The sequence below is a fragment of the Athene noctua genome, chromosome 27 (genome assembly GCF_965140245.1).
Source record: "Athene noctua chromosome 27, bAthNoc1.hap1.1, whole genome shotgun sequence".
Taxonomy (NCBI): Eukaryota; Metazoa; Chordata; class Aves; order Strigiformes; family Strigidae; genus Athene; species Athene noctua.
The window spans coordinates 5,547,590-5,615,552 of NC_134063.1; the positions used below are offsets into that span (position 1 = coordinate 5,547,590).

Genomic DNA, 67,963 nt, shown 5'->3' on the forward strand with positions numbered 1-67,963 from the left:
AAACATGCCATTTGATTCTTTGTTACCCAGGGCCTGGGGAAGTGCAAAGCTGATTTTTAAAAAAAAAAAAAAAAAAAAAAAGATAAAAGCAGCTCTATCAGCAGCATATAGCTTTACATCGATATGGCTTGCCATCTGAAATGAAGACATACCTCTTCCATTTGCAAGACTCCTGTGTGTTTAATTCCACAAAAACAGATTTAAATATTTCTCTTAATTTACAACATTTAGTACCAAGCATAGGAAGACAACAATGACAAGAACAACCGCAACGACACCAATGACAACACCATGCTTACAAGGCCATCAGTATTAGGAGCACATTATGTGGCAGATTGAAATTTCAGCATCTCTACGCTTCTCTCACCACGTCTTCTCAGCCCTGTGCAGAGAGACTGGAAATTACCCCATGGGTTTGGCCTGCAGTATATAAAACAGAGCCTTGAAAAAACAAGGCAATCATCAAATTTCCAGTGTAGGCGGCAATCTGTCTGTTAGGTTTGCACACATACACATTATCAGGGCCCGTGAGTGCCTAAAGGCAGTCTTACACAGAGCAGCTCAGCAGCTTGTGCCTATAAAACACAAAGGCACACCAGGTTCTCTTCTGTCTGATGCTTCACAGCGAGCAGTAACTGAGCGGGACCCATCACGCAATAACAAAGGCTGACATAAATACTTATTTGTGATTTTGTTCCCCGTGGTTTTTATTCCACTGTGCAATTTGCATTACAACCGGATCCTAATTGTCCATTTTAGCAGGCAAAGAGCAATCTGATACAGATTATAATACATGAGGTAAAGCAGCAACTTCACAAAATAGGTGCTACCAGCCAAAGACAGCCTTCCTGTCTCCCAGCGTTTTGACACCAGCTGATTAAGCAACTGGGTAGCACTGCCTGGAATTAACATGAGCTCAAAAAAACCCAGGACAGTGGGAGCCTGCTTAACCAAAGCAAAAGCACCAGAAACCCTTTTACTGGAGCTACCTGATAGCCCTGAGTGTCTGAGGCGATGGAGTCCTGAAAGCACCTTTGAGGTGACGCTGTCCTCGGTGAAGTGACACAGCACAGTGGCCTGAGGACGGGAGCCCCTGCAAAGCACCACTGGTCCCACAGTGCTGCTGGGATTCCCTGGGAGGTAACGAGGCACGTTTGGCCTCAGCCACCTGTCTGAGGTAGCACGACAGAGCCGCAGGAAGCAGTGTGTGGCCCTGAGAAGAAAGCCATGTGGCTGGAAACCAGGAACACCTGTAAGGAGAGCACTTCCAGCCGGCCTGACTACGAGACGCTAACGTGGCACAGCTGCCCTGTGCCAGAGAGCTCCTGCAAGGAAATGTGGTGCAGCTGCCATGGATTGGAGAGTGTGTGCAAGTGCTTCTGAGGGAGGGAAATCCATAATGAAACAGCCTCAAAGGAGACGTGACATAACCTGCTCGAGACCCTGAGAGCTCAGCCAGCGCAGCCACTGTGTTGAATTCTCCTGTATATGAAAAAACTTCTGTATTCCCAGGGCTGGTAGTGCAGACTCATTGATTAGAAGGCAGGGCAGGAAATTAAATGAGGCAGGTGAATTAAAGCCAGACTTCACAGGCTGCATCTGTTCCTCTACTCCCTCTGGGTACAACACTGATGTAACTTTAAAAAGTAAATTTAGTGCTGAGGAAAGCTGCCAGGCTGATGGCCCTGTAAACTGAAGCACTTGATGCATCCACAACTCAGGTAGAGGAGAAGCACACAAGAGCTGCTGAAACATGCCTCAGCCTGAGCTGCCTGGCCGAAGCACAGCAGCTGGCAGAGATGACCTGCCTGGGCTTGTCTTCTGCTCGTGAAGCTCAGGAGAAGGAGCTGCCTGGGAAGGCCTGGCTGCAGCTCCAAGGTAGAGTTGAATGGAGAAAACAACAGTGCTTTTGGTAATCCTGTCTGTGGTGCCCCATGAATAGCAGGATCCCAAGGATAAACACTCCCGACCAGAAGAAACCCCATCCGTGGTGCAGCGTACGCAGTTGTGAGTGTCTTCATCTCATGATACGCCCAGGCTGGCACACAGACAGGAGCTGGCACGCAGACAGAACCTTACGCACCTTTCCGCTTTGGTCCTTGGTCTTGTCCACACCTGTGTTCACAGAGAACAAGGGAACATCCACTTCAGGGCAGTTTGTACTATCAGCATCTTTCCTGGTATTTTGAACGTACGACAAGACCCTGAACTCTGCAGTCTGAAGAGCCTGGCTGAGTTTTGATGGACCTAGACAAGCGAGGAGAGACAGAATATCTCAAACAATTGAGACCTATTTTGCCACCCAAGTGTGAGTTCAGAAGAGGATTCAAAGTATGCCTCTGCCCATTTGGAGACCTGACCTTCTTGGCCAGACTCAGGTAAACCCTAAATGTCTAAATGACATTGTACAAAGTGGGTGTTACCTCTTCTGTGAGCAGCTGAATGATGTGCTCCCAGCATTTAGCAAGCATTAAGGATGTCTGAAACTTAAAAAGTGAGAGACAGCGTGGGGAGGACAGGCAGTAGAAGAGACAATGTAGAACAAGCAAGTAAAAGAGGTTGTTCTACTGCCTTCCTAGTCCCCTCATCACTGGAGGGCTGTACAGTCCTATCTGCAAAGCATTCAAAATCTCTTGAAGGTAAACAACATAATGAACAGTCAAAGAAAGAAAGAAAACTGTCAGCTCTTGTTCTGCAGAGTGTAGCCTCTTTTCTTGTACATCTTGCATTGGATTATGGCATAGAGGGGGGAAAAACCCAAAAATACCTCAAATAGATCCAGTTAGTTTTACCTCTTTTTATGCTGTACCTGTGGCTGTTTCCAGGTGGTTTGCTTTTTTTTTTTTTTTTCTCCTTCTTTTTCCCATGTGATAAGATCCATCATTTGAAGGACAGCAACCAAACCAGCTCTTCCTGCTCTGAAGAAAGACAGCAACTGCACTTAGAATAAAAGATTGTCAGGCAGATTTGAAGTGTCAATCAAAGCCTATCTCTGAAAAAAACATTAGTCCAGGCAGCTCCCCACACCACCACAGTTAATTTACTCTTTCCAGATATTCCCCTGAACTGAAAAAAAAGCCTTCCAGAGCTGACCAGAGCTGCCAGCCACAGGCATGAGGTGTTAGAATAGATACTGGACCTAATTCAACTCAGGTCATTTTGCCTTTGCAGAGCAAAAGACTGTGATTATCAGGTCCAGAGAAGTAAATACTGGTCTGCCAGGTTTTGTGGGGCAAACTGTACCTTTTACTAGAAGAGGGGCATAGATTTAAGACTCTATTGCTGAGTGTGTCCCATCTTCAGTGGCACACCTCCACTTTAATATTATTATTATCATTTACATTATTATTTATGGCCGCACCTAGGACTGCACAAGGCACTTTCCAAGCACTCAGAGTACTGGCTCTGCTCCAAGAAACTCATTATTTCAGGACAGACAGACGCGCAGAGGCGCCGCGTGGTCAAGTGGCAGAAATGCTGACCCAACAGCACCAGCACTCTCCACTGCGCCTAGCTTGTCGGTTGACCTTGGAAAAGCCACATTCCTTCTTCCCATGCTTAGTCCCATCCCACTTTTTGTCCATCTCAGTTGCTTGGACAGAAGAATCTTCAGCTGTGACTATGTTCATGTCTTTGTCTGTCTTAGAATCCCCTTCTGTGCAGTCTGAGGAAGTACCTGCGGAAGTATTTTTGTTCCTCAGAAAAGAAAAAAAAAAAAAAAAACTGGAAAAAGAGAAACTCCATTTTCCATAGCATTTCTTCAAATGCTTTTGTTTGAAGAAATAATAAAGAAATAATCAAATATTTTCTCACTGCCAAAGAAGTCCAGAAAGGCATGGTTTTCATGTGAAAAACAGAAAATGCAGGTTTGGGGGGTCAGTCAAGATAGTTGCCAGTCATTGAAATTTTCTGGGGAAAGTACTGTAGTGGTTGCAGAAACATCCATTTTGTCCTGAAAATAAGTTTGAACCTAAAAATCAAGTTGTTCTGTGAACAGGGGAACTGGTGAAACCCGTTCTCCTGATTTGTGTATCACAACTGCTTTTGATTTCTTCCTTTCTCGGTGCTCCCAACATATTGCATTATCCCCAGGGCACCATGATTCCCTCCAGACCTCCCCAGCAAAGGCTTCATCTCCTCCAACAGCATCTTGCTCTGCAGACCAGGGGCAGCAAGTGCAGGAGCTGGTTTGAAGCCAGGCAGGTACTGACTGACCAGCCAGAATCTAAATGCCAGCTGGTCACCTGGCTGCTGCATCTCAGAATAGATAGGGAGCAAGAGGTGTAATTACCTTCCCTTCAGTAGGATATTAACTTAAATGTCTCTCTTCCATCCAGCTGCTTTTTCATGAAAATTGCAGAAATTTCAAGTCTGTGAGACTCTCTTTCCGTCAAACTGGGTTGAATCAGGTCAGCTGGTTCAGAGGTTATCAGAGCAGGGGGACCGGCACACAGATGGAAGAACAACACAAGGAGGCTCATTGTCTTAGAAACGGTGGCTCAAAAGTAAGGCAGTTTTGGTGTAACAGTGGGTCCCTAATGTCAAGTGAGACAGTTGCTGTAACAGCGACCAACCAGTCTCTGTCCTTCGGATACACAGAGGCTGTTAAGCTGCAGGACTGGCCATAGTGTGCTCACTGGCCCTACAGAGCCTTCAACCTAGAAATGAGGGCCCTGCTGTATAGGAACTTCTCAGGAGTCCCTACCTCGAGTCACAGCTGGATGGACAAAGAGTAGAAGAAAGGGAAGAATAAATTATCTCAGATTTACGGGAAAACAAATGCCAAGATCAGCAACTTACTGAGGAATCCTGTGAGAGAGTCGGAAGGAGGTTCAGATGTCCAATGTGCCCATCTAGGGCCCTAAGCAAAGTCCACCTCAGCTCCTTCTTGCTTCATCCCCCAGGCAGAAGTCACCCTTTCATGGGCATTTCCCACTGATTCACTGCCCTCAGGAGCTGAATCAGTCTTACCCACGCTTCTCCTTTGGCAGCTGAGACCACATGGCACGCTGATGAGGAAACGTTACTTGTTGTTTTGTTTGGGTTAATTATTCATGGGCACTGTGCTGAAAACACTCGGAGCTGCTTTCTGAACAGTCCTTGAGCTGGCGTGCAGGGAAGGACTTACCAAACACTGGTGGCCAGGCTGCCTTTCCACGGCCAAGCTCTCTTCCATCTGCTTCCCTTCAGCCCTTGTCACACTCCCCGTCTCTCATGGCTTTGGCTGTGCTCTTTGGCATTATCTGAATAAGAAAGAGGCAAATACTTGGAGCACTGTAGACGTGAAATCAAAAATGGCATTTGACCAAGGAGGCACTGACCCTGGTGTGGGGAGAGTATAAACCTGATCCTCTAACTGTTTTCTTTTTTTCAGTTACACTATATAGCTGAGGATAAGCCACTTGCAGGGTTTCAGACTTGTTTATCCTTCTGCAAAAGATGCCTTTGCCCTCCTTCAGATAATCTGCAACTGTCTGGAAGCCTTTTTCCCATAAGCATGTCTCTCCCTCTCCGGTGCGTGCTCCTGGAAATCCATTTGTCATCTTAGAACACGGGCAGCCTGTAGCTTTAGGAGCACTTTGAGGACGTTTATAGTAAGATAGAGCTTGAATTGCTCTAGACGTGCTCACCCCCATGCATTAGCACTAAACGGTAGTTTTCTGAGGTTATGATTCCATAAATACTTTCTGATAGGAGTACAGACCCTGCGTAGAAGACTTAAGCTTAGCAAAAGGAGGATTGCTTTCTTAGTTACTCTTCTGAAGGCCCTTAGAAATCATCTAGGGCTACCCTCTGGGGTCTCCAGAACAGAGGCTGAAGCTGTTGCAAGTTTCTAGGGGTACCTCTTCAGCGATAGCATTTGCTTAGAGAGCTCATTACCATGCCTTGGACTGCAACCAAGATACTCATGGACCATAAGCAGCAGCTCTACCAGGCAGCCACCCCACCCAGCCGAGCTGGTGAGTGCAGGGCTGACTCCCGTGAATTGCTCTTTGCAGTTATGCAGCCAAAAAACTGAGTCTGTCCTACAGACTTTTCATCAGGACTTAGAGAAGTTTAGAGTTCACAGAGTGGTGTTTTTTGTTGGGTCCTAGCAAAGGACACTACAAGTCTACTAATAGCGATTGCTGGTTGGGTTTTCTGCAAACCCCAGAACAGGATTCATATTTCAGCACTTGCTTCCTCACTTGAAATTTCAGGGGATTGTAATAGCCAAGGATTTGCTGTGAGCCCACCCTGTAGCACATCTGCCTCATAAAACATCAGGACACAGGAAAACGTATTTATCCCAACTGGGCAAAATCCTCACATGGTATAAATCAGCACAAATACAGAGCAGTCCAGGAAGCTGTGCCGTATCCACCAGAAGAGAACGTTGTTTAGAATATACTTTCCATTCATTAATTCTTTGCCTAGAGTCAAGACAAGACCCCCATGGGACATATTAGCTGTTTCATCTACTGCAATCCTATGAAACTGCACAGAGGAGGAATTCAGATCCTACGGACCATGTTCTCCACTGATGCAACCCTCTGCTTCTGTTAAATGAGCTTCTTGGGCTGAACAGTAAGTAACTGAGCTAAATGCAGGTGTAATTTTCTGGCCTCTACGCTGCAAGAGGTCAGCAGAGGTAACTGCACCGGTGCTTTCGGAACTTAAAAATCACTTAACTGATTTCAAGGAGTTTATACCAACAGAGAGCTTGGCCTGTGAGTAATACACATAAATACTACCTTCAGCCACAGAGATGAAGTCAGACCCCCACCTGGCTGTTGCCTAAGTAACGCATCTCTAGGAGGATATTTTTTTAAGCCAGTGTTATTTATCCAGTAGATGGAAGCAGGCCTGTTAAGGCCATACCAGGTCAACATATGTCTAAGCATGTGCTGAAGAACTTAATTAGTTCTCCCTGAGAAGAGAGACTCCCCGTGCTATTTAAAGGATCGTTATCCTACTGTGAGATGCCTTGGAGCCTGCTGCTAGGCCTAAACTTAACAGGGCAAGTCTGTAGTAGTTGGATGGGAGCAAAAAGTCTCCCCTCCATGCTGAGGAGTAATTGCCGAGCAACCCCAGGAGCTGGAAGGTCAGTGCGAGGTGCAGACATCACAAAATCACATTGAAACCCAGTGTAAGGGACTTAATTCATGTCTGGGCTGTAATGTCAGCTTTCTATGCAGGGTCAAACTGTGTAGATCCCATTATTTTTCTGGTTTCTCTTTGTACAGATCCAACATCATCTGCTGTGCTTGGTGACTGCTTCTGAGGCAATCCCAGTGAGAGTGAGAAAGGGTGACAGGATAGTGGAGTAATATAAGCCTGGAGTGAGCCACTGCTGAGTGTCTATGTCGAACATCAACCCTTATGTCATCACGGGAGTCAAATGTAGACAGTAGTTTCTTAGCACCAGCTAAACTGGACCTTATGCAGGTGGCTCAGTCGCACTTCTCATGCCAAGGCTCAGTCACAGTTCTCATTTATGAGGCCAAAAATCAGAGACTGTAAAAATAAATGCTAATAAGGGAATTAGCTGGGTTCCCCAAAGATGGATGGTTTTGTTATTCTGCCAGGAGGTAGCTCCTTGAGTGGATGGACCTTTGGAAAACTAGGCTGAACAGCCTCTGAAGGATAAAACAGGGTCTCCAGCACATTAAAGCTCGTATAAGCACTGGCACTCACTGAGGCTGGCTTGCAGAAGGAGGAGAATCCTGGACTTGCTTATCTTGACCTAAGAGTGGCTTTTATACCACGTGGGACCTTGGTCTGCTCTTCAAGCTGTCAGGAGTTGTTCCTAGATGAGTTGTTATGGTAACTGAGCTAATGCCCCGAGATAGATGTTTTCAGGTGGCTCCAGGCCAGAAAATCACCACCAATAGATTCCAGATAATAGACTTCTGCTAAACTCAAGGCCAGCATCTACTTTATTTAACCTATTCACTGATGACTTCCTGAACTCCATTCTCTGGGCAAGCCATGTATGATGACAATAGCTGCTTGGCCTCAGTGAACCTTGGCTTCCAAAAGACTGGGGGGGATCCCATGTGCTGTGGCTGAGTCTATGCCAGTAAACTAAATGCGCCTGGGACTTCCTTCTGCATTGAGAGGGCAGCTGACACAGAATGGCCGATGTTTTCACTTTAAATTCTTACCCTCCAAACCTGCGTGGTCACACCCAGACAGCCCCTAAGGAACAGTCCCTGACCCATGCTACCTCCCGACATGCATCTGGACTGGGCCAAAACTGCAGTGCAATACTCAGCATGGTAACAGAGAGCAGTCCAGACACTGGCTCATTTTTTATGAACAGACCTTGTCTGACTGACTGCTAGAGGTGACTGCACAAGAGCCTGAAACCAAGTGTGAAGGCTCTGTCAGCATGCTCGTGCTTACACCACATCCAGATCCAGCTGGAGCTGCACGTCCTTAGGAACAGTCAGCGACAGGCGCACAGCACGTCCAGGGATCAGTCCGGATCACCCATTTACATCCTCTGTTCGAAACAGCTCAAGGGTTAAGGGGTGGATTCACCAGTTCGAGACAATATCCCTCCACCTAACATCGAACATCAAAAGGCAGCCAACAAATTATCAAGAAGGAGCTGCTAATGCCATATGCCCACAATCCAGCACTGCTGCTGTCTACACTGTGGGAGGCCTCTTTGGTCAGAGCTCCGCAGCACGCAGCCGGCAAAGAGCATCCAGGCTGCTCGCTGCTGCAGACGGAATTCGGGAAGAGTCGTGCCAGTTTCAGGAACTCCCACATCACCACCAGACCAGCTGAGCAGCTCCCCTGGCTCTGGGGCTCTGCACCACCTCCAGAGCGAGCCAAACAGGTTCTGCCGTGGCGTGGTCCGCAGTGCCAGGACTGATCATGCCTCGGGCATTTGGGACAGCTTGCTGCATGCCCTTGCAGATGCTCTTGCATCTGTGCTGGATGGCTGCTCTTTTCATGTCGAGACTCGCTGGTGGTCTCTTGGCGCTGGGCACTGATGGCTGGAACACCACAGGCTGGCCCAAAGCCACTGAGCGGGGGGGTTTTTCCTCTCTGTTCATTCACATTTCAAGTCTTGCTTTGCTTGTTTTACCCCCTTGCAAACCATGTTATTGTAATACGTAGCTCTCTAGGGCAGAAACTGTTTTTTCAGCGTGTTCCTTGCTCAGCTTCTACTGCAACCGGATTGCAATCTCAATCAGTGCAGCAGTAACATAATTAACAACCTCTGCACAAGGGGGAATTGCAGCCTCAGTGGATGTGATATTCCCAGTTCTGGCCTGCCCCTGTGTTTTCCTAGGGTAAGAGGTCATGTTGACTGAACTCCAAAATGGCTTGCTCGAACTTTTAAACACTAAGATCCAAATAAATTTTCAGCATTAGCTGGTATGCCGATCCCTTTCCTGCCAAGCTGCAGCCTTAAGTGAATTTTTATGACTAAGTTATAAACCCCAAAAAACACGAGCAAGAAGTAGAAATGCTGACTTGGCCTTTGCTAAATGACAATTATCTACAAAGGCATTGGGGGGGCGGGTGTGAAAAATAGGGTCATTTTCATGTTTTCTCTAGTTCAGAGTAAACTGTCCTGTGAGCCCCTTGTAGGAACACATAGCATGCAGAGTGACCATTAATATTTATAGGCACGACACTGAGCTGCAGACCTTGGCAATCAGAGCAATTCCACTTCTGGAATTAACGTAGCTGTGCTTGGCTGGCATCTCAGTGCCAGAGTAAGTAGGACACACCAAGATTTTCAGGGGGAACTTCAGAAGCAAATGCTGACCTTTGATGGAGAGGGTCCGTACTTCACTGAGTGGGTGAAGTACCAAAACCAACCCTTAAATCCTCAGGGCTGCTGGCTAAACCTAGCGTTGTGTTCTCTATTCCTCCCCGCTCCTGTGGCTCCCAGACAGCCCCAACACTGCACAGGCTGCTCTCCTCCTCTTCCCCAAGGTTGCACACTGTTGCCCAGCTGATAGAGACCAGCATATCTCCGTGGACACCGTTGGAGTAGCATGGATTTATAATGCCTAAAGATTTGGCTGAATAATCTTATGGCTCAAAATGGTGCTGAAAGCTCAATTTCAATGCAGCACCTGTCTTCTCCCACTCTGTATCTCCTAACTCCCAGTTGAAGCGATAGACTGAGCCCTCTAAAGACCAGCCCTCTGTATGCTGAGGCTCGGGCAAGGTGCTGAGTCACAGGGCTACACTCAGCCCAGGACTGTGTACCCAGCAGGGTGATGACTGCCAAGCCACACACAAGCACATCTCAGAAATATTGAGGGGGACCATGCCACAACGATAGCTTAGTCACCCCATGAGCCTTTACAGAAATGTGTCCCCGACACCTGGGCATTTACCACTTACACCATACAAAATACTTACACCCAGCCCTGGGAAAAGGAGTAAGAGATTGGTCAAAGGTGCTTATTCAGGAGCCAGGAAGGTTTTGATGAAATTCAAGAAGAAAAATATTAGAAATCCCACTCCCTTTCTCATGTACTCTTAAAAATTGAGCTGGGACTTTGAGCAACAGGCTCTAAATTTTCAAAAATGGCTAGTGAGTTCCGGTGGGTACCCTGAATTCAGCACACGGGGGGCAGGATCTCCTGGTGATTTTTGCATTGCAGCAGTTACACCCTGCTTTTGCAGCATGTGGGAAGGTGCATAGCACGTTATGGAAATCAGGCATCTGTCAAAAGAGCGTCAATATGTGTGCACTCCATCAACTGAGTCCCTCTGAATCCTTTTTTACTCTCAAAAATTCAGGCTGTGCAATTTAAGAAAATAAACACTGGAAACAACAACAAATAGAAATGCTCCTGCCATTAAAAACAAGGTGAAAAAGAGGAGCTGAGCCAAGTTAATCAGAGAGCTGAAATGAGATGTTGGAGAAAGGGGCCGTGGGTGACTTGGGGTTTGCAGTTAGCTGAGCAATGTGAAATCTCTTGTGTCTGGCTGAGCTCTGAAAGGAAATGCTTTATTAAATCTTCTTTGTGTGAGATTTCAAGCTGCCTCTGGACTGGAAAATAGGACCATTCCAGTATGTGGCATATAATCAGGAACTGAAGTCTTTAGTGCAGGTTTTTCTGCAGAGGAAACTCTGATCAGCATAGACACATAACTCAGACAGCTCAGGATTTAGAAAGCTGAATTAGACACAATACACCCGTGCTCTGCTGTGCATCTCTTCTACCCAGTATCCCCAAAAAGCTTCACAGAATTAATCATGCTGGCAGCAACAACCAGGCGTTAGGAAAGACAGCGCAGGTGGTCATAAATTCACCCCACTAAATCTAAACCCCTGTGGGCCGGTGGGTCTCAGGTCCATTATCTCAGCTTTCATTCCCACTGGAACATAACTACTCGCCCTGACTGATCCCCTTTGCTCTGGCTATCCTGGAAGTCCCTGGTCTCACTGTCCTTTCTGCTACAATCCGGCCACATCTTGGGAAGCTGCAGCCTCTTGCCACCTCTGTCCAGCACTCCTTGTGCTTTGCTCTAAGGTGGCAGCTCATAGCTCTGCCCTGTCAAAGCAGGACTCTGCCACCCCCAAATATAATACTTGCAGAAGGGATGTACTAAAAAGAAATGGAGAGACAGGCACAACAAGAAAGAATGAAGACAAGTGAGAGGCTCCCAGAGCACTCCCCCGTGTCACACAATCTCCCATGCCCTTTTGCACATCTTGTCTCTTCCTCTGTGCTTGGCCACGTAGTCAGGGAAGTGAGACCTGATCAGAGACAGGACAGGCAGCATCAACCAGATCTCCCCCTCCTCTTACCCCCTCATTTCACACCATGGCATGTCTGGATATGAAGAGCCTTGAATCTCAGTCCGCCTGCTGGAAATTGCAGGGTTTGAGTTCCTGATCTGCTTTCTGCAAACCCCGATGGGAAAGTGTCCCTAGGGGCTGAGATACACAGAGCATTCCCTTTCCTCCACACTGCCCCTGCTGCAGACGAGATCCTTGCCTACCTTTTATTGCTGACAAGAAGCAGGACAGAGCCATTCTGGATATTGGCTTCTTTGAGAGTCTCGTGCTCCTCAAGCTGCCTGGAGTTGTAATAAAATGTCTTCTTCCAGGAAGTGACGCCCTCCCGTACTAGGTGAGCCCGTAGGTCCATCACTGTGTCTCTGGGCTTGACCGTCAGGGGCATCATCAGGTCCTCGTCAGCCAGGTGCACCTTAATGTGGTACCTCTTCCAGCGAGAAAGGCTCCTTCGCAGCGTGTCCATCCTTTCCAGCTCGCCAAGGCCAGTGTGGCAGCGAGGAGCATCCAGCTGGGAGGTCGGTAAAGCAGGGATGTGGCTCTGAAGAGGCTGTCTGCTGTGAACGACTTAAAATGTCCTGCCAAACCTGTTCCTCCCAGTTGCCTCACTGCATGCTTCACATTCCAAGGAAGAGCTCACCTGGCTCCGAGAGCCTGCTGGCTGGGAAACGTCTCCATGAGTCATTTCCACATACCCCTAAATCCCATAATAATTACAACGTCTTCACAAAGTGCTCTTCATTCCAGTGGCTCTCAGTTGACTTTAAAGCTGGATCTCCATAGCCATTAGAAACGTGGGTGCATGTGAGAAATGAATGGGTTTAGTAACCTCACGTCTCCCGCTCTAACAATCTGCCAGCAGCGGGGTAGATCAGTTCAACAAAGTAGGCGTTGAGGAACCTCACAGCTATTTAATATGGCCATTTTAATGAAGGAAAGTACTCTGCATAGTGAAAAATTCCTCATGAGGGAGAGCCAAGAGCATCCTGAAGGAGGCACAGAGCCTTGGCTGGTGTGAACACCCTCATTAGTGCAGTGCTGTTTCCCCCTGGGAGATCTGTATCCTTATTGTAGGCAAACAGGCTGCGACCCTCCGAGAGGGGTAGGACTCATTCACTGCTCATCATACCATCAGAGATCTAATATTGACTCACACGTGCTCCTCGCTGGTTCATCATCTTGATTTCCTCTTCCTTTCAGATCCCTGCCTAATTGAAGGGCTGGTGGTATCCTGCTCTAGCACGTGAGCGAGGAGGACAGACAGCATCACGGGGCTGCAGGCACAGCACGCAAACAGGCGACAACAGAGGCCTCAGAATACCAAGAGGAATAAGCAATACTTTGGTAAATACAACGATACCTCCAAAAGGAAGGAAGCGATGCCAGCCGCGGGAGCCAGCTGTAATTGAATGATCCTGCAAGGCAGACTCTGGCAGTCACAAGATGATACTTCAGAGCAAACATCATCAAGATAAGGAAGGCGCTTTTTTTTTTTTTTTTCCTCTCAAAAAGATCAAGTCACCCTCTTATCTTGTAGGTAATTTCCTGCAGCCCATATTACAGGAATTAATTCCCTTGTCCATTCTTCTCAACACAGACCAGTATTTTTAGACCAAAGTACTTCGAGATAGTTGACTTCAGAGTCTGCTCTTCACTAAAAAGGGGCTGCTCTTGCCCGTTAGATAACAAAACAAGCTGTCAGATTTTCAGATACGACAGCAGTCAGCTCCCATTGAGAACAAGAGAGGTGTCCACTCTCCCATTGAGAAACAGGAGGTTTCCACCCTGTCTTCACACCTCCCTTTTTTTTCCCTCCCCAGCACATTCTGTCACTGCCAAGAACAGCAGCGAATGGAGATTTCCCTGTGCACTTGAGAACTGAAGCTTCTGCTAGCAAGATTTTCTTTCCAGATTTGGTCACTGTAAAGGTATGATTGTTTTGGTGGGGACCGGGATTCCTGGGTCCTCACTGTGCCGCTGAGTTGCTGCAAAGGCTTAAGATGAGTCACGTCATGCCTTCGTGTTTCTGTTTGCTCGTGTCACGACTGCTGCACGGTGTAACACGTGTTCATTAAGCACTTTGTGAGAAACAGGAACAGCTTTTAGCACACTCATGATCTAGAAGCGTTTAAAAATGCCTGGATCTACAGATATGTCAATAATCTTCTTGAAGCCAGGACAACACCCCCCCTATTAGAGAAAGAGAAACTGAGGCATAGAGTGGTACAAAGCTGTTACAACAAAAAGTGTCAGAGGTCAGGCTCCGGTCCCCATATCTAGGCATCTCAGTGAGAGGTCTTGTTTTCAGAGACCTACAGAAACTTTCAAACCCGGGACCTGGTGTGTCTTTCTCCATTGGGGCAACATTCACTCAGGGAGCCAAAATCCATCCCTGGTGTAAAGCCAGAGTCTTGGGGGTAAAGCAAGGGTCTGATCCAATTCCCACTGCCATCCAAGGGCAGACTCTCACTGACGACAGCCAGAACTGGATCAGGCCCCAGACACCGAGGTCTGATGGCTCTGGCCAACAGAACTTGCCCAGCGAGTGCCAAGGGAAGCATAAGGCATTCTCATTTCAGCAGAGCCTGTCTGGTGTCAGTGAGTCCATCAGCTCCATCCTTCTAGCATACGTGACAGCCTGACAGTTGCCAACTACCTCCCTCAGACACCTTTCAGACGGCTCCTGTTTATTTTTAGGGCAGCTCTTCCCAGTCAAGGCTCAGATGGGTATCATTATATAGAAAGGGGGATGGTGTCAGAAAGAAAACACACAGCTATTATTTGTATGTGTTTGCCTATGGTGTGGTTGCAAACTTTTCTCATTTACCCTCATCCACCCATATTGGGACCCTTCATTTTCTGTAAAGAGATTATGTTCTAGCCTATGAAAGCCAGGATAAGGAGAACCATAGCAGTGAAGTCAGCTTATGAAATATTGAAGCAGTGAAACCCTCACTGGAACATGTGACTGTCTAATGCCAGTTCCAATTAATTTTGAATTTTTCATTAAACCATTATTAAAAGCAAGAGGACAGCAGAAATAAGGGAAATTGACTTGGGCAGTATATTAAGTACCTTAGTTTTGCTGGAGGATGTTTTATTATCTGTCCAAAGCAATTATTTCACCAGCTCCTGACAGTTTGTGGGCTAAACAGAAGAATAAAGTTCTAGATGGTCTTTCCTCAAAGTTATTTTAATCTCTATTCCCTACCCTGCATCTTGCAGCCTCCTTAGGTAATGTCTCCAGCATGTCATATCTGGAGGACAAGACATGGAGTCGGAGTTCTGAGAATCTGCGATAATGTGTCACTCTGACATTATTTACAAATCAAATAAAAACTTATTGACTTAAGCTTTTACCCATATTGAGGGCAAACAGAAGACATGCAAACATTCTGAACAACATTCATTAGGAAAGCCTGAAAAGCAATTTAAAACCCAGGTGGGTGAGGATTTCTTGAGGGGGGGGGAGAAATAAAGCAACAGCATTTATATAATGTTGTCTTCTGTTCTCAAAGCTTCCTCACTCCATTGACTAGAGCAGAAGAGAAACACCTGCCCAAATTAGGTGCTTCACTAAGATGTCTCAAGCTGGTTGAGATGATCCTGGGCCTTATAATGTCGTCTTATAATGCCAGAATAGAGACACTCGTTTCTTAGGCGGGTCGGTTTGTTTGGCAGTCGCTGTGTTTTGCTGCTTGCTGTGCTGCTCTCCTTGCAGAGGACAGCAGAGGAGAAGTGGGATGTTGCTCTATAAGGAAATAAAGGTTTCTTTCTTTCCTTGGTAGGAAGCATAGGGAAATTTCAACATCTGGGGAAAATTTGACCCTGCTTCCCCTCCTGTAAGTCTTTGAGGAAACCATTCCGACAGTGCTGGTCTTTCTGGCAAGGAAGATACTTCCCTGTTTCCTGCAGTCCTCTGATCCCAGTCAGTAATGATGAACACTAAGGATTTGCCACTGATGTTTGTTTGGGGTGAGTTTGTGTTTGGGAGCAGACAGACAGCAAGGGGTGAAGTGTGAGATATGACTGCCCTTGTCAGGTTGACCATGCTTATACCTGCAACTCTACAACACTGGGTACCAAAGAGGGGCTTTTTGTTACTCTCCTAAATACACCGTTCTGCTGGTGGGCACATTCTCTGCACCATGGTTGTTCTCCTGCTCCAATAACTGACAGTGCAGAGGCTGCAGCGTTGTGAGCTCTGAGACCCACACTGAGTGCTGGGGAGCACAGGGCTGGGTAAGGTTTATTCACAAGAAGCCAGTGGCCACTAGGGACAAATCACAAGGCTTGACAGTGATAAGGTTAGAAATCTCCAGTCCAATATGCAGCCTGCCACCTAATTCATTCAGTGCCACAGATATCTCAGGTGATGGGGCAGCTTAAAGCACTAGTTTATAGTCCTGAAGTACCCAGAGGCCCCAGCTAGAGCTGTACCACCACGTGCCGAGGTGAGTAAGGCCTTTCCTCACCCAGTGCTTTCCTCCTCCTGAGATGTGCTTGGTTATAAAATGACTGCGTTTACTTTATATGTGAAGTTACATCTACAGCAAACAAAGAGCTAATAAATGATTAGTAAATGCTTTGTGAAATAGGTAATTAAATGCAACAGCTTTTTAGAGTCCAACGGATAAGCACAAAATATGTAAGCCCAAGCGATAACACTTTCTCCTGATATAACTTATCTACAGCATACTGCTCACATCTGCAAGAGTGCTTAGGAATGCTATTAACTTCTTGCACACCAGGAATAAAGAGAGCCTTTCTGTGATGGAGGAGCACTTCTCCCAGGGATTAGGGGAAAATCCTCATTGTTTAGACCACTTAAAATCCAGAAAAGCTGGAAGGTGCTTATGTTAACATACACGGGAGGTGTGAGTGATGAGGGAAGGTGACAGTCTCTGCACTGACCCTGTCCTGTCGTTTGCCTGTCAAGCTATGGGGTCCTTTCCTCCCAGGCCTCTCTGTTCCACTGAATACCCAGTCACTATCTCCTATCCTTGCCTGGCACAGGGGAAAAAGTCCCTGTCATCCTGTCCTGTTCTAGACCACAGTCAGGAGCTCTCCATCTGCTCCAGCAATATAACAGATTTTTTTAAAATGCTATCACAGAAAGGGGGGTTGATCCTAGTTTTATTGGTCTTGGCACAAATGAGAATTTCTGCCACTAACGCAGCTGAAGTTGCCAAGTCCAACGGATCACGGTGCAGTATCCAAAACAGATTCCAAAAGGCCCTACAGCTTCCCTGGCTACCCACCCAGCATCAATCCTGCATTCCTGGGAGCTGGTGGACTCTCTTTAGCATGGGATTGAAGTTTAAACAAGCTCCAGAAAAAAGCTGTGTATATTGAGCTTTGAAGGAGCAAACTTGCCTGGCTTTGGAACACAGACGAACCTGCAAGTTTTCTGAGCAGAAGTTGGATGTGAGTTGGTGACATTTTCTGGTAGAAAAGGAAAAGTGAAGGGAAAAAAACCAGTAAGGCACATGTTAAATGAACCAGTCAAGTGCAGACAATGGAAAAGCTGAAAAATGGATATGGAGGAAAGCATTTTGCGGTGGTAGTTATTTCTCACTGCAGTTCTTTATAACTTTCCAGATGGGAGATTCATGACCCTAGGAAGAAGTCTGTATCCTCCAGGGTTTGGCCTGCGGCAGCCCATGACTCACTCGCCTGCCAAGGTTTGGCAGTAAGCTGAGAAACAAGCAAGACAGCAAAATGCTTGTGGAAACAGCAAAACAAGAGACAAATTAATTAATTGCTGGAAGAGCGAAAAAATAAACCTCTGTGCACAAAGGGGCATGGAGAGAAGGTGAGTGAGAAAAGGTGGAGAGTGAGTGCTCATGTCACTGAGGACTCCAGAGGAGCTGGCATCCCAGGCAGCCAGCTCCATTTCTTTTCAGGTGAAACAAATTCGGGATGTCTCAGTCTTAAAAGGTGAGGTGGGTGGAAACAGAAGAGTTGAGGCTCTACCAGCCATTCCACTAGCAGCAAGGTGGTTTTCCTGGGGCCCCAAGGAAGAAAGAGGATTTGTGGATCTACATTGCCATCTAATGGCAAGGAAGAGCTAAAAGCTTTCACTGTGGCCCAGAAATGGGCTATAACAGCAAAGTAACCGAAGAGAGGATGATCCCTACAGATGATTGTCCTTTGGTCAAATCCTTCTCTGCGACTGAATGGGTCTCACTGGTGAAGGCAATACAGCCAGCCCAGAGAAAGCAAGGGTCGCCAGAGTCTTGGGATAGAAGCTGCTGATTCCTCCTCTTCTGGCATCCTCTCCACTCCATTCTGCATTAGTCAGGAACGTTAACATGCGTTAGGATGGGATTTGCTTTCTTCTGGTGTACCAGATACTGGCAGTGAGACAGACTTCCCAAGCAGGTGCGTGTTTCAGGTGCCAAGTGAATTCTGACATCCTATTCAAAACAGTGTCAAATTCAGCGCCTCAGATGTTCAAGACCCTGCTGGGAAATGCAGATAACCAGGATTATTTAAGAAAATAGGTAAATTCCCCTTGGATCTAGGCACAGGAAGAGTAGATCTACCATTCTGGTCACACCTAGCCCAGTACCTTGTCTTCATCTGTGGTGAGTAATGGATACTTAATGAGAAGGTATCAGAAAGAGGGTATTACAGATTGTTACTGCCCTGCCATTCCCTTCGTGCTGGAAGACAGCCCTGCAGGTAGAACCCGCAAAGAAAAAGAGTTCAGTTAGATGTGAGAGTTTACATATATTGTCATTGGAAAGGAAATGCCAAGAAGAGACAAGTTCAATGCTCATTCCAGTGCCACCTTTGCTACAGTGTGCTGCTAATGATACACCATGTTATATAGTTTCTAGACCAGAAAATTTACAAGGGAGAGTGGACTATTTGGAGATACCTACATTAAGAAACTGGAGGAAATTTGGTAAAGGATTGAAAATAGCTTCTTTCTGCTTTTAAATGTTTCTAGACTTGACACATGCAGCTTTGCGTATGAAGAGGAGTTGGAGCTCGGTCAATGTGAAAGAGAGAAAGGTGATCTTTTATGACCAGGAGTTTAGCACAGAGGAGGAGCTGGGGGACAAATGGGGGGTTTAAAGTGTTGGGCTTTTCCCAGATAGTGAAATGGGACATGGTGTGGGTCCCAGCTAACTTCTGGGTAATATAAAAGGAATAGGGATTGAAAGCATAGAAAATTTTGAGACCTGTCAGATTTCGGGCCACAGGTCTGGCCCTCCCCAGTCTGTTAAAATGCCTGCTGCAACACGCTTCCTATGCAGCGTGCTGCCAAAGAAATGAGCACACTCTTGAACAATCCAACTTCATTTCCTTTTGGTATCCTCTCATATTTACACACCCAACCTTGCCAAGCCTTGGTAGGCCTAAACAATCCCTCTGGAAGAAAAGGAAAAACAAAGGAACTCCTACAGCTTGTAAAGCACATTCCTGCCCACCCCCCACCCCCCCCCCCCCCCAAAAAAAAAAAGAAAGAAATGGTTTTGAGGGCTCTTCTTTCTCTCTTGATTACTCACTGTTTCCCAAGCTAATGAAAGCCAGAGGCTGTGGGAGTGACAGGATTATCATTACTGAGGGACCAGAGTGAATATTTCAGGTATTTCTCTCCAGTTCATGAAGCAGGGAGGGGAAGAAGGGAATGTACCGGGTTGAAGGGCTACACAGGGTGACATGTACCTTGATGTTCCTTTCTAAATGTGGCTCTGAGTCATGCTACGGAGTTGATTAGAAAAATTATCTTCCTGCAGTAGAAATACAAAGACAAAATAGTCTTATTCAGCGTTCACTTCCCCAGCCCTGATTCTGAGCCTGCCCAAGCCTGTGGCAGGAGGGGGGCTGGTGAGCTGGCTGGAAAGCCACTTCCACTCCTCTCAATAATCAGAAATTATGAAGAGGCTGCAAGAGCAGCCATAGAAACGGCTTGAAACATGCACCTAAGGCTACATGCAGCTGTACTCCCAGGGAGAGCTGTGCACGGTCTTGCGTCTGCCTCCATCACGCAAGTTCCTACATGCGCCAGGTCAAACGGGGCTAACGCAGTCCTTCCCCCCTCCGTTTCCTCCCCCGCTTGACGTGTTTCCAAAGCAGCATTCCAAAACCTGCTTCTTCTGAAGAAGAGCTACAAACAGGGCCTGAGACACATCCACCCCTCGTGGCATGCAGGACCACAGGATGAAACACCCCTGCGGAGTCCGGTCCAGCGGCAGGATGCCAGCGACAGCGTGATCGAGGGAGGGAAGCCCCGAAGGACCCATAAAACACAGCCAACTGGTTTGAACTCACAGGAGCAGCACGTGAGTTGGACCACCGGGTTGCAGCCAGCAGAAGAAAGGTGTTCATTGCTCCGAAGGAAGCTAGCAGAGATCACCACGGCCACGCAGGCTATCTGGAGAGGGACCTGCAGCATGACAGCAGCTGCCCGGACCCCATGTGTCTCCTCGGGTGCTTCAGCACCCGTCTGTGATCACCAGCACTGACCCTAACAACACCCGGGGCTCCACCATCAGCCCAAATCCCCCAGATCCCTGCAGCAACCCACTGCCCCTGGCCAGGGCTGAGCCAGCAAACCGATGGGGCAGGAGGGCAATGGGAAGTGCAAGCCACGATGGTGATCAATACGGGTTATTAGTTTTTAAGGCCATTTCTGCAGATTCCGCGACACTGTTCATTTAGTGCCTCACTCCTTAAACCTGCTCCCAGGCTCAGGACCCGCATGTTTTTATCTTTCACTGTTCAAATCATTAGAATTGGACAAAAAATGGCCGTGAGGCCACTTTGTTGCAGCAGTACCTGTGGGCCAGAGAAGACAAATATGTCCATTTCTGGGGGAAAAAAAAGACACATTTATTTATGTGAGGCGTGCTGAAGAGTACAGGCACACACCAGCTCAGGAAGAGCCAACACCAGTTTTCCAGCAAACGCTCAATTTACAGATGTTAAAAATTCCAAGCATCGTTTTATAGGGGGGGGGGAGGGGCGAAGAAAACAAAACAAAACAAAACAAAACAACAACAAAAAACCCACAAGCGGCTGAACCTGGGGTTATTTAATCGCCGTTAATGAGGGACGGGCCCGGTCGCGCACAGCCCGCTGGGAAGTGTAGTCCTGGTGCGCGCCGCCATCTTGGCGCCGCCACCACTCAGCCCCTCGGGGCGCGTCCCGGCAGCCATCTTGGGATGGGGCGGGGGCGAGGGCCTCTCCGTCAGGCAGCGGCCGCGGGGGCTTGAGGTCTTGGGCTTTGTAGGAGCGTGAGCAGTGTTTTTATTTTGGATCGAAACAGGAGTAATTCTCTCACAAAAGGCAGCCTGAGAAGCCTTGCAAGCGCCCTGACAGGCGTGGTGGTGCTTTGGGGATGGTTTGCAGGGCTCTGGGCTTGCTTATGGGTATTGTGCTGGTGTTGTCTTTGTGGCCATCCTACCGTCATCATGTTTAGCTAAATAAAGGGCGATTTTTTCTTAGAAGTCTCTCCTGAAGGCATTTCAGTGCTATGCCCGCTTACTTCGGAGGATGAGGAAGTTCGGGGGTCTTGTGCTGAGCCTTCTGGTACCCCTCCTGGCTGGGGATGCTGCGAGCACTTCCAAGGGACGGCCTGACAGGGTTTGTGAGGGTGTGCAGAGAGTTGGGGCCGTGTGTGGCCTGGGAGGGCGAGAGCAGAGCAGGGGTAGACTCTGGGAGGAAAATGTCAGGGGGTGGTTAATGAGACCTGAATTTGGCAAGGAAGTGGTTTAATATGAGGGCACGCAGGTCCTCCTGTAGCAAAGTGAACAAGTGCTTTCCGTCTGCTCTGGCAGGTGGAGTAAGTGAGCCCTTGCTGCAGTCAGGACAAAGCAAGTGTGAGGGGTTGTGAAGCTAAGCGAGAGCATATGAAGGGGTGGAAGAGGGCAGTTGGGGGTATGAGGATGTGTTTTATAGGACTGTGAAAGGAAATGGGGCTCATCCCAGGGCCATTGGATGCTTTTGTTAGTGTCCCTAATGGAGCTGCTCCTGATGCTCTTCCCAGAGCCTACTCTTGCCTTGCCTGCCAAAGAGAAGGTGACTCCTTTGTACAGCAGAAGAAATAATTTACGGTGCTCATCAGACTGCAACTTCAGGTGTACTGTTCAGTTCTCTATGTATTTAGTGAGTGAAATTTCAAAGACAGACTGAATGCCTTTGAGCCTGAACTTGGGAGCTAAATTTGACCTCTATGTATTATACTACTACAGATTATAGCTAGTTTGTTGACACCAGTGCTTATTTTCACAGCAAAAAGCCTCCTGTCTCGTAACATACCCCGCATCATTTTATAACATAAATTTAGCTACCTCTTAAGTGTATTTTTTTTTAAATTTTATTTTATGCATGCATTTATTTTGGAGTAGTCCAGAAGATCCTTCCCTTTCCTTCATTAATCTTATGCAATTATTATAAGAAGCCAGGCCATCCCCACAGATCTGCTGGGCTGTTTAATTGCTCTGCAAACACGGAGGGGTGCTAATAAGCTTTCTTTCAAGCATGTGTTCATATGTCAACACTTTTGCTTCAGTCAGAAGCTTAAAAATGGAAACAGTTTTCTCTTTAAGAAAACAGGACCCAAATAAGGAGATGATGGAGTGGTGAAGATTCCTCTAGTGAGTCTGTTCCAGCTCATTCCTTAGAAAGGCTCTGTATGAAAGATCAGAGAAGAGACCAGTAGATCTGGGTTGTGTCCAGGGGTCTCTGGGTTTAAAGCTCTCTACAGCCACTTGAGCTCATTTTCCCTGTGACTTGGCTGGGTACAACTTCTTTCTCTGCCCAAGCTGTTAAAAATTTAAAACTTTACTGTTCGGAATTCTTTCAGTAGCGCGACAGATACAACCTATCCTTTAGCAAAAATGGAAGCTATCAAGAAAAAGATGCAGATGTTGAAGTTAGACAAGGAGAATGCCATTGACAGAGCAGAGCAGGCTGAAACAGATAAGAAGGCAGCTGAGGACAAATGCAAACAGGTAAGTAGAAATAAAACCACTGATTGTGTATGCGATATGGAAATAAGTGTAACAAAGTACTGTGTTGCAACTTTCTGATGCAGAAGGGAAAATAATTTGAATTTGTTTTTTTCTGTTAATATTTTGAAGTCTTTCACCTTTTTGTGGTGTTACGCTCATAACTGCCAGGGCTAGGTATTCTCTTTTCAGCCATCTGAGTCTCTGTAAAATTAGCACTATCCACAGACTATTAAGAGTACTTTGTCTAAGTTTTCTTGAATCTCACATAATCGCCTTAATTTTCTTGTGCTTGTGATTCCATGGAAAAGGCCTTACATACTCCAAATCAGAGCTGTATACCTTGAACACCTGTAGACTGGTGTTAATACCTCCTGAAGAGTCAGTTGTGTCTAAACATTAATTGCGCCTCGCCTTGAAGTGAATTAATAAAGTTCACTGGAGTAGTCCTTGATATACAGAGTGCCCCTTAGAGGTGCCAGCTGTGACTCAACAGTAGGCATGTTGTATTATTTTTTTGTTAAGAATAATCAGAAATATCTTCATTTGAAAGCTCTTCTTTTAACTGAATTTTAGTGATAACGTTTTCATGTTATTTTGCTTTTTCGATGTGCTTTATTCTGTGTCTACCTTATATTTGAGCTGTGGTATTTTCAGAACGATGTTGGAATGCAAGTTGACTACACTCAAGTTTCTTACAGCGCTTCTTGTAAAATTACCATGTCTTTTCCTTTTACATTCTCTAAATGTGGCTGCTTCTACTGCATCTTCCAGACTGCTATAACATGGCATTAGCATTCATTTGGCCAAATATTTCTTATGTTCAAATTCAGTTTGAGATCCTGGATGATGTAACTGAACTTTCAACTGATCATCTGTGTAGCTAAAGCAATAGGAAAAAAGTTTCCAAAAGGTTCAGCTGCTGCTGTCTTCCCCCTCCACCCCCAACACAAGGAAAACTGCTTGTCCCTTCTGTGTCATTACAGCGAGTTTCAACGAGCTGCACACATCGCCCCGTGTACATAGTCCCTGTTTGTTTCCTGGCTTCAGAGGTGTTGATCAGATGCTGTTCTGTTGGGCCCCAGTTTCCCCAGCTAATCTTTCTGCACTCGGTAACAGCCGCAGCAGAGTGTTATTCAGAGCAGTCAATGGTGATGGAACGCTTAGTCTTCCTTTACATTTAGTTATCAAAGGTGATTTCCTACAGAGTGATGAATGACAAGCTTGGGGGAATTTTCAAGTATCTATATAAGGGTAATACACAAGAAAAAGCTAAAAGAGAAAAATAAATCTTTTGATAGTACTCTTTTCTGAATTGTTTCAAATTTTTCAGGGTTTGTTTTTTTTTTTTTTTAATGTGGGCACAGTACTCAAGTAGTGATTTTAATGTTATACGCAAAATAAGCATCACCTCCTTCATCCTGCTTGCTGTCCCTCTGTTAAAGCATCCAGGCAAGCATATGTGGTTCTCTCACACTATCTGGTTACTCTAAGTAAAAGTACAGTAACATAACAACGTTCAAGAATGGCACATTACCAAAAATGTCGTTAAAGCTATCTTTGAAGCTAGAGTGAAGAAAGTCAGTGCACTAAAACACAAACTATTTTGAGTGAACTATACCGATAGACTAAATTTGTGTGAAGGCGGAGCTAAATGGTTAAATCAGTTTCTCTACCAACTAAACTGTTTTGTATTGCAAATGAAAGGATGGAGCAGATGGGTTTGCAGGCACCCTTATCAGCAGCAAGCTTCCTGATAATGTAAATTCTTCACAGAGCATGAGACAGTTTATCATTAAACAGTCTTCCAGCAGGTTATAAATAGCACCGTTCTCGAGTACAATATGGATTTATATGGTATGGAGGAGGGAGGCTGACCCTCGTGGTAGGATGGAGCGTACCTTGTTGGCCAGCAGTAAGTCAGGGAATAATTCAGGTTGGAAGGGACCTCTGGAGGTCATCGAGTCCCACCTCCTGCTTCCAGCGGGCTGGACCCGCTCCCTCCTGCTTCCAGAGCATCACATTTGGCTTGAAGTGTCTTGAACAACGTCAGAAGATGATTAGGGAACAACCACTCGTTTTTTTCTAGCTATACAGGAATTAAGTAGTTTCCTAGTAAACCATCAGGTAATAATGTTAGAACAAACACAAGGACATAATTTAAAAACATTTATAATTATGCTGTAGAATTAACTGCTGCAGGGTGTTGTGAAGTCCAAAACAGAAATGAGGAGAAAAAGGGCTTATACAGAGTTATGGATTAAACCGGATCCTGCGTGCGCAGCGGCAGGGAATGTTGTTCTAGGGACGACAGGTTTTTAATGACCTTTCCCTGGCAGCTGCTACTAGTTAGTCTTAGACTACTTGCCCCAGCAGAACTTTGGTCTTTTATGACTCGTGTGTGTTACCAGTTAACTACTAGTAAAGAGAGGTTTTAACCATATTAAACTGTCACTGATAATGCATCAGAATGCTCACTTTGTCTTTTTTCTCTTGAAAGGTAGAGGATGAGCTGGTAGCTCTGCAGAAGAAGTTGAAAGGAACTGAAGACGAGCTGGATAAGTACTCAGAGGCGCTCAAAGATGCTCAGGAAAAACTAGAGCAGGCTGAGAAGAAGGCCACTGACGTACGTACCCACGGCCCATCCTCGCCTGTAACCGTGCTGTGTGTATTTTGCAGTGTGTGTGTGCCCTCCTGGTTACGAGAACCGCTGCGAATTCTTGTCCTGCGGTCCTCTGGGGGGTAGGAGAGGCAGCGGGACCGTCTCCAGCCCCTTGCCAAACCCAGCTGGGGCGGCAGTCTGCGGGCACCCAACGTGCTGCCCCCGCCAAGGGTTCTGGAACGGGGCGGGGAAGCGTTTCTGGGCGGGAATTCTTTCGGAAAGACGACATTTCATTGAATCGAAATAAACCAAAGGGTGAACTTTCAGGGCTCTGCTGTGGCGTGAAGGATGGAGTTTGGCTTCAGCCACAGAGCGGGGCTCCGCCGCCGGTCCCGGCTCCCAGCCACGCCCCTTCGTTTTGCTGCCAGCAGGGTTCGGTTCAAGCAGGACCCGGCAGCAGGCGCCTGCGTCCCGCAGCGCCCCGGGGGTCCCGCAGCGGCGGTGGCAGCGTGGAGCGGGGTTGGGGGGACGCGGGGCGGCCCCCGGGGCGCGACCGTCCCGGCGGCGGCAGCTCCGAGCTGCGTCACCGCCCCCTCCACCTCCGCCCGCGTGACGTCATCGGCCCATTGAAAGGCGCGGGGCCGCGCGCCGCCACGTGCAGCCCCTCCGCGCCCAGCCCGCCGCCAGCGCCGCGCCCATGGCCGCGCCGAGCTCCCTGGAAGCCGTGAAGAGGAAGATCCAGTGCCTGCAGCAACAGGCGGATGAGGCGGAGGATCGCGCCCAGGTCCTCCAGCGGGAGCTGGACCTGGAACGGGACCTGCGGGAGAAAGTGAGACCGCCCGGGCTGCCTGCTCGCCTCTCTCGGTCGCTCTCTCCCGGGCTGCCCTGCTCCTTCCTTCCTGTCTCTGGCTCTCTCTGCCCGGGGCGGGCCTGGCTCTCCCTGCGGCGGGAGGACGGCTCGCCCCGCCGGCCGCCTTCACTCCTCAGCTGTCCCCCTCGCTGCTCCGCTCCGCAGACTCCCTGCGGAAACCGCTGGCGCTGCCGCAGCGCCTCGCCCCGCACCGGCCTCCGGGGGCGCCGGGCACGGCTCGGCCCCCGGCGCCCCGCTGCTTTCTCGCGCTTTGGGGCCGCTCCCTTCGGAAAAGGCGTTGCGAGCACCGATCGGCATCGGGAAGCGGTTGCGAGTTTAGTAGGAAATGGCTGTTTAATTAGGAAAAAGCGCTGCATGACAACGAGCGGGGAGTTCCCGCCTCTCGGCGCCGCACCGCTGGCTCCAGCACAGCTGGGAAATGTCCGTACTGCTGGAAAATAACTTTCCCTCCTGGTTTTCACAGAGAAATTAGAACTCTCCACTAGTGTGCGGCTCTCCCGGGGCCGGACAGCTGGTTTCACTTAGATTTGTGTGTGATCAGCCTTCCCGGCATCTTCCTGCTATTTTATCACATGTCAGCGAGTTAGTTTTACCGTATAAGGACTGCGGGCTGCTTCTGGGAGAGGTGGAGCCAGACGAACTCCAGCTTCCCAGTGGCCCCGTCTCCATAGCTCTGGAATCTTGCTTAATTAAAATATGACTTAAAAGTGTCCTCCTGTCTAGTGGAAGGATTTGCAGGCTGCCACATAACAGACGCCAGATTTCTCCGTGATCGATGCCCTGTGTGTAAATTGAGCAAGTTAAGCACATATCAGTGGGTAGAAAACAAATGAAATGCCGGATAATTTATGACTAGAGGAATCCTGGGTCAGCTTCCATTTGGATCAGCCACTGGAATCCTTTCCAAGATGGTACAGCTCTGGCTGGAAACCACTTCCTCCAGTTTAGGAGGAGCGGTCACTAACCAAATTTGCAAAGCTGTAGCAAAACAAGTATTTTTTTCCAAGTGTTTACCATAAAGCATAAAACAAATACCCTTCCAGGATCTGTAGCCTGCAAAAGTTGGGAGGTTTTTTTAGGGAAAAAAAAAAAAAGTTAATCTTATACATGGCAATCCTGCTCAGACTTGGGGACAGTTAAGCGGGCAAACCTGGCAGTTATTAAAGTTGGGCTTTATTTTCTTTCAAATAACAATCAATTAAAGCGGCCATATCTTAATAAACACAATTTATTTGTGGACACCAATTTGTTCATATTGTCTGCACACAAACATGTCTCCCAACCTCTCCATTTATCTTCTAGTCTATTTGTTAAACGTTAATAGTGTTTCCAATTACCGTGCAGTTTATTTGATAATATATAAACAGACCTTATTATTAAGAAATGCTTTCTGCCTAATTCCTTAAGTACCACAGGAAGCAATGAAAAAGTGAGTTTATTTTAAGAACATATCTAATTTTGCCCTGTTTATGTTCCAAGAAGAGTGACTCTCCCATGCCAAAACCAACTGTATCTGCCCAGCTGACCACGTAAAGATTATATAGCATGTGTGGGCTGAGCAGCCCGTCATGGATAATGAAATGGCTTTAACTTGAGCTGTGTGCTGTGACAGGATATTGCTGCAGCCTGTGATGAAACCAAGAACAGAGAATTCGACTGTGAAGTTCTTGGAACGAGCCATTATGGCAACAGTTCAGTGTTTGGGTAGATCCAGCCCTGGGATCTGAAAATAGTTCTCCACTGGCAATGGGTGTCGAATCCTTTGTTGCATGGCAGGAATGATAAGTACCATTAAAAAAGAAATGAGAAGCACATACTCGACACCTTGAAATTCCTGAGATGCCATAGTTTAAACAAACAAAAAGCAGAGACAGAAAGGATCTTAGAACCTCACTATGTATACCAAGGAGAAGCCTTTGCAGTTTTAAGGAAAACTGATTAGTTGAGACATTTGTGCGTAACCTCAGTCCGGGGGGGTTGTATTTCATACAGGCTGAAGGTGAGGTGGCAGCTCTGAACAGACGTATCCAGCTCGTGGAAGAGGAGTTGGATCGTGCCCAGGAACGGCTGGCCACAGCCTTGCAGAAACTGGAGGAGGCTGAGAAAGCGGCAGATGAGAGCGAGAGGTACATTTCCTTTTTTTTTTTTTTCCTCGGGGGGGCTGTAAAAATGGAATGTATACATATCTGCATGTGTTAATGTGGATTGCGGGTCAGAGACTCAGAACTTTTTTATAAGCTTGAATGAGTAATTCTGGTAGCCTTGAAGAACATGATAGTATGGTCATAATGAGCCACTTTTTGGTTACAAATACTGAAATCCACTTTAGGACCTTTGAGATAAAAGTGCTTCTACATTAAACACACTCGCTTTGACTTCTGCAGAGGAATGAAGGTTATCGAGAACAGAGCAATGAAAGATGAAGAGAAAATGGAAATTCAAGAAATGCAACTGAAGGAGGCTAAGCATATTGCCGAAGAAGCTGACCGCAAATATGAAGAGGTAAAAGGGACAAGGAAATGATTAAACATAGGGGAGAACCATGAACAAGTTCGTTACTCTTGTTTAGTCATTTCTGTATGCTTTTCACTGTGGGATGGTTTGACTTCGGAATGTTCCCAAAAAGGAGTAATTTCAATAGTGACTTTGCAGCATTCTAAATATTTAATGCTAAAAACACTGCAAAATCTAACTTACTTGGGGAAAAAGCCTGTGATGTCTGTGCGTGTATATTTTAATCTAATTCCATCACTCGGAAAGCACGAGCGTAGTGCTCCGAGAGAAATGTGTACGAAGTTACAGACTGGCTTGATACAGCTGTGTTCTCTTTACAGGTTGCCCGTAAACTGGTTATTTTGGAGGGTGAACTGGAAAGAGCCGAAGAGCGCGCAGAGGTGTCTGAAGTGTGAGTAACTTCACATGCACGGAAGCAGTCAGGGTACAGTAAAGGTCAAAGCTGTATTTAATTAGAAAAATCTACTACTGGCGGGCAGGCATGGGGTATACATAGAAAAATTTTTTACCCTGTATACCCAATTTTCTCCATTCAGACTATCATTACTTCATCCCTTATTTAAGTCACAATAGGGACAGCAGTAATTTATACTTCTGTTTTTCCCTACAGTAAATGTAGCGACCTTGAAGAGGAGTTAAAGAATGTCACCAACAACCTGAAGTCTTTGGAAGCTCAATCTGAAAAGGTTGGTTCTTTCTGTAAACTAAGGGATAGGGGCAAAGTCAAAATTTGCAAATCAAATTCCTAGAAATAATCCGGAAATACAAAGAAAGTGAGAGGGTTTAGTTGGGTGTAACAGAGACTGTTGATGAGGTTGAATCAGTTCTGCCCAAACCCAGGTCAGTAACCTGAATATCATCTGCGGTGCTGCTTCAGGCCAGGACCCAAATCTCCATTTCCCACACCTGCCAACTGCTCTCGATTTTCTGATCTCACTCTTTTTGTGGTTTTTGCCTTCTTACTATTGAAAATGCTTAAAACTTGATTTCATTAAAGAGTTGTTTCTGGCTGGTTAAATTAGCATGAAAGGCTTCACGTTCTTTTGCACATTCAGCTGTTTCTGTGCCGCAGAAAGTGAGGCCATTAAGGTGTAAGATGATGCACTTGGACATCCCCAGTCTTAAAATGACAGTTTCTGAACCTGAAATGTCTTGGTGAAGAGGAGAAAATTATGGAAAGGGTGTTTGCAGCTGCTGTAAAAGTGGTTATAAATAGATCACGGTTTCATAAACATTTTTTATTGTTGCTACAACTTCCCTTAAAAAGTGTTTATTGCTTTCACAGTACTCGGAAAAAGAAGATAAATACGAAGAAGAAATCAAGATACTCTCTGACAAGCTTAAAGAAGTAAGTTTATCCATCCCCAAACTGTATTTTGGCATCATTTTTTTAATGCTATCCAGTTACTCTGTTGTGGTTTTTTTTAGGCTGAAACTCGTGCTGAATTTGCAGAGAGAACAGTTGCCAAACTGGAAAAGTCCATTGATGACCTGGAAGGTATGGAATGACTCGCGTTTCATTTCAAAGGGGTCAATTTCCAGTCAGAAAACAAAACCGCAGGAGTGGATATTGGATTTATTGGGAAAGGCCGAGCGTGTTGGTAGATGAGTGTGATGTGTCCCCTGGTCAGGCCCATCCCGTGTGGCACCTCCTGGCTGGAGGAAGTTTTCCTGGAAGAGGTTCTTGTTGGGAAAGGTGGTCACAACAACCTGCTTTTGGCAGCTCCCAGATACAGGGCCTCAAGGGCTCCTTCCATCAGTAAGATCAGAGCCCCACTTAATCTGATTACTGGAAAATAATTCTGTGAGGTTAAAAGGAACTAGAGATGAAGCTTCTGGCCTGGCAGCTGTGTGGATTTTTGGCTTTCATACCGCTCCTCAGTTACACATCTGTTTTCTTCTTTTGTTTTCCTCCCCAACTGCTTTGGCTGCTGCCTTCTGACTGTCTCCGTGTCTCCTCCTGTGCGCCTCTTCTCTGGACTGTTTCTCTGCATTTCTTGCTGAAACGTGCCCTGGTGACCGGCAGACGAGCTGTACGCTCAGAAGCTGAAGTACAAAGCGATCAGTGAGGAGCTTGACCATGCCCTCAATGACATGACCTCTTTGTGATCCGCGCCGGGGGCCGGGGCCGCTCTGACTCGCTGCGTTTCTTTACGCTTTTCTGGCCTGTAGCACCTCTCGCTCTGCAACTGCCACAAGCGATCCTTCCACCTCCTCTGTACGAGCCGAGCTCAATAAAAACAAGATACCTCCACATTCCAGCTTGGGTTTATTTCCTTATAAATCACCTAAAATACACTAGTAGTGACATGAAAATAGTCAGCTCCTCACGCTGGGGACGGGTAGGTGCAGTCACGCCAGGTGTCCCCAGCAGTCGGGGCGGGGCAAACGCCTAAATTTTGGTGTTCCTAAGGCTGCGTGTGGCAGCAAAAAGCTGAGAGGGCGCTGGGTGCACGGTCGTGGGGCTCCAACCACCTGCCTGAAAACTCTCAGGACGCAGAAAACTCTGAAGGATGCGTCCCATAAATCCCGTTCAACCAAAACACAAGTCTGTCACGTGACGTAAGACAGGTCCAAAAACCTCTCTAAAGGAGAGCAATTACTGAAAAAACTGGCCCCGTTTTGTGGATGCAGTTACGGTGTTGTTTTGAACGTGAAGGTAAGTAATCACGGGTTTTATTTCAAGGCAAAAAGCTGTAAAATAATGTGGTTTAACTCTTGGTGTTTTTTCTTTTTTCTCACTAGAAAAACTTGCTCAAGCGAAAGAGGAGAACTTGGGGCTGCATCAGACACTGGACCAGACACTAAACGAACTGAACTGTATATGAAATGGCAAAAGAACTCCAACGGCCAACAGAAACGGAAACCTGTATCTGCATTTACCGTATCCTTCCTCTCTCTCTCTCCCTCTCTCTCTGTAACCTGGAAAAAAAACCGATTAAGTTATGACCAGCACAGACGTCCGCAGGGCCTCGGGCGGGCGGCGCGGGCGGTCCCACGCCCCCCGGGCCCGGCCGACGCTGCTGCAGCGGGCGGGCGAGCGCGAGCCGGGGCGGCGGGAGCTGCCCCCGAGCCTCCCTCCCGCGGGTCATCGGCGCGCGGCTGTAGCTTCTCCTCACGGTTGAGTAGTTGTTTTTCTATAACCCCGGTAGCGGCTGTCCCCGAGCTGTAGCGTCGCCCTCCGCGGTGAGCCTGTTACTGACGTTTCATATTAAACAAGTTCTCACGGTACCGAGGTCTCCTCCCCGTCTCTCGGAGCGCGTCGCCCCGCGGGCGGGCCCAGCCCTGACGTCGCTCTTCGAGCCCCGGCTTCGCCTGGCGGCGGTGGTGGTGGTGGCGGCGCCGCACGCGCCTTCCGCTCCGCCGCCGGAAGTGACGCACGACCGGGCGCCAGCCAATCGCGCCGCAGCTTACACGCCGGCCCGAGGCCGCCCGCCAATGGGGCGCCGGCTCCCAGCGCTTCCTGCCGGGCTCTGCCGTGACGCGCGCGGCGCTCAGCCAATAAGCGCGCGGCGGGCGGTGATGGGCGGCAGGAGCGGCCCGTGAGGCGGTGCGGGGGGCGGGCGGGGCCGGAGGGGCGGCGCCCGCGAACATGGCGAAGACGTACGATTATCTCTTCAAGCTGCTGCTCATCGGCGACTCGGGCGTGGGGAAGACGTGCGCGCTCTTCCGCTTCTCCGAGGACGCCTTCAACGCCACCTTCATCTCCACCATCGGTGAGGGCCGCGCCCGGCCGCTGCTCCCGCCTGGCGCGGGCGGCGCCCCCGGGCCTGGCAGCGGCCGGTTCCGCCCCCGGGGTCGGCTGGCGGAGGGGGCGCGTTCGCGGCCGCCGGGGCCGGGCTGGCCGGGGGCGAACAGCCTCGCCCCGCGCCTCGCCGCGCTCCGGCCGCCACCGCCGCCGCTTTCGAAGGGTCGTTGCCGGTGTCCTGACCGCGGGGGGACGGGACGGGACGGGACGGGGCCGGGCTCGGGGCGTCCTGGGCTCCGCGGCCGGGGGGGCTGCGTTGGCCGGCTGAGGGCGGGGCGGGTGCTCTGCTCGTGCTCCTCTGAGCAGCGAAACTGGAGGGAAAAGTGTGAATTGGGACTTCGGCAGAAACTCGGAGTAACCTGGTTGCTTCTTTTTCCAGGTATTGATTTTAAAATTAGAACTATAGAGCTGGATGGCAAGAGAATTAAACTGCAGATCTGGTAAGGCTTTTCTTCTGAGGTTCATGCCTGGTACCGGGCGTCCGCGTGCTGCGGGGTGGTGACCTTAGCGTTAAGCTTTTATTCCAAGTTGTGCTTTTCGGCAGTTTGCATCTTAAAACCGAAAAGATCGTTTTAGTTTTCATGTCTAAAGACTGTTTCAATGACGTTTAATTAAGGCTTTAGGCGGCTTTGACGCGAGCGTGGTGGCGCGGGTGGTTCGCGTGAGCCCCCGTGTTCTGTCTGTTCCAGGGACACCGCAGGGCAGGAGCGATTCCGAACCATCACAACCGCCTACTACAGGGGAGCCATGGTAGGAGCTAAACCCCACCCGGGCCCTCACATCAGCCGGGTTTAACGTGGCACATGCACAACTGCCGGCGTGTAAACCCAGCCTAGCTCGGTATTTACGGTCGCGCTCCTGGCGTGAGCGGTGCTGGGGCCATCTGGCAGCTCCTGGAGGCCCCTTTCCCCCTTTCCGGGCCTTGCTCTCACACACCTGAGCGAGCAGGGCGAGAACTGCTATGAAATGTTAACATGGAACTGTGAACCAGCTGGTTTAAAAATAGTCTTTGTTAAGTTGCTCCTTTCCGCTGCGGACAAGTCTTTAACGTCTGCTTAAACTGTTGGAAACTGAAACAAATCTGTCTCCCTCTTAATCTTTAGGGCATTATGTTGGTCTATGACATCACCAATGAAAAATCTTTCGAAAATATTCGGAACTGGGTCAGGAATATTGAAGAGGTAATTTCTCTATTTACTTACTGAATATTAGACATGCTGTTTCTTCCTCCAAAGTCAGTCAAAACTTGAATTGCTTTGGAAGCGTTCCGTTTGAATCCATGTGCTGAAGGGTGCTTGGAGAATAAATGGAATGAAAATCAGTCTGACCTTTGGGAGTGTCTGGGCGGGCAGCAGTTCCCTGTGCTGGCTCCCAAGAGGCAGCTGCGGGGCTGCAGCCCGACCAGTGACGAGGGCACCTAGAAGTTGATGTTCTCCTGCCACAACGAGAGCTCCTGGAGCTGTCGCTGTGCAGCAGGTGCCAGGCTGAGAGCTCTGGGGGAGCCCGTAAATCTACAGAAGATGCTCAGCACCAGCATCTATGCTTTTAAGTATTTTGATGTCCCTTGTTTTAAGTACTTGTCTTTTTGGTAATGTTTTCCTACAAAAAACCAAGCCTGAGTCTTTGGTCTGTTTCTATCTCAGCACGCCTCTCCGGATGTTGAAAAAATGATCCTTGGGAACAAGTGTGATGCAAATGACAAACGGCAAGTTTCTAGAGAGCAAGGGGAGAAGGTGAGTGCTGTGGCTTTGATGGATTTCAACTTTGATTTTGCAGAGTATTTAAGCTGTGTCTGTCAGGGTCCGGGTGCTGTTTTGGTGGTATTTCTGAGTGGAACTATTGCACGTTTCTCAGGCTGTAGTTGCAGGACGTTTCCCCATTGGTAAAAAGATGAGTTTGTATTAGAAATTCCTGTCGATGACCTCGTCAAGATGTGTTAGGGGCACAGCAACGAGCTGGATTTTTTCTTATCAAGGGGAAGGAAAGTTGTGTTAAGAGTCTGACATTTAGGAAATGTCTCTTTTTGGCTGAAAGCCACTGAGACGAGGTAGATGGGATTGTCTTTTCTGGTGTTAGCTGTCACCCCGCCAAGGTAGAGAAGGTGTTTCTGCACGCTGCAGGTGTTACAAGCCCGATGTCTAAGCGAGAAAAAAAATTAAAAGGCAAAGGAACAGCTGAAAATGTGTGTGGAGTGTAAAACAGGAAAAAAAAAAACAAACAGCAAGAATAGATGCTAATGAGAATGAGATTTAGTTCCTGATTTCTGTAAATTGTTCTGCTTGAGTAAATCCCCGCATCGCGGTGAATCGCGCCGCAGGGGCAGGGCCTGCGCGGTTGGTCGGATAATTGGGGGAACAGTTCTAAATACAGCTAACGTGAAACCTGCTTTTGTTCAGCTTGCTGCAAGTTTTGGAATTAAATTTATGGAGACCAGTGCAAAAGCAAACATAAACATAGAGAATGTGAGTATTGTGACCTTTCTCTTGTATTTATTATCTGATTTGTGCAAAGGGGCAGTAAGAGCACTTGCCCATCCCGGCGGGTTGCAAACAGCTGTTGGATACTGGGGATGGGTTGGGATGTTCACATCACTGAGTCCCATGAAGCCGTTGTCTAACCAATGTTATGCTAATTTATTTAAATTGAGTGTGGAGCTTCGGGCGTAGCAGAGGGTGTTACAGCAGACTGTAACAGAAACTCGGTGCGTGGCGTTCGATAACGGGTTTGCTAAAGGGTGGCGTTTCCCGCCCTGTAATCCCGAGCTGGGCCCGGCCACGGGTGGTTTCCAGGCTCAGAAAGAAGGAAGTGGAGTGAGAAAAGGAGCATTAAAACCTGGAGGGAGGGAAAATCCCTGAAAACTTGTCATACGTCAGGAGTTCAGTATATGCAGAAACTCGGGAATTTTTGTTTTGCTAAACAGAAGTGTTAGAATATGGTTCATCTACTGTGTAACACTTTAACTGTTTTACTTGTCACAGGCATTTTTCACTCTTGCAAGAGATATCAAAGCAAAAATGGACAAGAAGTTGGTGAGTAACTTATTTCATCCACACTATATTTAAATGAAAAAAAAAACAAAAAAACCCTCAAAACAAACAAAAAACCCCACCACAACCAAACAAAAGCCAAATAGCAAGTGCTGTTTCACAGCGTATTGAAAATATTTTGTGGTCTCTTTCACAGGGGATGCACTGAAAGTTATAGAAATTAGTTTTTAGTTTCGTCAAGCAACACTTTGACCTTGGCTTATAAACAGTTGTTGCTGCGTTTCAGGAATTAGCTGCAGTGGATGAGGTTTTGTAAATAAAATGATCTTACATTTGTTTGATTGAAAGTCAAGTGAGTGGTATTTAATTAATTCATATTAATGGTAGTTCTTGCTCTTGTGGTCTGAAAAATGGAGTCATAAATTAGACCTGTGTTAGACATGTCATAAATTAGACACTTCATATTTCATACTTCAAACTAATATGTTTAAAAATAGGTAAAGAACTCATTTGTTGGATAACTTTTGCAAAAGCATCCTGAGAAATGATTGGGTTGTCTTTTGTACAAATAAACATCTATCAGTGTTGGTTTGTTCCTTAATGAAATGAAACTACAGAAGATTCCTTCTGCTCTTACTGAGCGTTGTGCCTCCGGGTGACCAGTCTTGTGCTGCACGTGGGTCTTTGCTGGCGATTCCAAAGTGTTTCAGCAAGAGCCAAACATGAGCTGTGATTTTTTTTTTTTTTTTTTTTTTTTTTAAATCTCAGCAGTCTTTGAGTTTATAGAAAGAAGAAGGAGGGTTGCAGTGCCTGTTGGTCGGAGCCAAAAGCAGCAGCTGCGGTTCTCTGACTTGTAGTGGCTGATGTGAGGCTCAGATAAAGGAGCAAGGGCCCTGTTCTCGTGGCTGGTTCTGTGCGTGGCAGGCTGGATTCCCCAGGCTGCAGAGATGAAGTGCAGATGCTAGAAGCTGTTAAGTATAAATAAGTAACTTTATATTCTTTGCATCTTCAGGAAGGCAATAGCCCGCAAGGCAGCAACCAGGGAGTCAAAATCACACCAGACCAGCAAAAGAAAAGCAGCTTTTTCCGATGTGTTCTTCTGTGAGGGACACGGCCTTAATCTGAGCATCTGCTCAACTGAACTGGACTGTGCCTGTTCTGAGTGAGATTTCCTCTGTCTGCGGACTGAGCATTTTCAACATACCTTGTCACTTTGTGACCATCTGAATAAGAAAGCGTTTATTTTAGAATTGTCGGACTCTTCAATTTTGGAGATGAAACAAGTTTATTTTTGTCAGATTGCCGCTGGGCACGTGCGTTGTTTAGCAGAGGGAGTACAGATCAGATGTGACCTGTGACAGAGCACCTTTGCTGACAGGCTTCGATCTTTTTGTTCATATCCGTAATGTATCCAGATTAGAAAGATTAAGTTATGATCCAAATAAGAAACTGAAATGCCAATATTAATAAAGTACAGGTATGTGTACATGATACATGTGCATATCCATGTCTGTAGATGCAAATAGGACATCAGATAAATGCACTTAGTACAGGCTTGTACCTTTTCAGAAGGTAGAAAGACGCTTTCTGCATCTCCACCTCTTTGCTACCATGAGAAAATCCTTTATCTGCCTGTAGTTGTGTTGTTCTAGACAATCCACAAGTACAATTGAAGTTTAAAAAAAAAAAAAATCCTCCTCAAAGGAATCTCTATTTTTCTAAAAAACCAAAGTGTGTTGTAAATACAATGGATCCTTACCATCAGGAATTGCTTTATCCATCGTTAGGCTCGACTGGGCTTGATTAAGTACTCCAGACCTTTAGGCACGTTCAACGGGAGGTGATAGCAAGGGTGAGGCCCTTGCACATGGCCTACTCTTAAAAAAGCAGCCATGGGTCAGGTAGGGGCACTTACTCAAAATCTGTAACCTTACAATGGGTGGCTTTTCCTTCTCCAGTTGAGAACGACTCCAGATCCGTCATGACGTAGTGGCTAGTTTGAAATTGTGACAAGAAAATGTATTGCACTGCTTCCAGTCGTGTGTTCTCATGCACACTCGCTCACATATGCAAATAAATGTTGCACATACGAACAATTTTCTGAAAACAAACTTTTTAAAATGGAGATTTGCCTCGCTGCTCGGTTATCGGTCATTTCAGATTTCAAGCAGCAAGAAACCTGTTAATAGCCGTGCATCAATGCAAACGATGCTTAGTCCTCAGTGGAAATATTCTGTGTATTTATTCCTATAAACACAGTCTCTTACATTCCAATGTATAAAATGTAACGGCCAAGTAGAGCTCCTAGGTAGCTAATTCCTCTCAGTTTAGGGGCTGTAAGCCTGACTCTTCATTAGACTGACAAAAGGAGCCAGTAAGAGCCAGCTACTTCAGAGTCTGCTGTCGAGTGATTGGAATTACAGTGTATTTAATTCAGATGAACATATCAGCTGTGTCCTGCAACTCACTGGAATTGTTAACATGCTTTGTTTACATTGACAACTGCACTTAAGGGTAAAATTAAAGCTGATTTTAAAGTTAATGAATTTACTCACCAGTTTTGTTTTCTTCAAGATTGTGGTATTACGTTCTGGCCTCAAAGTAGCACTTACAAGTGTTACTGTAGTTAAAGATCTATCAGAATCATAATTAAACTTTATACATCTGCAGCGTGCAGTTGGGCTCAACAGGAATATTGCCTGTTTTTCTAAAATAGAAAAAGGAAATTTTACTGTATAAGTTACTGGTTTATAAAAATGCATTTTATATGCTACCGACCTTTTTTTTTTTTTTTTTTTAATAGCTAGCAGATTACAATGAGCTCTGTTCGTGATTAAAATCGTACATAAAACTTTAACCAGAACCTTATGGTGGGGTGTTTTTGTTTACTTGTGGCTTTTTAGTGTAAGGACTTGGTGAACGTGCACCATAGTGGATTACACACAGATGTATTTGTAGGATAAAATCATGTTCAGCTCCTGAAGAGCCTTCTGGTCAGTACGTGTTAGTCAGGATACGCTTCAGGGGGTGGTTAACACAGAGCCATAGGGGCCAAGCACTGCTCTCCCCTGAGATAAGGGTGCTTGGAAAGAAAGATTTTGGGTGTGCTTCATGGAATTTGAGGCGGAATTGGGGAAGTGATTAAGGCATGGTCTGTTGTTTTCTTACACAAAACTGATCTGTTTGATGGTTTGTTTCTGGCTTAGTAGTAAACGTGCGTTGTCTCACATCCATCCTTCTACTTTAACGCAGCCAGATGTTTCAGTCAGGCTTATTTTTCAAAGTGACTGGAAAAAGAAGTGATTGGTCTGACTGGATAGCACAGGCTGTCCAGCACGATGCTGGGTACGGCCTGTTGACAGCATCTAAATCTATAACTCGAGGTGAGAAAGCAAACCGTAGTAATTTACAAGTGGATAAAACTTGAAGGATGGAAGTGTGATTTTTCACTTCTCGTTCTCTCTTAAGTTACTCTTGCATTCAGAGCTTTGTACGTGAATGCCTTTTGTTTAAACTTATGCTGGTTGTTGCACATGTTTATGTACCTAATTTATAGCGTGATTTCCTTTTACTAAGTGATTTACTCAATGAACAACTACGTTATTGCCCGATCTCAGGAAGTTTCATACAGTTACTGTGACTACAGTCATCACTGTACTTCTAGGGTATGCAGACTCTACACAGAAATTAAATCAGTGTAAGCAATATGAAACCTAAAATGCAAATGCAAGCCAGGAAAACGTTAAAGACACTGCAGTTGCACGTTTGCTTGCTTATGTGTCGCTAAATACGGACATCAAATCTTGGAGAAGTACAAGATGTAGTTAATGCTTCCATCCCGTAATTAAATTCCTGTGTTTTTTAACTAGGAGTGTTAAGGAGAACACAATGATCAAAAGAGGTCCTGCCTAAATACATACAGTAACGTATATCTAATCTTTCTTGAACTAAGGAGGAAAAAAAAAAATCTGAAATTGGATACAAAATTTGTTAAACTGAGTTTAAGTTGATCCAAAGAACCTAACTATGCGCTTACTACACATTCTCAGTGTCTAAATGCCACTAAAACTTCAGGCAATCGATGAACGCTTGGTTTGTAGAGAAACCAACCCATTTTTGAGCATGTTCTCAAATTCCCTTACTTTAATGAGTATCATAGAATTCTCTGACCTTATTTTTGAGGCTGGTTGCAATATTTCCGGCAGTCTTCTCCCTTTCAGGTGCAGACCTGTCGGTAGCTCATCTGTCAGTGAATGGTGGAACTGGTGGTGCACCGCTTTGCCATTTTAACCCTTGTGTTATCCAGGTCCTGTGCGGACAGGCACATCTAATGTTCCTTGACATCAGAGCCTTATGCCAGCGCCAGACTTTCAGCCTCAGAGTTATAAATCCTATGGATTATTGTAAATCTCTTTAATGCTGCTGAAAACTATTTGGTCTCTCTTTTCACGTGAGATGCTGATCATCTCCCTGACAATATTGTTGTGGTGGCGGTGTCTTTGGCTGGTGATCATGCTCAAAAGCTGCCATGATTTCTTGTTCTCTTGGACTTGAAATGGTTGGTATTTATGCTGGAGAGGAGATGGACAAACAGCTGCGTAGAGGATGGTCTCCATTTGTACTAGAAGTTCGTAGGGGCTGGGAAAGAATGATGACTAACTTCTGTCTTCATTTATAGATTAAACAAAGATCTGTTCAATTGAACGTTAATAGTAACGTGCGGTCTGATTATTTCAGGCTGCCTTATTCTTTGACCCATCTCTTTCACTGATCATTGGAGTTTTTGTTTCTGTAGGTAATACAAGTTTAGCAGGCTGGTCTCTGGCCTTTCTGCAGGAATCGTATGCTCTACGTTGAGCATGAGTTGGGACTTACAACTTTGTTTTGAAGGGAACTTAATGCATCCCAATATTTTTAAAAATAACTGTAAATTGTGTTTTTAGAATGACCACTTTTGGCTGCCACCCTTCCCACGTTACAACTGCTTTCTTAAACACTTCTCATTGATTTTCATGTTTGTATTAAAACTGTTGTTTATTACAGTATGTATGTTTTTACTCTGTTGTACAGGACCTTGAGCACTGCATAAATAAACTTCTTATGAAAAGAGAATTTTACAGACTTAGTTTGTCAGTTCATCGTTTGTGCGTATAGATTTTTGTGTGGAAAATAGGGTATTTCTAAAAATGGAAAAGAGGAACAGGAGCCCAGGGTAAGTTCTTTTGTCCTTTGAAGTGTGCTGAATTTTTGTTACACGTCTCTTCTCTGTATTCATCTGAAACCTGTAACTATCTTCTGTGACCCACTGGGAGAACTTTGATTCACTGGACTCTTCAAAGCTGATCAGAGGAGTTGTTTACACAATTTTGATTAGCCATAATGTTTTTGAAACTATTTTCAAGAGGGTTTTATTAGTTAAGGTATTTTCTTAGGAATTTTTTAGAAGCTATAATTTGATACAATTTCCTTTGCTACCTGGTGGTATCTGAGCTTTAAAAAAATTATTTCCCATCTCACTGTCTAGGCCAGATTTACCATGGCGGGGGGGGGGATAGAGTTTTTGTTAAAATACAGAGAAAACTTGATGAAGAGCTTAATGACTTGTTCCTTTTAAAGAGGTAAACAAGAGACAGAGTTCTCTGACTAGTTCAGTTACCAGAATTGTCCTCTTTGCTCCTCTCATTTTGCTGTCTCAGGTGTTGGAGGTTCAAGAAGCATTTCTGTCTGCACGTTTCACTAGACTCAGATCCGAATGTGAAATGTGCTGTTAAAAAGAGGAAGTAATGGTCACTTATGTATCTCTTCTCTATTCAAAGGATTCACTATAAGCCTAGGACTGTACAATAAATTGGAAACTTTATTTTGCAAAGCGCTTGCAAAGAATAGATGCATTAAATAAGCACAAGATTTGGAGTGCTGCTTTGTGTAAGAGGTATTGGAAACCACATTAAGACTGTTCGGCATTGAGGGAGCTAATCTCACTTACTTATCAATGAGCCAAAGTGCTAATGTTAACTTTTGAAGTTACTGGGACTTGTAAAAAGTACGTGGGAGGCTCAAAACCAAGTCAAGAAGCATCTGTTTTCTCAGTCTTGGCAGTGGGCAGCTCTGCTAGAAACCGTCAGGGAAGAGTGATGATCTGAGGAGACGTGAGACTTCAGAGTCTTCTGACAGAAAAACTAAGGATAATTTTGTGTTAGAAATTAAAAGCAAACATTACCTGAGGAAATCCGGAGCTCGTATTATCATATGCTGAAAGTCTTCCAAAGACAGCTTGCCATCGTTGTCCACATCAGCTTCATAAATCACCTTTTCACATACAAGCCTAACTTCTTCTGGGGTAAGTTCATTTCGGGTTAACTTGTTAACAGTTTTCTCTAGATCTGATTTGCATATGTAATCATCATTGTTAAAGTCTGTCAAAGGAAAGAAAATGAATTCAAAGTGACAAAAGTCAGCATTTTACATGGTTGACTGCCAAGACCTAATAGGAAGGGTTTGGTTCCCAGGCCACAATGTGTTTATGGAAGTAGAACCTTCAAAACAGAAGTTTCCTGTATTTGCTTTATAAAATTTCAGTAACAAAATAAAAATCCTGGAATAATTTCTCCTTATCGTGCAGAAGGGTAAAATTGCAAATAGTTTAACAGCTAAACATAGCCTAGCCGTAATTAAATCATTCTAGTGACTCAGTGCCACTGAATGAAATGCAAGAAATAGTATGAAGTTAAAGGAAGAGAATGGACTGTTCAGTTTTGGTGGGAGTTGGCTTTTTTTAACATCTCCACTGAATCAGGTACAGTTTAAAAAAAAAAAAAAAAAAAAGGGTTTGATATATCATTTGGATTTATCTGTTCATAAATAAAGTAACTGAAAGTTGTACCGTGTAAAAAAAAAAAAAAGAAATCTTAACATTTATCCTTGGAGAAAAATGCTAGAAGTGTTCTTCCCTGCCTCCACCCCTCCCTGCTGAAACCACCCCACAGATTTATGGGCAGCCAAATCCCTTGTGCTGCCCTTTCCCCAGCAGCCCCTCGGACAGAAGTATTCCTTAAATGTTTATCAGCTCTTGAAAACCACAGATAATTTCAGGTTGTAAATTCTGTAGTAAATCCTAATCACAAATAAATAAGAGACTAAAGGATAAAGAAGACCAGAAGTTTCTAGGAGAGAGAACAGACATTCAAAAGCAATGAAAAGAAAGGCTGCATTAAAAACATCCCTAACTAGAAATCATTATGTTGACAAGATGAATATTCTGAATCCCTACTGCTGCAGGATTTCCCCAAAGTTTACATTTTATGCGTGTCTCACTCACCATAAATTTTAAAAGCATAATAAGCTTTCAGGTCTCTGGGAGCCATTTCACTCAGAACTGAAAACATATCCAAAAAATCATCTAAAGTCATGTTGCCGTCTCCATTTTCTGAGAAAACCTCTGCTATCCGCTGGCGGAATGGATTGTCCTGGGAAACAGAACGTGGGAGCAAGGGAAGGTCAACCTTACTAGCATTCATTTCAGTGGAGATAAGACACAATTGGAGCAATCTTGGTTTTGCTGCAACCCCTTTTTGGCAAATATTCCCCTTTCTGCTATTCTGTTCTTGTCTAATGTTATCAGAAGTAGCCAGAGCTGCAGCCTCCTTCAACCTTTGGGTAATTTCAGGGTGTTTTTAGGGAATCACTAGAAGCTTCCAGAAAGACTTTTGACTTCGCTAGCCAAAATTTATTTTTATTTCAGCCTACCAGCAATTAGTACTGGATGAATTATTAAAAAAGGGTAGATTGAAACGTGTCACTCGATTCCAGGTGTGTACCTTCAGCTCTGGCATGCTGCCAATGAGTTGATAGGGAAGCGTCACGTCTGGTTTATCTGTGTAGTCGGGTGGAACGAGCTGTGGGGCCAGATCCCGGTATCTGTAAAACAATCTGAAAGGGAAAGAAAGGCTTGTTTGGGGAACAAGTTATTTAGACCACCGAGAATGGTGCGTTTGCCTTTTCCATATCATTCTTCACACTTTGCATCCTTTATCAGATAGATGATCCCAGTCACTAAATGACATTTAGCATGCCCTGGAGTTGGTGGTGGAAGAGATGGTGTTAAAGAGAGCAACACTGTGTAACTGGTGATAAATACAAAGCCTTCACACTCACAGGACAATTAGGTGAAAATACTTACAGAGGTCAGGCGGCCAAACCACTAAATACCATGTAACTGAAAACTGATTTTTAAAGTTTGATTTACTTGTCCGTTGCCAGCAGCTGTGTGCTGGCGGGTACTGTGGTTAGGATGTGTGTGTGTGTATGGTAACAAGGCACAAAACCTTCAACGTGAAGGGCCACTTGATCTGTTTCCAAACAAAAAAAAAAACTTATGGCAAGGCAAAAGGGATCTGTTTTCCAAGTCCACAATGAATGTGACCAAAAATAATGGGCTTCAACTGGAGCATGAAAGATTCAGTTTAAATGTCAGAAAAAAAAAAAAAACCCTGAATGCCTAAAGCCATGGGCAGGAAGAGAGAGCTGGGACCAACACTAGCAGGTTTTTATCCACTCAAAGTATTTTCCTGTTTTACCACAGAACTCAGGTTCAAGAAAATGTGCGTAATAATTTGAATGCATTCTCCACTTTTTCAGCATGCTATTTGCTACAGTTCTTGTGCTAGAGTTAAGGATCCCACTCACAGCTGTTACCAACAAAACAATAGGACAGAATTTGAAGAGGGATCCTTATCAATAATAAATGTCTTATTCATGACACAGTTATGGTTCTGGCTTCTATTTACTACGTCAAAAGCGGATGGGTTTAGATTTCAATTATTACAGAACCATTCATATTTTAACCTGTATAGAATCCATATCAAGGGTCTAAAGGGGGACACGCTCTGTATAAAATTGTCACTTGTGCTCTGCCCTTCAGAGAAATTAGCAAATAATGTGTGATGCTGTCTTGAGAGATGCAGAAACTGAACATTTCTCTTTCTGTTAGTACGCCCAGGAAGGGCAAATGCAACTTCAATATTCTGTACGTGACTGTCGGGGTAAGTAGTTTTATAAGAGGAGAACAAGTTCAGGTTTTCAGTGAAGACTCTCAGTCCTACATGAACAGAACACTCAACCTGTCTTCATCAGATCCTCTGGCCAGAGATTAAATGGAATGTTCAATGAATGCATGAAGGCTTTGGGAAAAATCCACCTTAGAGTATAATTATTTACAAGAAGTCATGAAGAAAATGTGACACAATTGTTAAGGTTTTAATAAATGAGGCAAAGTATTCCAAAATGTAGCAGTATACTTCGAAGCATCTGTCATAAAACAAGGGGACAGGAATGTGGATGTCACTGGCAAAGTAGGCACTTGTCACATTTATTTCTGATAAATAAAGAGAGACTGGAACCTTAATACAAAATTCAGAATTCTGGCTCAGTTTAGGCAGATAACACAGGGTTTGTACATAAAAAAAGCAACAAAAAGGTTCATATTGCCCTAACGTATCACTTTAAATGGCAGTAAATCCATTTTTAAATTATTTTTAAAATACCTCACCCTATATGTAACTTGTCTCTGCAGCAATCTCTGTGCTTCACCCACAAAATATACAAGACTCACCTCAGAATTTCTTTCCTTGTAAAGAATGTGCAGTCCTATGAAATAAGAAAAGATATCATGTCATGACAATTTTTAGCATGCATTGGCCCAAACTTTTCCTGTCCAGTGATTCAAATGAAGTTATATTGTAATATATGTGGCCAAGCGTTAAAGCTCTTTCTTTTTGACATACAGTTAGGAGTATTTTATAACCCTTCTTCACAGTGTAAGAATCAAACTATGTTACTAAAAGCTTTGTTTGTAATTTAGTACTCCTACTTCTTAATTTTTTTTAAGAGATTGTTTTTAAAAAAGCCCTCGACATTATTCAAAAGTTCTGTCCAAAGAGCCATTTAGTTTGTTCTATACCTGATATGCATCCAGTTGCTCTGGAGTGAAAATGGTTTGCTTGTTGCCCATTTCTGGGTCTGAATGCTGATTCTTGTCCCGTCATTCTTTCCTCAAAGGCACCTTTATAGGAGGTCTGGATATTCCGTTATTAAAAGCCGTAACAATGAGGTTCAGGTATAGCAGAGGATCAAGTAACCAGCTTCCCTATTCCACCGGCTGCAACGTATCATAATAGGAGCATTTCATCAAATCTTTAGTCCCAGTACTTAAGGCTCTTACCCAGCATCATTCACCTGTCTCCTGTGTGCACAACAGACTCGTGTTACAGTATTTAGCCAAACAACTAACAGCTTCTTGTCTTTGAAGCAGCAGGTAGACTTCATGGATCGTATCTTTTCATTCCTTCAGATATGGTAAGTTAACTGAAAAGCATTAGCAATGCCTTTCTTCTTTAAGAATTAACACCAAATGCTTGAAATTAGTAACAGTGGTAGTAACCTCTTGTCCTTTTCTTCTCACTAATGCTAACGGTAGTTTGTACTGGAGGTAGTATCAATAAAATCTGCTCACATTATGCTGCATTATCTGCTGTTATACAATAATTAGTGTGCCATGATACATATATACCGATACATATATGGCCTTTACACTGAAAATACGTGTCTATAGTTCATACATGTGAACAGAAACGTGATGTCACAGGCTGTATGAAACACGAAAAAGAAGGGTCGAAGGAGGAACTGACTGCCCAACTACAGCATGTGGCAGCCTGACTTATTCACTTGCTCACGGGCAGGTTGTAAAATCTTCCATTTCTTGGCGATTCCTGTCGCCCGGCTGGGTGGGCCCCGCTGTCCCGTGGAAAATCGGTTCCCCTCAGCGAAGGAACGCCGGGCTCGCTCGCTCCCCCGCGCGCCTGCAAAGAACCAAAAAGGCCTCAGAACGGCTCAGTCCGGCGCGGCAGGAGGTGTGGGGGGAGCCTGGGGCGGCTTTTTTCCCGGCGCAGCGCGGATCTCTGGACTTTCCCCCCGGGGCGGCGGCCGCCTCCCGCCGTTTCCCCTCAGGACGCCCCGTTGCCGCGGCAACGGCCCCGCGCGCTGCGCCGCGCTGCCGCCAGGGGGCGCCGCGGCGGGGCGGCCCAAGATGGCGGACTACGAGGCGGTGCAGCGCGGGCCGCTGCGGCTGAAGGGCAGCGGCGCGGCCCTGGGGGCCGGCAAGCGGTGAGGGGCGGCGGGCAGCCGGCGTGGGGAGGGCCGGACGCGGCGGGGTGGGCAGCTGGGGCTGGGCGCTGACCGCCCTTCTGCCCGCAGGAAGAAGAAAAAGGCGAAGGACAAGGCCCAGATCCTGGAGCAGATCGTGAGCAGCAAGAAGCAGGAGGAGGAGAAGAAGCGCGGCCTGGACAAGCGGACCCCGGCGCAGGTGGCCTATGAGAAGATGCAGGAGAAGCGGGTAGGCTGCCCTGCCTGAGCCGGGCTCCGGGGGACGATGTAAAATCCCCAATTGACCCCTCAGATGCGGCCCTTGAGGGGCTACGAGTGCTGGAAGTAACTGGCCTCTATTTGTCTTCCCCCAGCAAATGGAGAGGATCCTGAAGAAAGCATCTAAAACCCATAAGCAGCGAGTGGAGGTACGCGAAGTTATCCCGATTTACTCAGGCCGGCCTGTGTTTATGAGCACACAGCCTTGTAGGGCTGGGGGAACGGTTTCGCCTTTGTGAAACACAGAAGCGGGGAGGCAGGGAGTCTCGTGGTTGAGCGGTGGTGATGTCAGCATCAATATTAAGCGTTTTCTTTCTCTCCCCTAGGACTTCAACAGGCACCTGGATACTCTGACTGAGCATTACGACATTCCTAAAGTCAGCTGGACGAAGTGAATGGTGGACTGCTTTTCAAGGCTTTGGATCAGGAGTTGTGTTTTGTTTGTGTTGAACAGGGTTGCCATGTAAATCTGTGTATTCTCCACACTGAATGTTTAATATATCTTCTAAACGTTTATGACGTTGTACTGCCTTATTTCATTGTTTTGTTTTTAAAGACTAGATATTGAACAAAGTCTCTTCTTGGCTGATGAGCTCTGATATATGTAGGTGCAGAGGGCTATTTTTTTAGCACTTAAAGTGAGATTAAGGTGAAAGTCAGTGGCAGTGAGCCAGCTGGAAAGCGTTTCTTTATTTGTTTGATTGTAACAGCTCTCCTTTTTGGAAGTGAGAAGCCCGATAGTCTCATATAGCGTAAACTTCTTCTGTAAATGATAGGAATTGTGTAGTTTCTTCCTATCTAGCGTTCTTTCAGAGGTGGCAGGTCTGCTGTTAACTTGTAACTTCGATGTAACTTATTAAAATGCTGCTTTCATCCTTTTTTGGTGCTGACTTACCTATAAAACCAGGGGCAGTGCACTGACAAAACAGTTTGTGCGTGGAGTTTTTGAAAGTACCTTGCCTGCCTTTGCAATTCTTACTCCCTCTCTTTGAGAGATGTATCTTGATGTTTAAAACCCTAACGTGCCTCTTAAACTCGAATGTTGCTCTAAAACCCAAATACCGTCCCTCTGTTGTCAGGGGTTGGGCTCTGGATGCTCAGACTCTGCCCAGGGCTCCCACCTCAGCCTGATCAAACCACATTCCCCCCCCCCCCCCCCCCCCCCGTGGGCCGTGGCTCCGTTAGCACCGTCCCCGCTCCTGTTTTCGGCGCTACCGGACCCTTCCCAACGGGGAAAAAGACCCCTGGACTATTTAGCAGTTGTATTACGGTATTCCTCCGCCGCCGCGCTCCGCGCGTCGCCCCCCCCGCGGCCGGGCCTCGCCTCGTGTCGTCACTTCCTGCCGGAAGCGGAAGTCGCGGCGCTGCGGCCGGAGTCGCGGCGGCCCGGGCGGGGGGCGGCGGGGCGATGTCGGCCAGCGCCGTCTACGTGCTGGACCTGAAGGGGAAGGTGAGGCCCGGGGAGCGGCGGGGCCGAAGCGGAGGGGGCTCCCTCGCCCCGGGCTGCTGAGGGCGGCGGGCACGCTCAGGGCCGCGGCATGGCGGGGGTCCCCCGGGCCGCGCTGGGCGATGCGGGCGCCGCGTTCCCCTCCCCGGCAGGTCCTTGGGGCCAGCCCCGGCTTTGCGTGGCGCTGCGGGTCCTCGCTGTGACAGGGGAGCCGTGGCCTGTGTCTCCGCCGTTACAGATGCTGAGGGAGGCGGCAGTTGATAGCAGATGCGCCAGCAGGGCCCCTGCGCATCCCGCCTGGGGTAATTAATCTCTGCCCTCACTGGACGTGGTTTGTCCCAGAGGAGTTGCATGTTTTCCCATCTTAAAAGCATTATTAGGGTGTGTGCAGCAAAGGTGAAGAATAACTCAGGAAAATATAAATACGTGAGTTTGCAGCGAAATAGTCGGATTTGCATTCTGATCCGCGAAGTATTTTGGCATCGTGATTTGCACTTGTAATATGCATAAAGGCTAGAGTAAAGCTTGGCGACTTTTTAAAAGTTACTTAAAAAGAGGCCTTCCAAATACCTTGTGTGTTGGTGTTGCATGGTAACGTCACCTCTTGAAAGAGAAAAAAAACCCAGAAGGATTTTATTCTTCTCTTTATAGGTTCTTATCTGTCGGAATTACCGTGGAGATGTGGACATGTCAGAGGTGGAGCATTTTATGCCAATCCTTATGGAAAAGGAAGAAGAGGGGACACTTTCTCCTATTCTAGCACATGGAGGAGTTCGTTTTATGTGGATTAAACATAACAACCTGTATCGTATCCTTTGTACTGCACATAGCTCCCAGATGCTGACATGCCACGTGCTGCTACATTAATTTTGTTGTTTGTGTCTAAATGCAAAACTTGAGAATGGGCAAAGTGACGTAGGGAGGCTCTGTTAAATAAAACCATTTTATGCTTTACATAGTGCAAGGTGCACCAGCAGCACAGGGTGTAGAAAACTATTTATATTAGTTTTACCCTCATGAATTATTTCTGGAATGTTTGTCTTCATATTTTGTTAGGCCGGAGGTATTGTTAATTAAATAACTCTTAGGGTTTTGGCCAACCCTAGTTGCCCAAGGCTTTTAAAAATTCACTTAGTTACTAACATTTTTTTTTGAGTGGTGTCTCTGAATGTGTGTTCCTGAACATCTTTTCCCAGTTGTTGCAACTTCTAAGAAAAATGCTTGTGTATCACTGGTGTTTTCATTTTTATATAAAGTAGTTCAGGTGAGTATGACATTTCAGAAGTAACCTCCGTCCTCTTTTCAGTTCACCCTAAATCTGCTCTAAATAGAAGTGCATAAAGCTTTCACATTTTTAAAGAACTTTATGGTAATAGCATTTTTACTTTATATTTGATTGTTTTGTAGAACTATCTTCCTAACCACTAATAATGGGATTGATATTTTGTAGCTGAGTAGGCAAAGGATGTGACACAATGCTGTAAGTAGTTGCACAAGACCTGAGAACACAGAGGAGAATTGTGAACTTGATGCATGAGTAGTGGCTTATCATATAGATTCTGCCTTTGGTTCATCTGTACCTGACATGAAAAATATTTTCTCCAGAATAAATATTTTTCATAATGCTTAGAATTACTACTAGGATTCTCTAGCTGTCTTTTAATTGAGGTGGGTTTTCTGAGGCTGATCTGATCAGAATGCTGTTTGCGAGTTACAGGGTTTGGTTTGGGACTTTTCAAAAATTACTATTTTAGATGCAAGAATACATTCTGCATATGCAAGAATCCGTTCTTCCTCTGTTAATGTTCTTCTTCTTCTCCCTCCTTTTGTTTCAGGTTTTTTCTGAATATTTCAAGGAGTTGGAAGAAGAGAGCATTAGGGATAATTTTGTTATTATTTATGAGTTGTTAGATGAGCTTATGGATTTTGGTTATCCACAAACCACTGATAGTAAAATTCTACAAGAGTAAGTATCGTTCTGCACCACTTAATGACAAACTCCTTGGAAAGTTTTGAGCATCCTTCCATAAGCGAACAAATGTTTCGGCTTGGTCTAGTTATCCAAAAAATTAATTTTAATTTTTTTTCATACCAATTCTGTAAAGATACATCACTCAGGAAGGTCACAAACTTGAAACTGGAGCTCCACGTCCGCCTGCCACAGTTACAAATGCTGTTTCATGGAGATCAGAAGGGATAAAATACAGGAAAAATGAGGTGTTCCTGGATGTTATAGAGTCCGTTAACCTTTTGGTGAGTACCATTAACTTTAAATGAGTTAAATAGGAAGCGTTGAAAAGGGCTGCTTGTCTGAAAGCCTGCAAGGGTACAATAACAAGTCAGACTGACTGTGGCTAGTGTACTGTGATGCTCAAAACAACATCACTCCTTAAGACTGAGGACCTGTAAGGACATCCAGAGGACAAATAGTGCTTTACTTGGACATACTGCAGATTTTTGGTATGTCCTTTCCCCCTGCATCTGCACCCATCACCTCCCTGATCTAATTCTATTCTACCGGGTTAATTTATCCGGAGAAAAACATCCAAGAAAGCTTGGGAAACATCTTGGGAAAACATCCAAGAAACGTGGGGATGGGGTGGGAGCATTGTGGCATGTCACAACGTATCACATGGGAGCAGTCTTACCTTTCTTTTTTTGTTGGGGTTTGTTTTTTTTTTTTTAGGTCAGTGCCAACGGAAACGTGTTACGGAGTGAGATCGTTGGATCCATTAAAATGCGAGTCTTTCTCTCGGGAATGCCAGAGCTGCGCCTTGGTTTAAATGACAAAGTTCTCTTTGATAATACAGGCCGTGAGTATTTCAGTGATACCTCGATAATCATGAAAGACGTTATCTGGAGTCTTAAGTTTTGGAACCCTTGAGGTTCAACCGAAAGGATTTGTTCTGAGATTATAGAAATACTCCTTTTATCAGTGTAGAAAACCCCCTCAGCTCCTGTGTGTGTGTGTGTGTGACAGTACCAAGCAAAGATGGAATACCACGGTAATAAGTGGTAACCATCTGGGCTTCCTCATCTTTTTTTTTTTTTCTCTCTCTGGGACTTCTGTAGTCCTAAAAGCCTATAGCAAGCTGAAAAAAGGATTGGCTAAAAGGGAGGAATGTCAGCAGACAACTGCTTTGGTGTGTAACTGCCTGTGATGAGGCATCGGACAGAATTTGCGTAGCCCCTTGAAATGTGTATTTTCTGCTAGGTGGCAAAAGTAAATCAGTAGAACTGGAAGATGTAAAGTTTCACCAGTGTGTTCGTCTCTCTCGCTTTGAAAACGACAGGACAATTTCTTTCATTCCCCCTGATGGAGAGTTTGAACTCATGTCGTATCGTCTAAATACCCATGTAAGTCTGGATGTTTGCATTTTTTTCTGTGATAATTTTTTTAGATTGTAGGCAAAATTGCTAACAGCTTTCCCTTTTTTTTTTTTTTTTTTTTAAGTATGGGCAGCATAGTATTTTTCAAGGCAACCGTTAATAGCAAAGCTTTGTGCTCTTTTTGGAGGAAGTAAGAATGAGTTTAGAAATAACTTGGCAGTAAGTCTCTGTCTTTTCAACTACTATTGAAACTGGTTCTGAAATAACCGTTCCTGTGATGATTTTTTTTTTTTTTTTTTAAGCTAAGTACATGATGAAACGGCAGTGTAGCAATTCATTGTGCTTGAGAACACAGTGTTTATGGGATTTAATTTTATTAGAGTATGCTAGCCACAGTGATAAGGATAGCTTTCCTTTCAGAAAAGGGGAAATTCAATATAGAGAAGGTCTGTAATATGCAGCTGTGACAGGAGACAAGTTAAATTTTAGTATTGATTTTTTTATTTTAAGGGCAGAGGTTTGCATTAGAGTTATTTTTAGGGCTTGTCCCTAGTTCAGTCCCTAGTGTGTTAAATTACTAAATATTTTGGAATGCAAATGTTTGTTATTAGGGGTTAGTCTGAGACATACCTTTTTAAGCCTGTAATTCTTGCAACACTTGATCATTAGTATATCAACGCCTGCTCATTTGTATCATTTTTTTTTATTTTTTTTTCCATAAGAATTCAACTTGTTTGTCACTTTGAGCACCACAGGCTTTCTGTTTTCTGTGGGGTTCACGTGTAACTTTATGGGGAAGCAACATTTTCATGACCTGTCAAAGTAAAACCTACAGCTGTGAAGTGTTTTTCCCCTTTAGGTAAAACCACTGATCTGGATTGAGTCTGTGATTGAAAAACATTCCCACAGCCGCATCGAATACATGATCAAGGTCAGAAGTTCTAAAATAATTCTGGCTAATTTTAGTCTTTGGTTTGTTTTCAAAGCTTGAACCACCAGTCTGTGCATTTTTGTACAAGTATTAAGTATTTCTGTGAGACTTTCATCTTCGTGAAAACTTAATTTGTGAGTTATGATCTCTGTGTTACAGTTCTCAGTATAGAGGTTGGGGTAGAGGGGATTGTGTCTCACAGCTCTCAGAACTCGCTAGGATAATGGAAACATTTAGAGGCCTGTTTTTATGATTTTAATTTTTTTTTTCTTTAGGCAAAAAGTCAATTTAAGCGTAGATCAACTGCCAACAATGTGGAGATTCACATTCCAGTTCCAAACGATGCGGACTCGCCAAAGTTTAAAACCACTGTTGGAAGTGTCAAATGGGTTCCAGAGAACAGTGAAATTGTCTGGTCCATTAAATCTTTTCCAGTAAGTGTTATTTTTAGTCTGATTGCCTAATAGTGTAATAATTACTTAATATTTTATGCACGTTCATACTCTGCCTGAAGAAAATTCTAATAGTTATGAGACAAGTAGTACTGACCCCTTCCTCTTCTCCCTTGGATTGAGGGCTTGGAACTTGCTAATAAATGTTTGTGATACTGTTGTTTATATTTTTGTTTAGTTTTGTTTTTAACTGGGATAGTTTTTCAGAACTGGGTTAGAGAGCAGATTTTTGAGCGATGTCTGTGGATGGTGTAATCCCTTGGCCTTGGTTTAGCAGCAGCTGTTTCAGTTTGTCAGATTGTGCTTCTTGGGTGGTTCCACAAGCATGAGCTCTTGCAAATGTTGATGGGGTGATAGTACAGCAGTTTGTCACCACACAATCAGAATGGTCAGTGGCACCAAAAAACCTGAACTTTTTTTTATGTTCCTCTTCTTTTTGAGTATGAAGCTGGTCTTAATTTGATCTGCATCTTAAAAAAAAAAAAAAAAAGGATTTAAAAATAAAAACCAATGTTCTCTTTTAAGCCCTGGAGAAAAGTTGAAATGAATAGTGGAGTTCAACAATTTGACATTAAGAAAAGCATGTGTATTGTTGCAAGTTTTTTAAATTTTTTTGTTTCAAGAAAAAAAAAAAAAGTGTCCCTTTTGGCTAGGGTGGAAAAGAATACCTGATGAGAGCTCACTTTGGACTTCCAAGTGTTGAAGCTGAAGATAAGGAAGGAAAACCTCCCATTAGTGTAAAGTTTGAGATTCCATATTTCACCACTTCAGGAATCCAGGTTAGTAGTTGAAAACAGCAGTTCTGATAAGTTAACATGCCAGGCTCTTCACATGCAAATTTTTTCTCATCTTCTTGATGATTCCTGTTCAATGTTATCCATAAAACATATTTTTGACCAAGAATTTTTTTTTTTTTCTTTTTTGATAAATACTGTTTGGCGGACGCGGGAGACTTTTATTTCTGCGTACATTTTTCTTTCCAGGTTCGTTACTTGAAGATAATTGAGAAGAGTGGCTATCAGGCTCTCCCCTGGGTTCGTTACATCACCCAGAACGGAGGTAAATGGAAGGCAGGAGATTGGAGATGTCTCCAACTTGCATGTTTTCTTTCTCCAGCATACACCTACAAATCAAAACACACAAAACCAGTTTGCTCATGTTCTTGATTATTAAACTGTATGGTTTAGATATGTGTTAGATTAAGGTGTGCTGCTTTTTCCAGTCACCTTTTTTGGTGTCTGAATGAAAGACCCGGTGAGGTAGTTCAGTGATGCTGTTCAAGGATTTTGTAATTAAGCTGGGATTGATTCAGTGAGATTTTTGAAATAGAAAATTAATAAGAAATTGCTTACAGACATCGTTCTGCCAGCTTTAGATGTATAAGACACTGTCTACTAAAAGATACTAGATCATTTCCAAGTAAAAGCAGTGGGAGTTTTTGTGTTGGGTTTGGTTTTTTTCTCTTTTTTTTGTTTTTGCTAACTAACTTTTTTCCTGGCTTGGAAGCATGAATGCCTGCCAGTTACCTTAATCGCTTCAGAGCCCATTTTTATGGCCATTCTACACAAAAACCTGGGTTTATTTTATATTGCTTCATTGCAGTTTGCTGATCTGCTTTACTACCTTTAGTGAGACAGTTTACTAAAACTGGATTTTTGGGGTTTTTTTGCTTTTTGCAGACTACCAGCTTCGAACACAGTAAAACACCTCGCAAGCACCACAGACGACAAAAACTTCAGGCCTGGAATTCGTTTGCAGAAGCTTCTGTGGTACTGAGAGCTGTGAATGTTGTTGCCAAGGGTCTTGTTTCTGCAATCTTGGGATTGGCAGGAGAAAGATTGGAAAATTAACTGTTTTTCAATAATGTGTTTGAGCATTTGAACCATTAGTATTGATTGCGTGAATATTTATTTCATTCTTAGAACATGCTGATCTTGCTGCTAAATGCTAATTACATTAGGAGTAGCAGTTACCTTGAGGAGCCAGGAATACAGAATGAACCTTGAGAATGTTTTGTCAATGCCTTGTCCGTTACACTCATAAAATTTCTAGTATTTGTATTTTAGGATCTCTAAAGACATTGGCAGCATTATGCTACAAATTAGGGAGATGATTGTGCAATTAAATGACTGCTGAACACTTAGTTGTATTTAGCCCAAGGTATTTATTTTTTTTTTTTTTCTGGGCATATGGGTGCCTTAACTCATTCAAAGCTCTGTTAACTTATAAAAAAATTACAGAATATGAGTTAAAAAGTATCTCGAGTCCAAAAATACTATTTGCTCTTTTTGCATGGTTTCAGACCAATTAATCTGACAGAACAACTTCAAGTGAAGGGTTTGGAAACAAAAAATATGGGTTTGTTAAAGACGAAGTTAACTGAGAACAAGAGATCACAGAAGTAAATGTCTATGGGAACACCTCTGTGGAAGCATGATGATTGCTAGCTCAAGGAAGTCGAAATGCAGATGGAAGAGTTTCCACCCTAGGGCATGGAAACCCTATGCCAATTGACTAGTATTTGCTTTTTTTTTTTTTTTTTTTTTTATTTTATTTTTTTAAATTTCTATTTGTAATACAAGTTCAAAACTGTAATATGTAGGCATAAGACCTTAGATGAATTATTTAAAACAGACCAAAACAACTTTGGAGGTGATGAAATTTGGTAGGAAGATTGTGGGGGGTTTTATCGTTATTTTTCCAGATAACAGACTCCAGCCTCTTCCTGAAAATTATTTATGAAGAGGCTGATAAAAATACAGTTGCCATCTTTGTTCCAGCTTGCCTTTGTGTTAATTTAGGGCAAATAATTCCCTCTTTTGCTATAGTTCACTAGAATTGTTTAACTTTATTTGCCCTAAGGGGGATGCTTGCTTTCTCATTTTTTTTTCATTTGTAAACAACTATTACTATAACTTCCTGGCAGAATGGATAACAGTTCAGAATGTTATACTTAAAGGTATTTTTTTTTTTACATGCCGTCTCTTTTTTTTTTTTTTCTGAGAAGCTAAGGTTGGCATGGGTGTACATAGTTATTTTGATTTTTTTTCAGAAGAATTTTGACGGTTATCAGTATTTTCTTTAAACAGTTTTTAGAACAGTTTGGTTTGAATTTAGTCCTCCTGACAGATGAGAAACCAAACCCATCAATATCTAAATACACGTCTGCAAACGTGATGTAATAACACCGTGCACAAGGTTCTCCACACCTCTCTGAAAGTCCCTGACTCACCCACGAGATTGAGAAGATATTTCATTGTCCCCACTAAATCCTTGTAGGCTGTATATAGAGACATACCTGTGTATGCAGTATGGACTATTAGCAAAAAATCAACTCACTTCCCCTGAGCTGCAGGTGCTGTAACACCATGGGAAGATCTGCCTGGGAAGGGACTGATCCCTGGAGGTATCTAGGCAGTAACCAGCCCTCTGGTTGGGCAACGTGGGGTGTGGACGTGTGTATTCTGGAGCGAGGTTACTGTATTTGTCACCCAACAAGCTTGATGTTGACACAAATTAAATCACCTTGTTCAAGATTTTTGGTCCCACTGCTCATTTTCATTTGAACAGTTAAGCTTACGACTGGACTAAACATTTTTATATTAAAACTGTAACTGGTTGACAAATCACTTTCTGATGGCTCTGTTCTTCAAAGTCTTCAATTATTTGCCTGTAAAATGTGACTCTTAACAGCTTCGTTTGTTTTCCTGTTGAAGGTTGTGGACCAGAACAGTGTTTTCTCATATTTTGTCCGAATTTAGCTCTGTTTTGACAATGGGGCATCAGCTGTGCTTGTCCAGGAAGTAATAAAGGGCAGAAAGTCCTCTTTGAATCCATTGACCACTTGCTCTTTTTTTTTTCAGTTTGATCTACAGCAATTTGTAGCCTCTAGAGTACCTTCAGTTGTTCTGCTGGGAGGCCTGGATAAGTGGAACTGAACTCCATAAAAGCACGGAGATTCATATTCCTGATTTATTTACCAAAGACTGACAAAATCTTTTCTATTGTTCTCTGCAAAATTTGCCCATGCACTGTAAAATCAGTGCTCGTTAGCACCCTTTGTTTCAGAAGGCAAAAGTTAAAAAAGCAGCTCTTCATCTATTCAGTGTCAAAATGGAGACTCCTGGTGTACTTACACAGGCAGGAGGACCAGCTGTGATAATATTCTAGCACTAGCTCTTGTCCAAGGAGTAATTTTTTTTTTTTTTTTTGGTTTTGTTCTTAGAGCAACTGCTAAATCTTATCTTGATGGTTTCTGTTCTCTGCCTAATGTGGAAAAATGTAAATTTGATGGTTTGTCACTAGTATTACAGGTAAGTGCCTAACATGAGATACTTTTAAAAGACAATTTGCATAACTCAAATAACCAGTGAAGTGTCTCATCGGTGTTTCCAGCTTGAGGTGGTTTCATAGCTGGGTTACCTGGAATTTGGAACATTAAAAAGACTAAACCCAAGTGGCTCTGAAAACGCATTTCTAATCCGAATACAAAGCCAGCAATGTTTAAATGTCTCCACAGCCTTGTTTTTGTAATAAGGTGAGAAGCAGGCTGGGTGTTTTTTTTTTTCTGAGCATTTCTTAAATGTGTTTCCCCTGCTCTATCCTGGACACGAACCGCTGGCTCAGACGATTTCATCAGCAGGAAGCGTCCCCCTCTGCCCCCCCCCCGTAACCTCGTCTGCTCATTATTTAATTGCCAGCAGATTAGATAGCTGTTCCTCAAGGTGCGTCAGCGGCGCTCCCCCACCGGAGTAAACAGGTAGTTTTACTTCCTGTAGTGGTGCGTATGTGTATCTTGGCTTTCTTAGAATGAAAGATTACAACAAACTACTACGTCTCTGCTTTTTGATCCTCCCCCCCCGCGGCCAGTTCTGCCAGTAGATGGCATTCTGAGCATGCTGCCTGCTCCCCAGTAACCATGTGAGAGTCGTGAGCTCACACACGATGTGCAAAATGTGTCATTGGATGTGGAAGGTACTCGATTTAGTTCTTGTGGGTTCATTAAAAAAACCCAAAAAACTATGATTTTTTTTTTTTTCGGCTTATCCAATATGATTTTTAGAGTTTAACATCTCTATTTAGTTTGACAGTTCTCTCTTTGACGTTTTTATTTCTGTTACTCTCCTGTGGCTGATAAGGGCAACCCTGGGAGACAGCGGCAGCGGCACAAAGGGGAGGGATAAGCCGCTCTGCGGTGCCCCAGGAGTAGCTACTCCGAGTTGTACCCCCGTGGGGCTGCGCATTGCTGGCTCACAAATGACTCAGCTGGTGGTCTGGAACCTCCTCTTTTGATACAACATAGAGAATGTGGGTTGTTTTTTTTCTCCCCCCCCACTTGATTACCTCTAGAGAAAACTGGTTTTGTCTCGACAGAAGAAGGCAGAACCCACCTCCCAATCAAATAAAATGGGTGCATTAAAAAAGCTTCACTCCACCTCTGTCTTCCAGCTGGAGTGGGTCTTTTGTTGGTTTTTCTCTTTACGTGTATCTACCCTGACTCCTTACTGCCATCCTTTTATTCCTCTCTACTGCTTGGGTTGCTTATATTTGCTTCCTGACTCTAATCTGAGCTGAGTTTGTCTACAAAACATTCCTACACATAGAGAGACTTCATCCGTAGTGGATTTGTCTTGGGTTAAGAGATTGCACCTGTTTATTTCTGAATTTATGCTCTGTGACAAGAAATGGGGTTGGCACCTCTATCTTTATCTTGTGCCAAATGCAGTATGTTGCAATTTGTTCAGTGCCTTTTTTATTCTTTTTTTTTTTTTTTCCCCTCTGTGGTTGACACCCACCGCTGTTTGTAATTTCAGCAGCCCTGGCACTGTGAGGGTTGATGGCCTTGCAGAAAATAGCGTGAGAGAGCAAAGTTAAGGGACAATATGAATAATCTTAATTGCTGTGGTAATTAATTATATGACTGTCATTTATGCTACAGGAGAAGTTGTACTGAAATCACAACCATAAACCCTGTTTTCCACTGGATTTTGTGCAATCCAGAGTGTTCTACAAGTCATGCCCTCCCTACGCACAGATAAAACTTGTTTCTCTTGTAGTTACGGCACAACGTCTTGACTCAGCGTTTATGAAAGTGCAGTTAGTCACATCTCTCACTCCAGTCAGACGCAGGAGGTTCCCTTTTGTAGTTATTTCACTTTGTCATTAGCGCGTTAGTTAAAGACTTTTGAGTCCTCCTGCATTTCCTCCCTTCCCCGGGCTGGTGAGCTGGGCTGGAACTCCGATCTCTGGCTTTGGCCGTGCAGGGTCTGTGTGAGGATCGTGGCCAGCTCGGGGTGGGGGCCCTTCACACCATGGCCACTGCTCTGGGCAGCAGCACCTCCGGCTCCGCTCCTCGCGCGCCAGTTCCTAAACAGAAACACGTAATGTGTTTTTAAAGATAGGACTCGTAGCTACACTCCGTTCTGTGTTTGTTCTCCTGAAAATGAAAGATTCTTGTTTTATTAGGATACGTTCTGGGCTAAGTGCCCAGGAACGTGGTGCAAACGGCCATTTGAAATGGAGATTGTCGATGGCCCTGCGAAATCAATGGCATCGCACAGGAAGATTAAAGCCACTTTCCCCCCTTCAGCTGTTCTGCTTCTCTGTGGTTGCTGGCAGACTGGTTGAACCAGAGGCTTTGGATAATTTTGAGTTTTATGCCCAGCTTAACCTTACGACCTTCCTTTTCTTCCCCCTTCAAGCTGCCAGCATCTCTTCGTGCTCATTCTGGTCTTGTTGACTGCCCTGGCAGTTGCAGCACTGCACTGATGCAACTTCGTTGTGCTGTAGGTGGAATTACACTGGGTTGTTCTCAAAAAATTACGAACTTGAACCTGGAGCCTCCAAGTTCATTTGCAGGCTGATGGTCAAATAAATAAGCAGAAACAGGCCTGAATCAAATGATCAGCAACGTGAAGAACAAGACGCTCCCAAAGTCAGCGTGCTGGGCTACGGCCTGTTCTGGAGAAAGTTTTGTAGGCTTAGTTCAAATCTTGGCTGTGGATTTGTCCCTTGGATCAAAGTTTTGTTGCAGGCCCTTCTCCAATATAAAGCAAAGAAACGTAAAACAACAAATATCTAGTGAAATCCAAACACAATCTGCTCTATGTTATGCTACAAAAATGAATGAACTCTGCCTCCCACCCTCTCCCACTGTGCCTTGTTGTGAATAAGCACTGCTCAAAGGAAACTCTCGCAAGAAGTTCTGCCTCTTTCCAGCAGGAATAACAATTGAGCAAGGGGAAAACGCTGACTAGTTTTATCTCTGCCCTTCTAGCTGGGCAGGTATAGGTGAAGAGCAGATGGGGTGTTTTAAGTCGAATTGAAAGGACTCACTCTTAGCACAGAACTAAAGCACAAATATTCAATTATAAGGTTTTAAAAGTGTCCTTCATAAGGAGTACCTTATAGCTCATTTGAGGCTTTCTTAGACTGTCTGAAGGAGTATGGTTGTTACACGACAGATTTTGAAGGATAGAAGCATATCTAGGGAAAGCAGGCAGACTAGGCTCAATCTAGGCTCATAAATCTGCTGTTTATGAGACTTTAAAGCACTGGGTTAAAGTCACACTGTACTCCTTGGATCACAGCGAAGGCTCTGCCAAGTGGCTCCTTATGGGCAGGCTCGGGGTTGCACTGTTGGGGAAACCAGGTGTGGAGCCTATGCTCCAAATCAGCGAGGGTTTTTTTCCACTTTAAACCTTAGTTAAAGAGCTTGGAGAAGCTGCTGGTTCCTACCCATGTTCTGGTGGGTGTAAGCGTGCTCCTGCACCAGCAGGGAATGAGGGATTCGAGAATGCCGTAAAGTCCAGGAGAGAGCAGAGGTGCTCAGTTCTTGCCACATCAAGATTTAGCAGGTTTTGCTCTAAGGGCTTTGTGAGTGGGCTGGCAAACACCTGCTGGGTGCTGGGTAGATCTCGCCTATACTTTAGAAATAGATGGTTCCGAGGTAATACAGAGCCCAAACCCAGCTATGGTTTTATATTTTCACAAAATTCTTTCATAAAGCTCCTGGAGTGCTGGGCTCCAGGCTGCGCACCCCTGACTGCTGCAGGCTAGCCAAGGAGATGCTACAAAGCTACAAAGACAGGAAGAGTTTGAAGAGACTTCAGTGTAAAAGTTGGAAAAAAGGCTTTGGAGGGGAAAGGATATGAATGAGGTCTGTTTAGAAATGCCAGTGTTATAAACAACTGAAATCTGCTTTTTCATCTTCAAACGTTAAAAAACCCCAGTCTAGAAAGTTGAAAAGGAATGTGTTTAAAATTGACAAAAGAAAATATTGCAGTGTAAAATTCCACCTTTTCGCTGTATTTGTTTAGAAAAGGACTTATCAGTCAAGCAGTGCCCCACGCCAGAGGTAGGAACCCTTTGCTAACAGACCTGAGCTCTCATCTACGTTCCAGCCCCCTCTAATTACTCCCTGACCAGTAGCAAGCACATGGCTGCAGAACGAGTGTTTATTTTCTTTCTTGCTTATTTATTAAGACAAAAGCACAAGACAGAACGCTTCTACGTGTTGTGAACTCTACAATTGTTAAAGTTTCCGAGAGGTCACAAGGGTCCCAGATAACATTAGCAGCTAAGTGCTATGTTGTCCTTTTGTGTTATCAACAGGAAACATCTTTACCAGCACAGGAACTACAGCTTTGTAATTGGCCTGGTGCAAGAACATGACAATATTTTCTCATCCAATCAGCACTCGGATATTTTGGGAGCTGGTATATAAAGCTCACGGCACACAGTGTCTTTTGGACATTAGGAACAGGTTCGTGTAAGAAATCAGTGTGCTTTGCTATTTTAGTAGTTGCTATAGTTGCAGCATGAATGATTTTTATTTTTTTTTTTCTTGCCCTGCACGGTTCAGGGTGGTATTTCATTACAGTTCGTATGTATATTTTTATTATTTGAGGGCAGATGGACGTATTTCAAGAAATGAACATGGTGGTATAAGTCTTGTAAAGAAGCCTTTAGCAAATAAACAACGAATCCATAAATCATATCAATGCAGGCCTTGTTTAGCTTTCATTAAATACTCACAGACTTCTACGGTGCAGGATTGAGCTCCATCCAAGCAAATTTCAGATTCACTAGATGATAAAATGTTCTATTTGGGCTCTGAAATAAGAAGCCTTCCATGCACTGAATGTGCTGAAAGGAGCAGCCCTTCTGCCTCATGCAGTTAATGGCCAAAAAAAAAAAAAGTCCAGTAACATCTAAAACTAGTATTAGATCAGAGCAAATAGCATTTAAATGGAGCTGTAAAGAGCTGAGCTGGAAGGGGGCCAATATTGCAATTAATATTCTGTGCAGAATTACAGCATTGCTGATTATAGCAAACCTCATTCAGACCATTCGATAAAGCTGGAGTGTTTTTTATTTTTTTTCCATAGCTGCCGTCACTGTTTTGATCCAAAGTAATTACTGTGAAGGAAAAATGACGACATCAAAACCCCAGCATGAGCACAGCCCAAAATATGACCTAAAAAAGTGCACAGTGAGAAAGTCTAATAACGAGAGGTTCATTTTAATCCCTCAGAATAAGCAGCACTACACAACCTTTACTGCACTAATACGTGGCTGCTTTTATAGAGTTCCCAAATAGATTTCCTAATTTCAGATTTCCTAATTTCCACTCTTATTACAATTTTCTTAAACACCCCTTGACTTTGGAAAGCCATGCTATTTCTCTGTAGCAAATTTGTTGGTAGAGATGTGCGAAGAGATGGTTTTGTTATTGATAAAACTGACTTCTGTGAGGAAAGTCGGGGGTTTGTTTTCTGTTTTATTCTATAACACACACACACACAAAAAAAAAACCCCTCATTTCAGCAGTTGGTTGGTCGCACAACTTTCATCTGGCACAAAGCAGCATCCCTCAGCGATGCTGGTCTGTGCTGAGCCTGCCCGGGCAGTGCTGGCCCAAAACCATCCCAACATCCCCGGGCAAAGCCAGAGCCGTGCTGCGGGAGCTGCAGCGCTGGGGTGGCTCTGGGTTGCGGTGCAAAACCTTGTCCCCAAACTTATCTCCACGTATTGTGTCAAATCCCAAAAATATCAGGGGCTGATGACAACAGGAGTTATTTCTGAGGGACTGACACAGCACATGGAAGGGACATTGTAAGAGGTCTGGGGTTTTTTTTTTTCTCCCTCTTGCTCACCCTTGTAACACGCTGGTGGAGGTGGTGGGAAAGGAGGGAACATTTTCATCTTCCTGATTTAAGCCTGTGAGTAACTGAGCTCTCCGAGGCAGCAGTGTTGAAGCAGCTTTCTTTTTTCCAAGTAGTATTTTGCGACAGTATAGCCAGAGGCATTTTAAATTAATGAAGTGAAATTTTTTTGTTAGCAAACACAATTTTTTTTTTTTTTTTTTTTTTTTTTTGGGGTAGGAACATGAATTCAGCAGAGAAAAGAAACTGCAGCTGCAACGGCTGGAAGTTAAACCTGAGCAAAGCCAAGTTAGAAGTGAAGTGTTTGCTTCCAGCAGAATGTGTTTGTGTGTGTGGATTTGCTGCTGGAAGAACTGATGCAGGGGAGGTCCCTGTGTGAAGATGAGGGGTATCTCCTCCAAAAGATTCACCTTCTCCAAAAGCTGCAGCCCTGGAGCTGCTGCTGCGGCAGCTCATCTCCGTGGGCACAGAGCGGCGTCTGCGCGGTGCGTTACGGCAAAGGGGATGCTCTGAAGGACCATGGCAGTCCCTCGCCTCCAAAACTTCAGAGTAATCCTTCCTAGAGGGTTTTTTCCCCCTGCTGAACTCATCAAAGCTCCTGCCCTCGCAACAAGCCACACACCTCCACACTCAGTTTAAATTTCCTGCAGGTGCCGTGGGACGTCCCCGGCTGAGAGCGAGGCGCCACGTGCTGAGTCAACCTCCGTGGGCAGCCCGCAGCAGGATTACCTCTGCTCTCAGAGAACTCCTCACCCACGTTTCCTGCACGAATCCCGGGTGACAGTGGCAGTCGTGGGAGGGCACAGGGGAAGCCAGCGCCGTGGGACGACATGACAGCGCATGGTTTGTCCCATCCTGCCAACCACTGTTGGTACCCAGCAATGTACCAAAAATGTGTTGTTCCCTGTCCTCCATCCGCACACGCAGCCCACTGCTGGAAATACTGACTTTTTTGGCCTGAGTACCACTGTTTTCCCCTTTCCCCCTCTCCAGGACACTGGTTACCCTATCCTTTGCCACATGGGTTAGAAGCTGTTGGCTTCGTGCTTGCGTGGGGGATGCTGGCCTCATGTTGTCTGGCTTCTGACCATCTCCTCTCCCCGTACCCACAGAGTGAGAGAGAATATAAATGTTACAGCTGCTTTTCCCTGCATCCACAGTGCGTTTCTGAAGGGAGGCTCTCAGCGTGCCTTTTTACGGTCCAACATTTAATCATGCCCCACGCTGGATCCCATCAGCCACAACCTTCAGTTCAGAGCCATTAAAAACCTCCGTAAGCAGAGGAAAGGTTTTAAGGCCATCTTGCAGATACGGAGCCATCTCAGGGCACAGGAGGAATTAGCAGGTGTCGCTCACAACAAATTTCCTCCAAGATATTATTCCTGACAGTGCGAGTGCTGCTCTCCAAGGCTGCCCAGGTGCTGCAGAAGGGATTATCTGCACAGCAGGGCCCTGCACTGAGCCCGGGTCCTATAAAGCAGAGCTTAAAGAACTTGGGATAAACCTGCCGGAGCCTGGGGAACAGGGCACGACTGAGCTGTGCCGAGCAAAGGTTCACATTGTGATAGAGCCTTGGCAAAAGTGGTCGCTGTTAACTGGAGCTGCCAGAGCAGTGTCAGGGCTTTCTACGAAGGAAGCTCGAGTACGGCTGCACTTTGCTCACGAGAAGGGTGAGGCATCCTACTTACATTTAGCAAACCAAGCCTTCTGCAGGGCTTTGAGAGGCTGCAAAGCACAAAGTCTATAGCACCCTCAGGGTGGGGAGGTGCCTGGGGCTGCAATTCTTCACCTCGGGTTTTTTTGTTTTTTGGGGTTTTTTGGTTGGGTGGCTCCCTTACTGCTTTTATCTTGGTCTACAACAGGGGAAGGACAGTTGTAGCTGATTCCCACAGGCCTGCAAAGCATCAATGAACTCACTCGGAAAAGCTCCTTAGAGAAAGGCAGAGAATAACTGCTGTCAGCGTGGCTGAAAGTGAAAAGGCTGAAGAAGCCTTCGGCCCACATGGAGATGAGACAGTCTTCGTGTTTTTCTGATACTCTTGAAAAGAAACAAGCAGCTGCTTTTCATTTTCTGTGTTAACCAGCGCTGTGGCTTCAGCAGGGGTCAGATGGAGCTGCTGTCACAGCCGTCACGATGCTGCACGACGCTGAGCTGAGCCCGTGTCCGGGCTATGGGGGCACCTCTCAGCAAGAGCAGCGAGTCAAAAGCACCCAGGAGCACGGGCACAACAGTGGGAAAATGTTCTGAATATTAATTCCTATTTGAAAAACAAAAAAAACAAAAAAACAACAACCCTAAACACACAAATTCAACTTGTTCTAAGGCTGGATTGCCTTTTTGGCCATCGTTAGAATGAAAGCAATTGGGTGCCTCTTAATTCTTGTTCCCATACTGGGGCATTGAGCTTCTATTTGCACTAACAAAGAGCCAACGCTGAGCACGGTGCAAAGGCTAAATGAACATTTTCTACTGTTCTGCAGAAAAAATACACTCTTACAGCCTTCTGTAGAAATACTTCTGGGCAAAACAGAATATTTTGACTTTGGACAACATCATTCACGAAACGCTACGCCACAAGTTTGGTTTGAAGGAAACCACACACGATTTGACTCTTTTTATCTCGTATCAGCGGCGGAGAGCTCGGTGCGGTTACAGTTCTCCTCATTTCTGAGAAGAGAGGATCATATTTAATCATTGTGTCAGTTGGCACAAACACCATGTTTGTAGTGAAATGCTAAAAAACAGCGCATTTATCTTTCCCTTGATCAAGATTCGTACGATAGAAGCTCTTAACGTTAAAACTCATCAGTAATGAAACATTTGAAGGGCTCAGCTACCCAGCTTGTTTACTGTAACTTTTTTAAAAGAATGATCTGACCTCTCCTGCCTAATATAACAAATACAATATCAGTAATCTCCACCCAAGGGCATTCGTTCCTTGGCAGACTTCACTTTGGCTCTAAGATATTATTCCTGGACTTTCGGGGGGGGGGGGGGGGGGGGGGGGGGGGATGATAATGACTAATTTGCTTCACTGAGCAGCACATTTCAAACTCCAAAGTGCCTATAGGGGTTGCCTCATAGCACGTCCTTACCAGCTGCACGAGTGGAGAAGCCAAGAGCAATTTGGAGGGAGAGGGAGATTTTGAAGCCCAGGGAGAACACTGTGATCCCCCATCCGACCCACACCAGAAGGGCCAGAGAATTTCACCCATCGTTTCCTACAAGTGAGCCCGTCCCGTCTGCTCGGGGCGCTGCACATCTCAGAGCTACACTATTGCATACGGCAGTATCACATCACCTGCTGCTTAAACAGCCCTAATATTGACCTGCCCTGAGTCATATTATTTTATTGGCACTGACTTGTGCTGTGGTATCGAGAGGGCCCAAGCACAGGAAAGCCTCCCCTGCATCACAAAGTGAACAATGCCAAAAAGAACAGTCAGTCCCTGCCCTGAAGAGCTCACTTATCGCTCGCTTTTAAACCGAGCTGGTTTTTGATCTCTTTTGTAGGGCCAGAGTCTGGACAACATTCACCTTGCACAGAAGTATCAGTGAGAGCAAAGGCTGAGAGCTCATTGGTGGGGTGCGATGAGTTTTGTCTGTGCTCAGACTGCAGTTTCAAAGACAACCGTGCGTTTGAAGATTTGCTTTTCTGCAGAAAAGGCTATCTGAGCTCTCAGAAACCCAACAGGAGGAGGTGACAAGGTCAGGATCTCACTGCCTGGCACCCAGACACTGCAGGGTCAGGGCCTTTCACATCCTCCAGCAGCATCTCCCCCCGGCCTCAGCAGCACCCTCCAAATCAGCTCCAAAGGGAAAAAGGAACTGATTGCTAATAGCCCCCCCGATTTATGCTGTGTCAGCTCAGCCCCCTCCTTCAGGTGCTATACAGCAGCTCACAGTTCGTGGGACCATTGCTTTCGTAGAGGTTTGAGTTTCGGTGGTTTTCTAACGACTTGTTCAGTTGATACGAAATTGTGGAGGAGTTGAAAAACTCAGCTGTGCTCTTGGCAAAACCCAAGCCAAACAGGCAGATGAAAAGCCAATACGCAAAGCGGCGCTCAGCCTGCTCCGTGTCCCTGAAACGGCTTGTTACACCTCAAAAGCTGCCTGTTTTCCTCCTGCCACCAATATTCCATTGCTGCCCCGGTGCCAGCGGCTCCTCAGAGGTGTACGGCTACGCTCTGCGGGATCATCCCTTTGCAGAAGCATCTGGGATGAAAAATCTAGCTGCTCCTCTGCTGCCACAAGCCCATTTCCTTGGGAAGTGCTGCCACACGGGCAAAGGTACAGACAGTGGCAAGTCACAGTGCCAGCATCACACCTCGTAGCAACCCTCACCACACCACAGCTGCTCTACCAGCACCAGGGGAGGGATGAAGAAAAAAAAAAACCAAACCAACCCCAATCAAACAAAACCACCCAGATGAACTCACGACGGGACAGCTGGTTGAGATTTATAGCAGTGGGGCAACCCTGCGAGCGGTGGCCTTGCACTTTGCTCTCCCACTTTTTTAAGGCTGGGGCTTTCTTGGGTGGTTTAACAGGGACATGCTTGGTTTGCGCCATTTGATGCTGAGCTGTGATGGTTTCTGTTGTACTTACACACACATGATATGTATTCATACATACAACAAGGGGATTTGTGTTTGTTGGGTTTTTTTGTTGGTTTTTTTTTCCCCGCCCAAAAATATTGAAACATTTAATTCTGAAAACCTGTGCTATGGCTAAATAGCTTCTTTTTTTGCACAGGTGTCTCTGT

At 45.2% G+C, this 67,963-nt stretch overlaps 6 protein-coding genes across 13 annotated transcripts; 4 read left to right on the forward strand and 2 right to left on the reverse strand.

Moving 5' to 3' along the window:
- Positions 1-11,966: 11,966 nt before the first annotated feature.
- On the reverse strand, positions 11,967-12,230 carry TINCR (TINCR ubiquitin domain containing). The gene has a single exon (XM_074928236.1). It carries the CDS (start codon positions 12,228-12,230, stop codon positions 11,967-11,969), a length of 264 nt encoding a protein of 87 aa, XP_074784337.1.
- A 10,177-nt stretch (positions 12,231-22,407) lies between these two features.
- Positions 22,408-31,949, forward strand: TPM4 (tropomyosin 4). Of its 5 annotated transcripts, none has more exons than XM_074927841.1 (9): positions 22,408-22,734; positions 25,232-25,357; positions 28,197-28,330; positions 28,589-28,706; positions 29,039-29,109; positions 29,329-29,404; positions 30,004-30,066; positions 30,147-30,216; positions 31,464-31,949. In XM_074927841.1, the coding sequence occupies exons 1-9, from the start codon at positions 22,621-22,623 to the stop codon at positions 31,544-31,546; spliced, it is 855 nt and encodes a 284-aa protein (XP_074783942.1). In that variant the 5' UTR covers positions 22,408-22,620; the 3' UTR covers positions 31,547-31,949. The 5 variants fall into 5 exon arrangements, with proteins under 5 accessions (XP_074783942.1, XP_074783941.1, XP_074783944.1 ...); XM_074927840.1 differs by lacking the exon at positions 31,464-31,949 and adding an exon at positions 30,745-30,972 and having other exon boundaries at positions 22,412-22,734; XM_074927843.1 differs by lacking the exons at positions 22,408-22,734; positions 25,232-25,357 and adding an exon at positions 26,016-26,162.
- A 349-nt stretch (positions 31,950-32,298) lies between these two features.
- Positions 32,299-40,565, forward strand: RAB8A (RAB8A, member RAS oncogene family). Of its 2 annotated transcripts, none has more exons than XM_074927847.1 (8): positions 32,299-32,434; positions 32,846-32,906; positions 33,156-33,216; positions 33,570-33,647; positions 34,110-34,199; positions 34,863-34,928; positions 35,445-35,495; positions 36,466-40,565. In XM_074927847.1, the coding sequence occupies exons 1-8, from the start codon at positions 32,311-32,313 to the stop codon at positions 36,556-36,558; spliced, it is 624 nt and encodes a 207-aa protein (XP_074783948.1). In that variant the 5' UTR covers positions 32,299-32,310; the 3' UTR covers positions 36,559-40,565. The 2 variants fall into 2 exon arrangements, with proteins under 2 accessions (XP_074783948.1, XP_074783949.1); XM_074927848.1 differs by having other exon boundaries at positions 39,775-40,565.
- A 100-nt stretch (positions 40,566-40,665) lies between these two features.
- Positions 40,666-45,502, reverse strand: CIB3 (calcium and integrin binding family member 3). Of its 2 annotated transcripts, XM_074927849.1 has the most exons (6): positions 45,412-45,502; positions 45,064-45,098; positions 43,271-43,382; positions 42,772-42,919; positions 41,674-41,869; positions 40,666-41,217 (listed from the first exon to the last, which is right to left on the reverse strand). In XM_074927849.1, the coding sequence occupies exons 1-6, from the start codon at positions 45,460-45,462 to the stop codon at positions 41,196-41,198; spliced, it is 564 nt and encodes a 187-aa protein (XP_074783950.1). In that variant the 5' UTR covers positions 45,463-45,502; the 3' UTR covers positions 40,666-41,195. The 2 variants fall into 2 exon arrangements, with proteins under 2 accessions (XP_074783950.1, XP_074783951.1); XM_074927850.1 differs by lacking the exons at positions 43,271-43,382; positions 45,064-45,098 and having other exon boundaries at positions 45,412-45,462.
- Positions 45,503-45,681: 179 nt separating this feature from the next.
- On the forward strand, positions 45,682-47,749 carry FAM32A (family with sequence similarity 32 member A). Of its 2 annotated transcripts, none has more exons than XM_074927991.1 (4): positions 45,682-45,806; positions 46,704-46,842; positions 46,967-47,020; positions 47,198-47,749. In XM_074927991.1, exons 1-4 carry the CDS (start codon positions 45,775-45,777, stop codon positions 47,264-47,266), a joined length of 294 nt encoding a protein of 97 aa, XP_074784092.1. In that variant the 5' UTR covers positions 45,682-45,774; the 3' UTR covers positions 47,267-47,749. The 2 variants fall into 2 exon arrangements, with proteins under 2 accessions (XP_074784092.1, XP_074784090.1); XM_074927989.1 differs by lacking the exon at positions 45,682-45,806 and adding an exon at positions 46,495-46,613.
- Positions 47,750-48,219: 470 nt separating this feature from the next.
- On the forward strand, positions 48,220-56,660 carry AP1M1 (adaptor related protein complex 1 subunit mu 1). Its single transcript, XM_074928116.1, has 12 exons — positions 48,220-48,321; positions 48,970-49,126; positions 49,515-49,582; positions 50,154-50,284; positions 50,424-50,571; positions 51,005-51,131; positions 51,533-51,675; positions 52,508-52,579; positions 52,855-53,013; positions 53,685-53,810; positions 54,015-54,090; positions 54,711-56,660. The coding sequence occupies exons 1-12, from the start codon at positions 48,280-48,282 to the stop codon at positions 54,731-54,733; spliced, it is 1,272 nt and encodes a 423-aa protein (XP_074784217.1). The 5' UTR covers positions 48,220-48,279; the 3' UTR covers positions 54,734-56,660.
- The last annotated feature ends 11,303 nt before the right edge of the window (positions 56,661-67,963 follow it).

Bases quoted from the DNA above. Each gene is read 5' to 3' on its own strand.
- TINCR (XM_074928236.1), bottom strand. From the start codon at position 12,230: ATGGACACGCTGCGAAGGAGCCTTTCTCGCTGGAAGAGGTACCACATT.
- TPM4 (XM_074927841.1), top strand. From the start codon at position 22,621: ATGGAAGCTATCAAGAAAAAGATGCAGATGTTGAAGTTAGACAAGGAG. The intron at 22,735-25,231 runs GTAAGTAGAAAT...TTCTCTTGAAAG, and splicing joins CTGAGGACAAATGCAAACAG to GTAGAGGATGAGCTGGTAGC. The intron at 25,358-28,196 runs GTACGTACCCAC...TATTTCATACAG, and splicing joins CTGAGAAGAAGGCCACTGAC to GCTGAAGGTGAGGTGGCAGC.
- RAB8A (XM_074927848.1), top strand. From the start codon at position 32,311: ATGGCGAAGACGTACGATTATCTCTTCAAGCTGCTGCTCATCGGCGAC. The intron at 33,217-33,569 runs GTAGGAGCTAAA...CTTAATCTTTAG, and splicing joins CCTACTACAGGGGAGCCATG to GGCATTATGTTGGTCTATGA. The intron at 33,648-34,109 runs GTAATTTCTCTA...TTTCTATCTCAG, and splicing joins GGGTCAGGAATATTGAAGAG to CACGCCTCTCCGGATGTTGA.
- CIB3 (XM_074927849.1), bottom strand. From the start codon at position 45,462: ATGGGCAACAAGCAAACCATTTTCACTCCAGAGCAACTGGATGCATAT. The intron at 45,099-45,411 runs GTATAGAACAAA...CTTATTTCATAG, and splicing joins AGCAACTGGATGCATATCAG to GACTGCACATTCTTTACAAG. The intron at 43,383-45,063 runs GTGAGTCTTGTA...TTTCCCTTTCAG, and splicing joins ACAAGGAAAGAAATTCTGAG to ATTGTTTTACAGATACCGGG.
- FAM32A (XM_074927989.1), top strand. From the start codon at position 46,537: ATGGCGGACTACGAGGCGGTGCAGCGCGGGCCGCTGCGGCTGAAGGGC. The intron at 46,614-46,703 runs GTGAGGGGCGGC...TTCTGCCCGCAG, and splicing joins GCCCTGGGGGCCGGCAAGCG to GAAGAAGAAAAAGGCGAAGG. The intron at 47,021-47,197 runs GTACGCGAAGTT...TCTCTCCCCTAG, and splicing joins CCCATAAGCAGCGAGTGGAG to GACTTCAACAGGCACCTGGA.
- AP1M1 (XM_074928116.1), top strand. From the start codon at position 48,280: ATGTCGGCCAGCGCCGTCTACGTGCTGGACCTGAAGGGGAAG. The intron at 48,322-48,969 runs GTGAGGCCCGGG...TTCTCTTTATAG, and splicing joins TGCTGGACCTGAAGGGGAAG to GTTCTTATCTGTCGGAATTA. The intron at 51,676-52,507 runs GTAAGTCTGGAT...TTTCCCCTTTAG, and splicing joins CGTATCGTCTAAATACCCAT to GTAAAACCACTGATCTGGAT.